The sequence below is a fragment of the Triticum aestivum genome, chromosome 2B (genome assembly GCF_018294505.1).
Source record: "Triticum aestivum cultivar Chinese Spring chromosome 2B, IWGSC CS RefSeq v2.1, whole genome shotgun sequence".
In the NCBI taxonomy this organism is placed as follows: domain Eukaryota; kingdom Viridiplantae; phylum Streptophyta; class Magnoliopsida; order Poales; family Poaceae; genus Triticum; species Triticum aestivum.
This window is the reverse complement of record NC_057798.1, coordinates 475938965-476011053: the sequence shown is the minus strand read 5'-3', so window position 1 is coordinate 476011053 and position 72089 is coordinate 475938965. Positions and strand designations below refer to the sequence as shown.

General features: G+C 44.0%; 1 protein-coding gene and 1 long non-coding RNA gene across 7 annotated transcripts; one reads left to right on the top strand and one right to left on the bottom strand.

Moving 5' to 3' along the window:
- The first annotated feature begins 27764 nt into the window (after nt 1-27764).
- Nucleotides 27765-31816, top strand: LOC123045546 (uncharacterized). 4 transcript variants are annotated; one of them, XR_006421486.1, is made up of 3 exons: nt 28017-28730; nt 30230-31235; nt 31332-31816. It is a non-coding gene; the product is annotated as an uncharacterized lncRNA (long non-coding RNA). The 4 variants fall into 4 exon arrangements; XR_006421489.1 differs by having other exon boundaries at nt 28042-28730; nt 30230-30842; nt 31136-31816; XR_006421488.1 differs by having other exon boundaries at nt 28157-28730; nt 30230-30376; nt 30468-31816.
- Nucleotides 31817-33656: 1840 nt separating this feature from the next.
- Nucleotides 33657-39794, bottom strand: LOC123045545 (putative pentatricopeptide repeat-containing protein At5g08490). 3 transcript variants are annotated; one of them, XM_044468638.1, is made up of 5 exons: nt 36799-39794; nt 36437-36563; nt 35757-35950; nt 34769-35451; nt 33657-33928 (listed from the first exon to the last, which is right to left on the bottom strand). In XM_044468638.1, exon 1 carries the CDS (start codon nt 39638-39640, stop codon nt 37013-37015), a length of 2628 nt encoding a protein of 875 aa, XP_044324573.1. In that variant the 5' UTR covers nt 39641-39794; the 3' UTR covers nt 33657-33928; nt 34769-35451; nt 35757-35950; nt 36437-36563; nt 36799-37012. The 3 variants fall into 3 exon arrangements, with proteins under 3 accessions (XP_044324573.1, XP_044324574.1, XP_044324575.1); XM_044468639.1 differs by lacking the exon at nt 34769-35451 and having other exon boundaries at nt 33881-33928; XM_044468640.1 differs by lacking the exons at nt 33657-33928; nt 34769-35451 and having other exon boundaries at nt 35756-35950.
- Between the last annotated feature and the right edge of the window lie 32295 nt (nt 39795-72089).

Below are 72089 nucleotides of genomic sequence, written 5' to 3'. Positions count from 1 at the left end.
GCCTCCCTAATACAAGAGCAGGCGTTCCAGTCCAATCCGGCGCGCGCCGCTCCATCGCTGACGTCAAGAAGGCTTCGGCTGATACCACGACGTCGAGTGCCCATAACTTTCCCGCGTAGTTGGTTAGTGCGTATAGGCCAGTGGCCAGACTCATATCAAATACCAAGATCTTGTTAAGCGTGTTATTATGAAATAACCGCAGACGCTGACCAGGGCCAGGCCCACCTCTCGCCTAGGTGGTCTCAACCTGCCTTGTCGCTCCGCCACAAAGATCCACACAGAGGGTCGTCGGGACAAAGGTCCTTTCAGCCGCCAATCCATGAATCACTCGCGGGTACTCAATGAGCCGACCCGACTTTAGTCACCATCTGTATAGTATGTATATATGTATAGTATATACCTGTGATCACCTCCCGAGTGATCACGGCCCAATAGTATAGCAAGGCAGACTGACAAGAATGTAGGGCCAATGATGATAAACTATCATCCTATACTAAGCATTTAGGATTGTGGGTAAGGTATTAATGACTGTAGCAACAATGACAGGCCATGCAACAGAATAGGAGTAACCGAACAGTAACATGCTACACTACTCTAATGCAAGCAGTATAGAGAAGAATAGGCGATATCTGGTGATTAAGGGGGGGGGGCTTGCCTAGTTGCTCTAGCAAGTAGGAGGGGTCGTCAACTCCGTAGTCGAACTGGGTAGCAGCAGCGTCGGTAACGGAGTCTAGCGAGAGAAGAGGGGAAAGAAACAATAAATATAATGCAAACATATGCATGACGATGCATGACATGACAATGAGCGTTGCTAGGGGGCCCAATTGCGGTAGTAGGTGATACCGGCGAAGGGGGAAACATCCGGGAATTTATCCCTGGTGTTTCGGGTTTCCGGACAAAGGAACCGGAGGGGGAAAGTTGTGAGTTCGATAGGTTAGGGATGTGTGGCGGACGAACAGGCTGCGTATCCGGATTCGTCTCGTCATTCTGAGCAACTTTCATGTAGAAAGTATTTTCATCCGAGTTACGGATTAAAAGATATGATTTTCTAAAGATTTAAATCATTTTCTGATTTTAATTATTTATCTAAAGCCAACATTATCCAGAACAGTGTTTGATGATGCAAGCATGACATCAGAGTGATGTCAGCAGGTCAACTGGTCGGTTGACCAGTCAAACCAGACAGGTGGGTCCAGTGGGACCCACATGTCATTGTGAGGGGCATTAACAGAGTTTTAAAACTAACTAAATGGGTTAATTAGCAGGTGGGGCCCAATAGTCAGTGAGAGATTAGGTTTTAATTAATTAGTTTAATTAATTAGCAGTTTATCTATTTGTTTTTATTCATTTTATGGGATGGGGCCCACATGTCAGTGGCAGTAGCTGCCACGTCAGCGTAGTTGACTTTGGTCAACGTGGCCAGTTGGGGCCCCTATGCCCACAGGAAGTGACCCAGGGGTGGACCCCCGGGGTGCCAGCTCAGCGGAGCCGCCGGAGTAGCTCCGGCAAGCTCGCGCGCAACGGCTGAACCCCGGCGAGCTTCGGGTTTCGCCTATGGGGCACCAAATCGGGCGCGGCCAGGCTCTCTGGAACGGCCTCTTTGCACCGCGTCCGATGGAGGGGAGCACGTCTGCGGGGGTGGCCGGAATGGTCGCCGGCGACGAGCGCGTCGGATGGCAGTTCGGGCGCGGACGGGGATCGCGTAACGGGGTGTTCGAACGAGGCGGGTTTGGGACCAGACAGACGAGCGTGTCGAGGCGCATCTAGTGGTGGCGGTGGCGTGGCCAGAGGAGGGCCGCAGCATCACCGGCGACGAGCGGGGCGGACGACGGAGTTCGGTCATCGTCGGATTCAAAGTTGCGGTGCGCTAAACGAGCAGCATGAGGCGTCTACGGTGTCTACTCGACGCGAGAAGCGGAACCGTGGCACGCACGGGACCAAATGGTCACCGTGGCCACGCTGGCGATGAGCTCGGGCAAGGCCGCGTTCGGGCATGGCATGGAGGAGGAGCTACGGCGGCGAAAATGCTCGGGAAAGAGAGGGGAAAGAAGGGCATGCTCACGTTGCTCCTGCAGGTGTGCTTAAGTGGGCTCGGGGAGGGCTCGGTGCGGCGAATTCGGTGGCGAAGTTCGTCGGAGCAGAGGAGGAAGACGGCGGCGTCATGGGCGTTGCGGTGGCTCCAAACTCCAATGGGATGCACCGGTCGAGGCAGCGGATGACGGCGACCCTTGGGGACACAAAGGGGCGGCGAGGTAGGCACCGTGGCCGTGGCTAGGCCGGAGCCATGGCGGCGGTGGCGTTCGGCTGCGATGGGGGAACAAGGGGGAGTGGCAAGGTGGATCTGAGGGGTGAGGGAGTGGCGCAGGAACCGAGGGCGAGAGTGGGGGCGAGTGGGAGGCGGGATCGAGGAGGCGGGGGCGTGGCGGCCTTATCCTCTCCTCAACGCCGGCGAGGGGGTCCGGTGGCGAGGCGCCCCTGTTCCGACCCGGGTCGGGGGAACAGGAAGGGAGACGAGGTAAGGGGGGCTGGGCCGGCGGTAGGCAAGCTGGGCCAGGTGGGCTGGCCTGGCCTGTGAGCTAGGCCGCCTGGTCCAGTGGGGGGGGTTATTTTCCTTTTCTTTTCTTTATTTTTCTTTTCTGATTTATTTCATTTTAAAGTATTTAGGAATTTTCTAAAAATGTGTTTACTTCACCATAATTACCTATGCAATATTTAGCACTGTCCGAACATTATTGTTTTGACTTTTGAAAACTTTGGGTGTTTGTCACTAATTCATTTTTGAATTTGCAATGTTTTTGAACTAACACTTGTTTAGCAACAGTAACAGAGATGACATGGCATAATTAGGAGAGTTTCACTGTAGCATAATTATCCGGGCATTACATGGACTATGGTGGAGGGGGGCACCGCACACGGCTAAAAGATCAAACGATCAATTGTTGTGTCTCTAGGGTGCCCCCTTCCCCCGTATATAAAGGAGCAAGGGGGGGTGCGGCCGGCAAGGGTGAGAGGCGCGTCGGGAGGAGTCCTACTCCCACCGGGAGTAGGACTCCCCCCTTTCCTAGTTGGATTAGGACTTGGGAGGGGGGAAAGAGGAGGGAGAGAGGAAGGAAGGGGGGGGGCACCGCCCCCTCTCCTTGTCTTATTCGGACTAGGGGGGAGGGGCGCGCGGCCCACCCTGGCCGCCTCTCCTCTTCTCCGTAAAGGCCCACTAAGGCCCATTAACCTCCCGGGGGGTTCCGGTAACCTCCCGGTACTCCGGTAAAATCCCGATTTCACCCGGAACACTTCCGATATACAAACATAGGCTTCCAATATATCAATCTTCATGTCTCGACCATTTCGAGACTCCTCGTCATGTTCGTGATCACATCTGGGACTCTAAACAACCTTCGGTACATCAAAACATATAAACTCATAATATAATTGTCATCGTAACGTTAAGCGTGCGGACCCTACGGGTTCGAGAACTATGTAGACATGACCGAGACACGTCTCCGGTCAATAACCAATAGCGGAACCTGGATGCTCATATTGGCTCCCACATATTCTACGAAGATCTTTATTGGTCAGATCGCATAACAACATACGTTGTTCCCTTTGTCATCGGTATGTTACTTGCCCGAGATTCGATCGTCGGTATCTCAATACCTAGTTCAATCTCGTTACCGGCAAGTCTCTTTACTCGTTCCGTAATACATCATCCCGCAACTAACTCATTAGTTGCAATGCTTGCAAGGCTTAAGTGATGTGTATTACCGAGAGGGCCCAGAGATACCTCTCCGACAATCGGAGTGACAAATCCTAATCTCGAAATACGCCAACCCAACATGTACCTTCGGAGACACCTGTAGAGCACCTTCATAATCACCCAGTTACGTTGTGACATTTGGTAGCACACAAAGTATTCCTCCGGTAAACGGGAGTTGCATAATCTCATAGTCATAGGAACATGTATAAGTCATGAAGAAAGCAACAACAACATACTAAACGATCGTGTGCTAAACTAATGAAATGGGTCATGTCAATCACATCATTCTCCTAATGATGTGATCCCGTTAATCAAATGACAACTCATGTCTATGGCTAGGAAACATAACCATCTTTGATCAACGAGCTAGTCAAGTAGAGGCATACTAGTGACAATCTGGTTGTCTATGTATTCACACATGTATTATGTTTCCAGTTAATACAATTCTAGCATGAATAATAAACATTTATCATGATATAAGGAAATAAATAATAACTATTATTGCCTCTAGGGCATATTTCCTTCAGTCTCCCACTTGCACTAGAGTCAATAATCTAGATTACACAGTAATGATTCTAACACCCATGGAGCCTTGGTGCTGATCATGTTTTGCTCGTGGAAGAGGCTTAGTCAACGGGTCTGCAACATTCAGATCCGTATGTATCTTGCAAATTTCTATGTCTCCCACCTGGACTAGATCCCGGATGGAATTGAAGCGTCTCTTGATGTGCTTGGTTCTCTTGTGAAATCTGGATTCCTTCGCCAAGGCAATTGCACCAGTATTGTCACAAAAGATTTTCATTGGACCCAATGCACTAGGTATGACACATAGATCGGATATGAACTCCTTCATTTGCTGCTTTCGAAGCAGCTATGTACTCCACTTCACATGTAGATCCCGCCACGATGCTTTGTTTAGAACTGCACTAACTGGCAGCTCCACCATTCAATGTAAACACATATCCGGTTTGCGATTTAGAATCGTCCGGATCAGTGTCAAAGCTTGCATCAATGTAACCATTTACGATGAGCTCCTCGATAAACATATCCTTAGTCCTTTTCAGGTATTTCAGGATGTTCTTGACCGCTGTCCAGTGATCCACTCCTGGATTACTTTGGTACCTCCCTGCTAGACTTATAGCAAGGCACACATCAGGTCTGGTACATAGCATTGCATACATGATAGAGCCTATGGCTGAAGCATAGGGAACATCTTTCATTTTCTCTCTATCTTCTACAGTGGTCGGGCATTGAGTCTTACTCAACTTCACACCTTGTAACACAGGCAAGAACCCTTTCTTTGCTTGATCCATTTTCAACTTCTTCAAAACTTTGTCAAGGTATGTGCTTTGTGAAAGTCCAATTAAGCGTTTTGATCTATCTCTATAGATCTTGATGCCCAATATGTAAGCAGCTTCACCGAGGTCTTTCATTGAAAAACTTTTATTCAAGTATCCCTTTATGCCATCCAGAAATTCTATATCATTTCCAATCAGTAATATGTCATCCACATATAATATTAGAAATGCTACAGAGCTCCCATTCACTTTCTTGTAAATACAGGCTTCTCCAAAAGTCTGTATAAAACCAAATGCTTTGATCACACTATCAAAGCATTTATTCCAACTCCGAGAGGCTTGCACCAGTCCATAAATGGATCGCTGGAGCTTGCACACTTTGTTAGCTCCATTTGGATCGACAAAACCTTCCGGTTGTATCATATACAACTCTTCTTCCAGAAATCCATTCAGGAATGCAGTTTTGACATCCATTTGCCAAATTTCATAATCACAAAATGTGGCTATTGCTAACATGATTCGGACAGACTTAAGCATCGCTATGGGTGAGAAGGTCTCATCGTAGTCAATCCCTTGAACTTGTCGAAAACCTTTTGCAACAAGTCGAGCTTTGTAGACAGTTATATTACCGTCAGCGTCAGTCTTCTTCTTGAAGATCCATTTATTCTCAATTGCTTGCCGATCATCGGGCAAGTCAACCAAAGTCCATACTTTGTTCTCATACATGGATCCCATCTCAGATTTCATGGCCTCAAGCCATTTTGCGGAATCTGGGCTCACCATCGCTTCTTCATAGTTCGTAGGTTCATCATGATCCAGTAGCATGACCTCCAGAACAGGATTACCGTACCACTCTGGTGCGGATCTTATTCTGTTTGACCTACGAGGTTCAGTAACAACTTGATCTGAAGTTCCATGATCATCATCACTAACTTCCTCACTAATTGGTGTAGATGTCATAGGAACCGGTTTCTGTGATGAACTATTTTCCAATAAGGGAGTAGGTAAAGTTACCTCATCAAGTTCTACTTTCCTCCCACTCACTTCTTTCAAGAGAAACTCCTTCTCTAGAAAAACTCCGAATTTAGCAACAAAAGTCTTGCCTTCGGATTTGTGATAGAAGGTGTACCCAACAGTCTCCTTTGGGTATCCTATGAAGACACATTTCTCCGATTTGGGTTGAAGCTTTTTCACATAAGCATCGCAGCCCCAAACTTTGAGAAACGACAACTTTGGTTTCTTGCCAAACCATAGTTCATAAGGCGTCGTCTCAACTGATTTTGATGGTGTCCTATTTAACGTGAATGCAGCCGTCTCTAAAGCATAACCCCAAAAAGATAGCAGTAAATCAGTAAGAGACATCATAGATGACACCATATCTAGTAAAGTACGATTACGACGTTCGGATACACCATTACGCTGTGGTGTTCCGGGTTGCGTGAGTTGAGAAACTATTCCGCATTGTTTCAAATGTAGACCAAACTCGTAACTCAAATATTCTCCTCCACAATCAGATCGTAGAAACTTTATTTTCTTGTTATGATGATTTTCAACTTCACTCTGAAATTCTTTGAACTTTTCAAATGTTTCAGACTTATGTTTCATTAGGTAGATATACCCATATTTGCTTAAATCATCTGTGAAGGTGAGAAAATAACGATATCCGCCATGAGCCTCAACATTCATCGGACCTCATACATCTGTATGTATGATTTCCAATAAATCTGTTGCTCTCTCCATAGTACCGGAGAACGGCGTTTTAGTCATCTTGCCCATGAGGCACGGTTCGCAAGTACCAAGTGATTCATAATCAAGTGGTTCCAAAAGTCCATCAGTATGGAGTTTCTTCATGCGCTTTACACCGATATGTCCTAAACGGCAGTGCCACACATAAGTTGCACTATCATTGTCAACTCTGCATCTTTTGGCTTCAACATTATGAATATGTGTATCACTACTAGCGAGATTCAATAAAAATAGACCACTCTTCAAGGGTGCATGACCATAAAAGATATTACTCATATAAATAGAACAACCATTATTCTTTGATTTAAATGAATAACCGGCTCGCATCAAACAAGATCCAGATATAATGTTCATGCTCAACGCTGGCACCAAATAACAATTATTTAGGTCTAAAACTAATCCCGAAGGTAGATGTAGAGGTAGCGTGCTGATCGTGATCACATCGACTTTGGAACCATTTCCTACGCGCATCGTCACCTCGTCCTTAGCCAATCTTCGCTTAATCCGTAGCCCCTGTTTCGAGTTGCAAATATTAGCAACAGAACCAGTATCAAATACCCAGGTGCTACTGCGAGCATTAGTAAGGTACACATCAATAACATGTATATCACATATACCTTTGTTCACCTTGCCATCCTTCTTATCCGCCAAATTGTCGGGGCATTTCCACTTCCAGTGACCAGTCTGCTTGCAGTAGAAGCACTCAGTCTCAGGCTTAGGTCCAGACTTGGGTTTCTTCTCCTGAGCAGCAACTTGCTTGCTGTTCTTCTTGAAGTTCCCCTTCTTTTTCCCTTTGCCCTTTTTCTTGAAACTAGTGGTCTTGTTGACCATCAACACTTGATGCTCCTTCTTGATTTCTACCTCCATAGCCTTTAGCATTGCGAAGAGCTCGGGAATCGTCTTATCCATCCCTTGCATGTTATAGTTCATCACGAAGCTCTTGTAGCTTGGTGGCAGTGATTGAAGAATTCTGTCAATGACGCTATCATCTAGAAGATTAACTCCCAGTTGAATCAAATGATTATTATACCCAGACATTTTGAGTATATGCTCACCGACAGAACTATTCTCCTCCATATTGCAGCTGTAGAACTTATTGGAGACTTCATATCTCTCAATCCGGGCATTTGCTTGAAATATTAACTTCAACTCCTGGAACATCTCATATGCTCCATGACGTTCAAAACGTCATTGAAGTCCCGGTTCTAAGCCGTAAAGCATGGCACACTGAACTATCGAGTAGTCATCAGCTTTGCTCTGCCAGACGTACGCAACATCTGGTGTTGCTCCTGCAGCAGGTCTGGCACCCAGCGGTGCTTCCAGGACGTAATTCTTCTGTGCAGCAATGAGGATAATCCTCAAGTTACGGACCCAGTCCGTGTAATTGCTACCATCATCTTTCAACTTTGCTTTCTCAAGGAACGCATTAAAATTTAACGGAACAACAACACGGGCCATCTATCTACAATCAACATAGACAAGCAAGACACTATCAGGTACTAAGTTCATGATAAATTTAAGTTCAATTAATCATATTACTTAAGAACCCCCACTTAGATAGACATCCCTCTAATCCTCTAAGTGATCACGTGATCCAAATCAACTAAACCATGTCCGATCATCACGTTAGATGGAGTAGTTTCAATGGTGAACATCACTATGTTGATCATATCTACTATATGATTCATGCTCGACCTTTCGGTCTCCGTGTTCCGAGGCCATATCTGTTATATGCTAGGCTCGTCAAGTTTAACCTGAGTATTCTTCGTGTGCAACTGTTTTGCACCCGTTTTATTTGAACGTAGAGCCTATCACACCCGATCATCACATGGTGTCTCAGCACGAAGAACTTTCGCAATGGTGCATACTCAGGGAGAACACTTACACTTTGATAACTTAGTGAGGGATCTGAAGAAATATGCCCTAGAGGAAATAATAAAGTTATTATTTATTTCCTTACATCATGATAAATGTTTATTATTCATACTAGAATTGTATTAACCGGAAACATGATACATGTGTGAATACATAGACAAACTGAGTGTCACTAGTATGCCTCTACTTGACTAGCTCGTTTATCAAAGATGGTTATGTTTCCTAGCCATGGACAAAAGAGTTGTCATTTGATTAACGAGATCACATCATTGAGAGAATGATGTGATTGACTTGACCCATTCCGTTAGCTTAACACTTGATCGTTTAGTATGTTGCTACTGCTTTCTTCATGACTTTTACATGTTCCTGTGACTATGAGATTATGCAGCTCCCGTTTACCGGAGGAATACTTTGTGTGCTACCAAACGTCACAACGTAACTGGGTGATTATAAAGGTGCTCTACAGGTGTCTCTGAAGGTACTTGTTGGGTTGGCGTATTTCGAGATTAGGATTTGTCACTCCGATTGTCGGAGAGGTATCTCTGGGCCCTCTCGGTAATACACATCACTATAAGCCTTGCAAGCAATGTGACTAATGAGTTAGTTGCGAGATGATGTATTACATAACGAGTAAAGAGACTTGTCGGTAACGAGATTGAACTAGGTATTGAGATACCGACGATCGAATCTCGGGCAAGTAACATACCGATGACAAAGAGAACAACGTATGTTGTTATGCGGTTTGACCGATAAAGATCTTCGTAGAATATGTGGGAGGCAATATGAGCATCCAGGTTACGCTATTGGTTATTGACCGGAAACGTGTTTCGGTCATGTCTGCATTGTTCTCGAACCCGTAGGGTCCGCACGCTTAAGGTTTCAATGACAGTTATATTATGAGTTTATGTGTTTTGATGTACCGAAGGAGTTCGGAGTCCCGGATGAGATCGGGGACATAATGAGGAGTCTCCAAATGGTCGAGACGTAAAGATCGATATATTGGACGACTATATTCGAACTTCGGAAAGGTTCCGAGTGATTCGGGTATTTTTCAGAGTACCAGAGAGTTACGGGAATTCGTCGGGGAGTATATGGGCCTTATTGGGCCATACGGGAATAGAGGAGAGAGGCCGAAAGAAAGGAGGCGCGCAGCCCCCCTGTCACGCCCAATATGCGATACTATCCTAAAGAGACTCAAAGGTCCCACCAAGGATAGAACCGCATATTGAAACGCTTTTGCAAGATGGATATCATTACATCAACATTACATAATAAATGGGGATACATACAAGAGGCATACAATGCCACATGAGTACAACATCATCATACATAAGAGCCACATTCGACTACGAATGAAACACAAACAGAAACTCAAACGACATCCACCCTGCTAGCCTAGGCTGCCGACCTGGAACCTAAACCCTGATCGAAGAAGAAGCAGAAGAAGAACTCCAAGACAAGCAAACATCGCTCTCGCGTCAAGATCATCGCATAAACCTGTACCTGCAACTGTTGTTGTAGTAATTTGTGAGCCACGAGGACTCAACAATCCCATTACCATGGGATCAAGACTAGCAAAGCTTAAAGGGAAAGGAAGGGGTAAAGTGGTGAGGTTGCAGCAGCGACTAAGCATATATGGTGGCTAACATACGCAAATAAGAGCGAGAAGAGAGCAAATGGAACGGTCGTGAAGCTAGCAATGATCAAGAAGTGATCCTGAACTCCTACTTACGTCAAACATAACCCAAAACCGTGTTCACTTCCCGGACTCCGTCGAAAAGAGACCATCACGGCTACACACGCGGTTGATGCGTTTTAAATTCGGATCTGGTGTCAAGTTATCTATAACCGCAGGCACGGCTTTCAAAAGATTATACCCTGCAGGGGTGTCCCAACTTAGCCCATGATAAGCTCTCGCGATCAACGAAGGATATACCTTCTCCCAGGAAGACCCGATCAGACTCGGAATCCCGGTTTACAAGACATTTCGACAATGGTAAAACAAGACCAGCAAGACCGCCCGATGCGCCGACAATCCCAATAGGAGCTGCACATATCTCGTTCTCAGGGCAACACCGGATGAACACTACGTACAACTAAAACCAGACCTCGAGTTTCCCCGAGGTGGCGCTGCAAGTGGCTCTGGTTCGGACCAACACTTAGACAAGCATTGGCCCGGGGGGGCTGTAATGAAGATGACCCTTGGGTTAATTACTCCCAAGGGAAATATAGGTGGTGGTGAGGCAAATGGTAAAACCAATGTTGGGCCTTGCTGGAGGAGTTTTATTCAAAGCGAACTGTCAAGGGGGTCCCATAAATCACCCGACCGCGTAAGGAACGCAAAAATCCGGGAACATAACACCGGTATGACGGAAACTAGGGCGGCAAGAGTGGAACAGAACACTAGGCATAAGGCCGAGCCTTCCACCCTTTACCAAATATATAGATGCATTAATTAAATAAGAGATATTGTGATATCCCAACATAATCCTGTCCACCATGGAGCGATCTTCAACTTCACCTGCAACTAACAAAACTATAAGAGGGGCTGAGCAAAGCGGTAACATAGCCAAGCAACGGTTTGCTAGGAAGGGTGTCAAAGGTTAGAGGTTCATGGCAATTTGGGAGGCTTGATGAGCAAAAGATAGGTAAAGCAGCATAGCGATAGAACGAAGCAACTAGCATAGCAATGATAGTAGTGAGATCCAGGGTAGCGGTCATCTTGCCTGAAATCCCACAAGGAAGAAGAACGAGTCCATGAAGAATATGAAGCCACGAAGATGAACCAAGCATAGACGAACGAATCCTCACGATTGCAACGAAAGGGGAACTATCGAGAAGAAGCACACAACATAGTAAACACACCACACATGAACAAGGCATGATGCACACACAAGCATGATGCATGACAAGGCTACATGAAGCTACTCATGGCAAGAGATGATGCAAACAAGAACAACACATCAAGGCAAGTTTAAATGAGGCCGGGAACAACATATAACAATTCCGGTAAGTCCTCATATGCAAGTTTCGAAATTGGTCCAGATCTGAATAAACCTTATGTTCAAGTTGTTAAACAGCAAGTTAAGATGCACAAAGATGATCTACACGAGATTCTAGTCAAGTTACATATAAAGTGCATTTAATTCGGAGCTACGGCCTAGAAGATATGAGCAAAACAAGTTAAACATGGCATTGAAGCAAAATGCATACAAACATCAAGCAAACACACCAAAACAAGGATGCAACATGATAATATGAAGCTACATGCAATTCTAAGCAAGTTTCATATAGAGCACACTCAAAACGGAGCAACGGTTCAACACCTACACACTATACAAGTCATAACAATAATCTGTCCAAAATAGCAACTAGGCATATTGCAAGCACCAAAACAACATGCTACAATACCACAATATGAAAACAAAAGGCATGGGCATGATGTACAGGTAAAGCATAACAAAACATGAACACTGAGCTATCTCCAGAAATCACTAGAACATACTCAAACACACATGGCAAGATAGCAAATAATACCAGTTTCAGACTTTGCAAAAATAACATCAGGCTGCAATCTTTAGAGCTATCAAACAACATGTTACAGGAACTTATCATGGCAAACAAAGGCATGGCATGAATCTACTAATTGCAGAGAACAAGAGTCCCTTACTGACCATGAGCCAAAAAGGATTAGAAGATATGATGGCACCCATGTAAACATAGCAAGTTATATGACAGATTCAAACATGGCAGGAACAACAATAAGTAGGCATGTTGGTGAGCTTGTACCACTCACCACAGAGCAATACATGGCATGGCAAGGCAACCAACAGTAAGAAGGCATATTTATGAAGCTAAGCATGGCAAGAGCAAGTTCATAGGGTGCATGGAACACTAACCACAAGCATGGCAACAACTGAACTTAATGTTAATAGGCTGACAACAACATTATTTAACAACTTGAGAGTAAGATTACAACAAGCTACAGCAGTCTATAATTGCAACCAGGGGCATGGATGGATAAAGCATAACATGTAGAACAAAACACCCTTAGTGAAAATCTTCAGATTATGCATAGAATGACTTGTAGCAGCAGGTTTACATAGCATCACGAAATAACAGATTCAGCCTAGCAAAACAGCAACAGCAAGTACCCTACTTAACAAGCTTGATTCACTCACCACAAGTCATTGCATGACAATATAAGCATAGCATCATCAAGAAGACATGTTTATGAAACAAACCAAGGCAAGAACAAGTTCATAGCATGCAAGGATCAACTAAAACAACCTTGGCAAAATTGAATAACATGTAAACAATCTGCCAGGAAACATTTTGTAGCAAAAGTAGAGCACGAAAATGACATGCTAGACTACTCCATAGTTGCAAATAGGGGCATGTATGGCTAGAGCATAACCATATGTTCAAAACATCCTTACTGAAGTATCTCAAAATAAGCATGGATCTCTCTGTAGCATCATGTTTACATGGCATCAAAATAACAGCAGAACATGGACTAAAATCAGCAACATCACGAAGCCTAGTTTGCATGCTTGTGCTAGTCATCACATTGACCACAAAAAATACATGGCATACACCACTGTAAAGATGGCATGGCATAGATCAAAACACATGTAGACATCAACCTCATAGGATGCACACATCAAACATGGCAAAAATGACAAAAGAGCAAGTTCTGTTAACAGACAGCAGACAACATCATATAGCACTCTTACAACGATGATTCAGGCCTCAAGATGAGCTCAAATGAACATGATGCAATGGAATGAAATGAAGTACTCTTTGAGATGAACAATTTGACATATTACACGCACAAAACGGAGCTACGGATGCAGAGATATGATGCGATGAACATGGCATGATAATGTCAAAACAATCGGGGACTTAGCAGAATTTATACCCTCGCGGAGAAACGGGACGGAGGCGTTCCGGGATGGAGGGATCCGGGATGGGGAGGCCGTTTGGATGGATGGACCGGTGGATCTGATCCACCCTCATGGATCGGGCGGGGGAACTCCGGCGAGGGACGGATCCCGGAGCCGCGGCGGCGAGATCCGGCCTGGCGGGGCTGGCGACGAGGTCGGAGGACCCGCGGGGCCAGCGCGGCGGCGGGGACGGCCGGGAGCGAGGGCCGGCGATGGCGGCGCGCCGGCGAGGGAGACGGGGAGGCAGGCGGCGGCACTCCGGTCGGGCGACACGGGCGGCGGCGGGGCCCTGACGCGGGGCGCGGCAGAGGCGAGGCGGCTCCGGTGGAGCTCGCCGGCGGGAAGGCCGGGCGGCGAAGGACGGCGCCGGCGGGCGAGCAGGAGGCGGCGGGGCACGTCGGAGCAGGCGGCGGAGCCCGCGGGATCGGGCGGCGGGCGGCTTGGGCCTCGGGGGCCCGCTGCGGGCCGCGGCGGGCCAGCGACGGTGCGTGGGACGGACGGCGGTGACGTGGCGGCGGCTGGTTGGCTGTGGCGGCAGGGAAGGCGACGTGGCAGCACCGGATAGGACGGAGCGAGGTGGCCGGCGGACATGTCTGGCTCGGGCGGACGTGTCCGGCGGCGCGAGGATGAAGATGGCTAGGGTTAGACCGGGATTTTCGGGAGGAGGCACAAATATATAGGTAGAGGGAGTTAGGAGAGTCCAAATGAGGAGAGATTTTCGCCCACACGATCGTGATCGAACGACCGAGAGCATGGAGGGGAGTTAGATGGGTTTTGGGCCACTTTGGAAGGGGTGTTGGGCTGCAAAGAGAAGGGGGGTTTCGGGCTACGCGGTTAACCGTTGGAGTATCAAACGACCTCCAAATGGCACGAAACTTGACAGGCGGTCTACCGGTGCTATAGCAAGGCCGCTTGCCAAGACTCGGTCCATTCCGAGAACGCTTAACACCCACTCACAAAAAGAGAGAAGAGGGGGACGCCAGAGGACATAGGAGTGCCGGATCGCAAAACGGACAACAGTGAAAAGGCTCGGATGCATGAGACGAACACGTATGCGATGCAATGCAATGCACAAGATGACACAATGCGAATTATGACATGGCAAAATACAACACGCAAGCAAATGACATGGCAACGAAGGCGAATAACTGGCAGACACCTGGCGCATCGGATCCGGGGCGTTACACCCCCTCTGGTCCGAATTGGACAAGGGGTGTAGCCCCATTTTCCTTCCTCCTCTCCCCCTCTTTCCTTCTCTCCTACTACAACAAGGGAAGGAGGAGTCCTACTCCCGGTGGGAGTAGGACTCCCCCCTTGGCGCGCCTCCTCCTGGCCGGCCGCCCCCTCCCCCTTGATCCTTTATATACAGGGGCAGGGGGGCACCTCTAGAGACAACAATTGATCTCTTGATCTCTTAGCCGTGTGCGGTGCCCCCTCCACCATAGTCCTCCTCGATAATATTGTAGGGGTGCTTAGGCAAAGCCCTGCGACGGTAGAACATCAAGATCGTCACCACGCCGTCATGCTGACGGAACTCTCCCTCGACACTCGGTTGGATCGGAGTTCGAGGGACGTCATCGAGCTGAACGTGTGCTAGAACTCGGAGGTGCCGTAGTTTCGGTGCTTGATCGGTCGGGCCGTGAAGACGAACGACTACATCAACCGCGTTGTTCTAACGCTTCCGCTTTCGGTCTACGAGGGTATGTGGATAACACTCTCCCCTCTCGTTGCTATGCATCACCATGATCTTGCGTGTGCGTAGGATTTTTTTTGAAATTACTACGTTCCCCGACAGTGGCATCCGAGCCTTGGTTTTATGCGTCGATGTTATATGCACGAGTAGAACACAAGTGAGTTGTGGGCGATACAAGTCATATTGCTTACCAGCATGTCATACTTTGGTTCGGCAGTATTGTTGGATGAAGCGGCCCGGACCGACATTACGCGTACGCTTACGCGAGACTGGTTCTACCAACGTGCTTTGCACATAGGTGGCTGGCGGTTGTCAGTTTCTCCAACTTTAGTTGAACCGAGTGTGGCTACGCCCGGTCCTTGCGAAGGTTAAAACAGCACTAACTTGACGAGCTATTTTTGTGGTTTTGATGCGTAGGTAAGAACGGTTCTTGCTAAGCCCGTAGCAGCCACGTAAAACTAGAAACAACAAAGTAGAGGATGTCTAACTTGTTTTTGCAGGGTGTTGTGATGTGATATGGTCAAGACGTGATGAGATATAAGTTGTTGTATGAGATGATCCTGTTTTGTTGAAGTTATCGGCAATGGGCAGGAGCCCTATGGTTGTCTCTTAGTTGCATAAGATGCAAGCGCCAAATAATTGCTTTACTTTATCACTATGCGATAGCAATAGTTGCAAGAGCAATAGTTGGCGAGACGACCATGTGACGACACATTGATATATATCAAGATGATGAAGATCATGGTGTCATGCCAGTGACGATGGAGATCATGATGATGCTTTGGAGATGGAGATCAAAGACAGAAGATGATGATGGCCATATCATGTCACATATTTTGGTTGCATGTGATGTTTATCTTTTATAAATCTTATTCTGTTTTGTTTGAGGTAGCACTATAAGATGATCTGTCACTAAATTTCAAGGTATAAGTGTTCTCCCTGAGTATGCACCGTTGCGAAAGTTCTTCGTGCTGAGACACCACGTGATGATCGGGTGTGATAGACTCTACGTTCAAATACAACGGGTGCAAAACAGTTGCACACGCGGAATACTAAGGTTAAACTTGGCGAGCCTAGCATATACAGATATGGCCTCGGAACACTGAGACCGAAAGGTCGAGCGTGAATCATATAGTAGATATGATCAACATAGTGATGTTCACCATTGAAAACTACTCCATCTCACGTGATGATCGGACATGGTTTAGTTGATTTGGATCACGTGATCACTTAGATGATTAGAGAGATGTCTATCTAAGTGGGAGTTCTTAAGTAATATGACTAATTGAACTTTAATTTATCATGAACTTAGTCCTGGTAGTATTTTGCAAATTATGTTGTAGATCAATAGCTTGTGTTGTTGCTTCCCTATATTTTTGCTTCCCTATGTTTTTATATGTGTTCCTAGAGAAAACTAAGTTGAAAGATGATAGTAGCAATGATGCGGACTTGGTCCGTGATCTGAGGTTTATCCTCATTGCTGCACAGAAAAATTATGTCCTTGATGCACCGCTAGGTGATAGACCTATATTGCAGGTGCAGATGCAAACGTTATGAATGTTTGGCTAGCTCAATATGATGACTACTTGATAGTTTTGTGCACCATGCTTTATGGCTTAGAACCGGGACTACACAAACGTTTTTGAAACATCATGGAACATATGATATGTTCCATGAGATGAAATTGGTATTTCAAACTCATGCCCGTGTCAAGAGGTATGAGACCTCTGACAAATACTTTGCCTAAAAGATGGAGGAGAATTGCTCAACTAGTGAGCAAGTGCTTAGATTGTCTGAGTATTGCAATCGCTTGAATCAAGTGGGAGTTAATCTTCCAGATAAGATAGTGATTGGCAGAGTTCTCTAGTCACCATCACCAAGTTAGTGGAACTTCGTGATGAACTATAATGCAAGGGATGAAGAAAACGATGCCCGAGCTCTTCGTGATGCTGAAATCGACGAAGGTAGAAATCAAGAAAGAGCATCAAGTGTTGATGATTAAACAAGATCACTAGTTTCAAGAAAAGGGCAAAGGAAAAAAAGGGAACTTCAAGTCGAATGGCAAGCAAGTTGTCACTCCCGTGAAGAAGCCCAAAGCTGGACCAAAGCCTGAAACTAAGTGCTTCTATTGCAAAGGAAATGGTCACTGGAAGCGGAAATGCCTTGAATATTTTGTGGATAAGAAGGATGGAAAAGTGAACAAGGGTATATTTGATATACAAGTTATTGATGTGTACCTTACTAGTGTTTATAGTAGCCCCTTAGTATTTGATACTTGTTCGGTTACTAAGATTAGTAACTCGAAACATGAGTTACAGAATAAACAGAAACTAGTTGAGGGTGAAGTGACGATGTGTGTGTTGGAAGTGGTTCCAAGATTGATATGATCATCATCGCACACTCCCTATACTTTCGGGATTAGTGTTGAACCTAAATAAATGTTATTTGGCGTTTGCGTTGAGCATGAATATGATTTGATCATGTTTATTGCAATACGGTTATTCATTTAAAAATCAGAGAATAATTGTTGTTTTGTTTACATGAATAAAACCTTCGATGGTCATACACCCAATGAAAATAGTTTGTTGGATCTCGATCGTAGTGATACACATAATCATAATATTGATGCCAAAAGATGCAAAGTTGATAATGATAGTGCAACTTATTTGTGGCACTGCCGTTTGGGTCATATCAGTGTAAAGCGCATGAATAAACTCCATGTTGATGGACTTTTGAAATCACTTGGTTATGAATCATTTGATGCTTGCGAACCATGCCTTACGGGCAAGATGACTAAAACTCCGTTCTCCGGAACAATGGAATGAGCTAGTGACTTATTGGAAATAATACATACCGATGTATGTGGTCCAATGAGTGTTGATGCTCGTGGCGGGTATTATTATTTTCTGACCTTCACACGATGATTTGAGCAGATATGAGTATATCTACTTAATGAAACACAAGTCTGAAACATTTGAAAAGTTCAAAGAATTTCAGAGTGAAGTGGAGAATCATCGTAACAAGAAAATAAAGTTTCTACGATCTAATCATGGAGGAGAATATTTGAGTTACGAGTTTGGCATTCATATAAAACAATGTGGAATAGTTTCACAGTTCACACCGCCTGGAACACCACAGCGTAATGGTGTGTCCGAACATCGTAACCGCACTTTATTGGACGTTGTGCGATCTATGATGTTTCTTATCGGTTTACCACTATCGTTTTGGGGTTATGCATTAGAGACAGCTGCATTCCCTTTAAAGAGGGCACCATCAAAATCCGTTGAGATGACACCTTATGAACTGTGGTTTGGCAAGAAACCAAAGTTGTCGTTTCTTAAAGTTTGGGGCTGCGATGCTTATGTGAAAAAGCTTCAACCTGATAAGCTCGAACCCAAATCGGAGAAATGTGTCTTCATAGGATACCCAAAGGAAACTGTTGGATACACCTTCTATCACAGATCCAAAGGCAAGATATTCGTTGCTAAAAATGGATCCTTTCTAGAGAAGGAGTTTCTCTCGAAAGAAGTGAGTGGGAGGAAAGTAGAACTTGATGAGGTAATTGTACCTTCTCCCGAATTGGAAAGTAGTTCATCACAGAAATCGGTTCCAGTGATTCCTACACCAATTAATGAGGAAGCTAATGATAATGATCATGAAACTACAGATCAAGTTACTGCAAAATCTCGTAGGTCTTCCAGAGTAAGATCCGCACCAAAGTGGTACGGTAATCCTGTTCTGGAAGTCATGTTACTAGACCATGATGAACCTACGAACTATGAGGAAGCGATGATGAGCCCAGATTCTGCGAAATGGCTTGAGGCCATGAAATCTGAGATGGGATCCATGTATGAGAACAAAGTGTGGACTTTGGTTGTCTTGCCCGATGATCGGCAAGCCATAGAAAATAAATGGATCTTGAAGAGGAAGATGAACACTGATAGTAGTGTTACTATCTACAAAGCTCGACTTATTGCGAAAGGTTTTCGACAAGTTCAAGATGTTGAATACGATGAGATTTTCTCACTCATAACGATGCTTAAGTCTATCCGAATCATGTTAGCAATTGCCACATTTTATGAAACCTGGCAAATGGATGTCAAAACTGCATTCCTTAATGGATTTATTAAAGAAGAGTTGTATATGATGCAACCAGAAGGTTTTGTCAATCCTAAAGGTGCTAACAAAGTGTGCAAGCTCCAGCAATCCATCAATGGACTGGTGCAAGCATCTCGGAGTTGGAATATACGCTTTGATGAGTTGATCAAAGCATATGGTTTTATGCAGACCTTTGGAAAGGCCTGTATTTACAATAAAGTGAGTGGGAGCACTACAGCCTTTCTGATAAGTATATGTGAGTGACATATTGTTGAAATGATGTACAATTTTTCTGGAAAGCATAAAGAAATGTTTGAAAGGAGTTCTTTAAAAGAAAGACCTCAGTAAAGCTACTTACATATTGAGCATCAAGATCTATTGAGATAGATCAAGACGCTTGATAAGATTTTCAATGAGTACATACCTTGACAAGATTTTGAAGTAGTTCAAAATGGAACTGTCAAAGAAAGAGTTCTTGCCTATGTTGCAAATGTATGAAATTGAGTAAGACTCAAATCCCGACCACGGCAGAAAATAGAAAGAGAATGAAAGTCATTCCCTATGCATCAGTCATAGGTTCTATAAAATCATGCCATGCTATGGACCAGACTTATTGTATACTCTGCCCTGGTTTGGCAAGGGAGTACAATAGTGATCTAGGAGTAGATCACTGGATATTGGTCAAAATTATCCTTAGTGGAATAAGGATATGTTTCTCAATTATGGAGGTGACAAAAGGTTCGTCGTAAAGGGTTACGTCGATGCAAACTTTTACACTGATCCAGATGACTCTAAGTCTCAATCTGGATACATATTGAAAGTGGGAGCAATAAGCTAGATTAGCTCCGTGCAGAGCATTGTAGACATAGAATATTTGCAAAATACATATGGCTCTGAATGTGACAGACCCGTTGACTAAACTTCTCTCACAAGCAAAACATGATCATACCTTAGTACTCTTTGGGTGTTAATCACATAGCGATGTGAACTAGATTATTGACTCTAGTAAACCCTTTGGGTGTTGATCACATGAACGATGTGAACTATGTGTATTAATCACATACAGATGTGAATATTGGTGTTAAATCACATGGCGATGTGAACTAGACTAGATTATTGACTCTAGTGCAAGTGGGAGACTGAAGGAAATATGCCCTAGAGGCAATAATAAAGTTATTATTTATTTCCTTACATCATGATAAATGTTTATTATTCATGCTATAATTGTATTAACCGGAAACATGATACATGTGTGAATACATAGACAAACTGAGTGTCACTAGTATGCCTCTACTTGACTAGCTCGTTTATCAAAGATGGTTATGTTTCCTAACCATGGACAAAAGAGTTGTCATTTGATTAACGAGATCACATCATTGAGAGAATGATGTGATTGAATTGACCCATTCTGTTAGCTTAGCACTTGATCGTTTAGTATGTTGCTACTCCTTTCTTCATGACTTATACATGTTCCTGTGACTATGAGATTATACAGCTCCCATTTACCGGAGGAATACTTTGTGTGATACCAAACGTCACAACGTAACTGGGTGATTATAAAGGTGCTCTACAAGTGTCCCCGAAGGTACTTGTTGGGTTGGCGTATTTCGAGATTAGGATTTGTCACTCCGATTGTCGGAGAGGTATCTCTGGGCCCTCTCGGTAATACACATCACTATAATCCTTGCAAGTAATGTGACTAATGAGTTAGTTGCGAGATGATGTATTACATAACGAGTAAAGAGACTTGCCGGTAACGAGATTGAACTAGGTATTGAGATACCGACGATCGAATCTCGGACAAGTAACATACCAATGACAAAGAGAACAACGTATGTTGTTATGCGGTTTGTTCGATAAAAATCTTCGTAGAATATGTGGGGGGCAATATGAGCATCCAGGCTCCGCTATTGGTTATTGACCAGAAACGTGTTTCGGTCATGTCTACATTGTTCTCGAACCCGTAGGGTCCGCACGCTTAAGGTTTCGATGATAGTTATATTATGAGTTTATGTGTTTTGATGTACCGAAGGAGTTCGGTGTCCCAGATGAGATCGGGGATATGATGAGGAGTCTCCAAATGGTCGATATGTAAAGATCGATATATTGGACGACTATATTCGGACTTCGGAAAGGTTCCAAGTGATTCGGGTATTTCTCGGAGTATCGGAGAGTTACGGGAATTCGTCGGGGAGTATATGGGCCTTATTGGGCCATACGAGAATAGAGGAGAGAGGCCGAAAGAAAGGAGGCGCGCAGCCCCCCTCTGGTCCGAATTGGACAAGGGGTGCAGCCCCCTTTTCCTTCCTCCTCTCCCCCTCTTTCCTTCTCTCCTACTCCAAGAAGGGAAGGAGGAGTCCTACTCCCGGTGGGAGTAGGACTCCCCCCTTGGCGCGCCTCCTCCTGGCCGGCCGCCCCCTCCCCCTTGATCCTTTATATACGGGGGCAGGGGGGCACCTCTAGAGACAACAATTGATCTCTTGATCTCTTAGACGTGTGCGGTGCCCCCCTCCACCATAGTCCTCCTCGATAATATTGTAGCGGGTGCTTAGGCGAAGCCCTGCGATGGTAGAACATCAAGATCGTCACCACACCGTCGTGCTGACGGAACTCTCCCTCGACACTCGGCTGGATCGGAGTTCGAGGGACATCATCGAGCTGAACGTGTGCTAGAACTCGGAGGTGCCGTAGTTTCGGTGCATGATCGGCCGGGCCGTGAAGACGAACGACTACATCAACCACATTGTTCTAACGCTTCCGCTTTCGGTCTACGAGGGTACGTGGACAACACTCTGCCCTCTCGTTGCTATGCATCACCATGGTCTTGCATGTGCGTAGGAATTTTTTTGAAATTACTACGTTCCCCAACATGATCATCTTATAATGCTATCAAAGCAAGATAAGATGCATAAAATATAAACATCACATGCAATCAATATAAGTGATATGATATGGCCATCATCATCATCTTGTGCTTGTGATCTCCATCTTTGAAGCACCGTCATGATCACCATCGTCACCGGCGCGACACCTTGATCTCCATCGTAGCATCGTTGTCGTCTCGCCAATCTTATGCTTCTACGACTATCGCTACCGCTTAGTGATAAAGTAAAGCATTACAGGGCGATTGTATTGCATACAATAAAGCGACAACCATATGGCTCCTGCCAGTTGCCGATAACTCGGTTACAAAACATGGTCATCTCATACAATAAAATTTAGCATCATGTCTTGACCATATCACATCACAGCATGCCCTGCAAAAACAAGTTAGACATCTTGTACTTTGTTGTTGCAAATTTTACGTGGCTGCTACGGGCTGAGCAAGAACCGTTCTTACCTACGCATCAAAACCACAAAGATAGTTTGTCAAGTTGGTGATGTTTTAACCTTCGCAAGGACCGGGCGTAGCCATACTCGGTTCAACTAAAGTGAGAGAGACAGACACCCGCCGGTCACCTTTAAGCAACTAGTGCTTGTGGCGGTGAAACAAGTCTCGCGTAAGCGTACGCGTAATGTCGGTCTGGGCCGCTTCATCTCACAATACCGCTGAACCAAAGTATGACATGATGGTAAGCAGTATGACTTATATCGCCCACAACTCATTTGTGTTCTACCCGTGCATATGACATCTACGCATAAAACCTGGCTCTGATGCCACTGTTGGGGAACGTAGTAATTTCAAAAAAAATCCTGCGCGCACGCAAGATCATGGTGATGCATAGAAATGAGAGGGGAGAGTGTTGTCTACATACCCTTGTAGACCGTAAGCGGAAGCGTTAGCACGACGCGGTTGATGTAGTCGTACGTCTTCATGATCCGACCGATCAAGTACCGAACGTACGGCACCTCCGAGTTCAGCACACGTTCAGCCCGATGACGTCCCTCGAACTCCGATCTAGCCGAGTGTTGAGGGAGAGTTTCGTCAGCACGACGGCGTGGTGACGATGATGATGTTCTACCGACGCAGGGCTTCGCCTAAGCACCGCTACAGTATTATCGAGGTGGACTATGGTGGAGGGGGGCACCGCACACGGCTAAAAGATCAAACGATCAATTGTTGTGTCTCTAGGGTGCCCCCTGCCCCCGTATATAAAGGAGCAAGGGGGGTGCGGCCGGCCAAGGTGAGAGGCGTGCCGGGAGGAGTCCTACTGTCACCGGGAGTAGGACTCCCCCCTTTCCTAGTTGGATTAGGACTTGGGAGGGGGGAAAGAGGAGGGAGAGAGGAAGGAAGGGGGGACGCCGCCCCCTCTCCTTGTCCTATTCGGACTAAGGGGGAGGGGCGCGCGGCCCAGCCCTGGCCGCCTCTCCTCTTCTCCGTAAAGGCCCACTAAGGCCCATTAACCTCCCGGGGGGTTCCGGTAACCTCCCGGTACTCCGGTAAAATCCCGATTTCACCCGGAACACTTCCGATATACAAACATAGGCTTCCAGTATATCAATCTTCATGTATCGACCCTTTTGAGACTCCTCGTCATGTCCCTGATCACATCTGGGACTCCGAACAACCTTCGGTACATCAAAACATATAAACTCATAATATAACTGTCATCGTAACGTTAAGCATGCGGACCCTACGGGTTCGAGAACTATGTAGACATGATCGAGACACGTCTCTGGTCAATAACCAATAGCGGAACCTGGATGCTCATATTGGCTCCCACATATTCTACGAAGATCTTTATCGGTCAGACCGCATAACAACATACGTTGTTCCCTTTGTCATCGGTATGTTACTTGCCCGAGATTCGATCGTCGCTATCTCAATACCTAGTTCAATCTCGTTACCGGCAAGTCTCTTTACTCGTTCCGTAATACATCATCCCGCAAGTAACTCATTAGTTGCAATGCTTGCAAGGCTTAAGTGATGTGTATTACCGAGAGGGCCCAGAGATACCTCTCCGACAATCGGAGTGACAAAGCCTAATCTTGAAATACGCCAACCCAACATGTACCTTCAGAGACACCTGTAGAGCACCTTTATAATCACCCAGTTACCTTGTAACGTTTGGTAGCACACAAAGTGTTCCTCCGATAAACGGGAGTTGCATAATCTCATAGTCATAGGAACATGTATAAGTCATGAAGAAAGCAACAGCAACATACTAAACGATCGTGTGCTAAGCTAACGAAATGGGTCATGTCAATCACATCATTCTCCTAATGATGTGATCCCGTTAATCAAATGACAACTCATGTCTATGGCTAGGAAACATAACCATCTTTGATCAACAAGCTAGTCAAGTAGAGGCATACTAGTGACAATCTGTTTGTCTATGTATTCACACATGTATTATGTTTCCGGTTAATACAATTCTAGCATGAATAAGAAACATTTATCATGATATAAGGAAATAAATAATAACTTTATTATTGCCTCTAGGGCATATTTCCTTCAAATGATGCTTGCCTAGTTAACTTGAATATATCATGTGTTGAGTTACCTATTGATTTTGGCACACCACCTATTTTAGAGAATTGTGTTACAGTAATGAATGAGTTATGTGATCAAACAACTAAAATACCAACAATTTTGAGTGCACCCATTGAATTAACTGTTGATGCAAAAGAACCAATGTTTAATCATTTTGATATGACCTCTAATCTTGGTGATGATTCTGTGACCAATGACTTATTGCATGTTTGCTTATTTAAGCATGTTGCAACATGTAAATTTGCTGCAAATAAGGTTTATTCACCAATGTTAGGATGATTTAATGATGAACATTGTCAATCTTTTGAAATGAATAAGAGCTTTGCTTATATGTGCAAACCGAATTACAATATTTTCATGCCTTCTACTTCTTGTCATAATATTTTGGCTTTAGATTTTATGAACTATGAAGGTTACTCATGTATACATGTGTCATATGTGCAAAAACATAGGGAAGTAAAAATGGATGACATATACATATACAACATGTACACCATGTCTCTTTTGGTAGCCACATTTTAGATTAAGCAACGCCGAAGACGGCTTTGTTTTCAAGAAGGGGAGGATGATGAGGACATGACTACCTTGGATAAGACCAAAAATATTGCATATATGCATATTTGTCAAATGATTTCTAGTACAAACTATTCAATAATCTATTTATGTTATCCAGAACAAAAATACTTCCCACACTTTTGTGTTTTGTCTAATTACAGGTGTATGGGACATTTGTATAATCCACATATGAAGATAAGGCAAAAGGAGAAGTTTGTGTTCTGTTCAAAAAGTCCTCTCATGTCACTTTTGGGCCAAGAAAAGATAGAGTCCAAGTTTCTCACGTTTTGGATTCAGATTTGGACTGCGCAGACATACCTGACTCAAAATGCCAACAACTTTTTCATACGGACTCTAAATTGGGTGATTCTTTTTTCGTTGGAAAGTAGATTTCGTGCTCTTTCCAACCCAGTTGGATTCACCTTCAAATTCGTCCGGAGCATTGAGATATCGATGAAACAATCTGACGCTGCAGCAGAATCCGAGTCAAACAACAAGTCCAAAGGTGTTGTATCACCTCCACTTGGGCCCATGAGCCTTGTACGACCTAGGGTTGGTTTTAGGCTGCCTTGGAACGTTCTCCCACCTCCTTGGCCGCCACCCTTTGCTCCTATATAAGTAGATCCATCTAGTAGCTTTTTCCTTAGGATTTGTTTAGTTAAAAGTTAGCCATTGCAACTTCGTGTACTTCGTTTGTGTCCAACGACCAGACCAAGACCGCTTACGGACCCCCACCTTTATCAATACTTCATATATACTCACAATATTCAGATTGCTTTTATCATATTCTTGCTTGTTCTTCGATTGCTTGCAGGAATAGACCTTCGTGGTTAGGTTGATTGTGCTCCGGCGTGGTCAATAACCTCTTGGAGTTGGTTTAGCGATTGTTAACGCGCAACGTCGTGCACGTTTGTAGTCGGATCGTCAAAGTCATCTTCACCAAATTGATAGTTATCATCTCATCGAAAGATCGGGACACCCCCGCCTATAGGAAGTGGTATCAGAGAGGACTTTTTGAACAGAACCCAAACTTCTCCTTTTGCCTTATCTTCATATGTGGATTGTACAAATGTCCCATACACCTGTAATTAGACAAAACACAAAAGTGTGTGAAGTATTTTTGTTCTGGATAACATAAATAGATTATTGAATAATTTGTACTAGAAATCACCTGACAAATATGCATGTATGCAATATTTTTGGTCTTATCCAAGGTAGTCATGTCCTCATCAGAAACTGAAAGGGGTCATGGGGGCAGAGTGGTCCACAAGCTAATCCCAGTGGAAAGATTAGGGGCACGTGGCTACGTTAGGGCAAATTAAAATTTTAACCGCGCAACCAAAAACATACTGCTGGAGATAGACCGTGGATCGGTTTTTACCACTACACGCGCAGTCACTGCAACGAGAGTAGAGTTGGTGATGCGTGTAGCCGATCAACCGAGCCGCCAAATCCTCACGCAACCGATCTCCTGGCGAACAGTTCCTTGTGGATCCCTCGAATAGCTCCTTGCGTTTCTCTCGAACGGTTCGTCCAAGCACCGCAAATACGATGCCTCCAAGGTCTGGTCGCAAGGCATAGGGGCAACGGGAGTGGCGGCGGTTGTGGTAGGGAGAAAAATATCAAACATAAATGGTGCACCCCACTCCCCTTTATATACACCTCCGACGTGGGCTCAACACTTGGCCCACTAGGAGTCCACACCAATTTTCGCTCGGATCCAATCCGAATGGGCTCCTGCCTAGTGTGCAACCTTTTTTCAAACTGTGTTGCTCACGAGTTAGCTAGTATGGTTAGGGTTTGTGGACGAAGAATCCTCCCCTGTTTATTACAGGTTGGTTTTTGAATTATGTGTCCTTGTTTTTTTTGAACTTAAATGATGTATCCTAGTTTGCCCTGTTCCTAATGCAGCGCATATAGATTTTTTGAGAAGTCAACTTTGTAAATTTTGATCAAGTTTATAGAGAAAACTATTTATATCTGCAATACCAAAAATATTAAAACAAAACTACATCTTATGATGAATCTAATGACATATATTTGGCATTCTACATGTAAATGTTTTCCTCCACAAACTTGGTCAAAGTTTGTGTGGTTTGAGTTTTTTAAAAATCTATATGCATTACATTATGGAATGGGGGAAGTGTGAAATAAAGCTAAGCCATGATGACATTTCCTAAAAGAACCTAATAATTTATTTATTTTGCTTTCGTCTTCTTTCACTTTCATTTTTTCTCCTCTTATTTTTTTGCACTGCACATGCTCCAATGCAATGTTTTGCATGGGGCAAAAGATAGAAAAAACTGGCAGGAGAAATTCTGAGGCATTCAAATCATAGAGTAATCAGAAACCTTGTTTGCAGCAGTAAGCAAAATAACAGTACATTGTGGCCTTGATTGTCATCCTGTATATAGTTACATACAATTATGCATCTCTTGTCAGGTGGCTACACAATAACATTAGTATCTGTAAAACTTGTTACATTCAAGATACATAAAAAAAAGGAGACCCATACGAACTAGCCCCTACGACAATCTCCACTACTATTAAACAATCCAACAAGAACTTTTTTAAGTGCACCCCGCAATTACCCCCAGCACACCGGACGACTCATTCACCACCGCACGATTAGACCCACAAATCTGAATCTAACAGCCATCATTGATCTAATACCTCTACGGTGTGCATGTAGCAACTTCCGTTGGCTGACCGTGCTTCACCTGCAGGGAATATTCCACCTACGCGTGTGATGTCCCTACAATCACGCAAATGTAATCGCTAACTTCTCCGTGATTGCATCTCTTCTAGCCCCTGCCTCCCCGCACCTATCGCCACCGCCCCTCGCTAAAATAAAACCCACACGCCCGACGGCCGACGACGCACGACCCTCCTCCCTCGAGCAGCAGCAACGGAGCGGCGAGTAGGGGCTCAACCTATGTCGACGGGCGGCGTGGTCCCTCTCCTCCATCGAGTAGCGGCAGCGGCACGGGACGCAGCGGGCTCGGCCTTCGTCGGTGGCGGCAGGGTCCCTTTCCTCCCTCGACCATCGGCGGCGGCACCGAATGCAACAGGCGGCCAGGGAGACGGCGCTGCGTGCAAGGCGCGGCAACGAAGCTGAGGGAGCCGGCCCTTGTGGCACGGGGGCGCGACGGTTCCATGGCGGCTGTGGGGTGGAGGGCGCGTGCGTGAAGGCGGCGCATTCCTTTGGCTTTCGGCATGCCGCGGCATTGACTTCCCTGCTGTCGTCGTGCTCCCTGATGCCAGCTCCTCCTTCCTCCCGCCGCTGGACATGCACAACACCATCCCATGCCCTCTGTCCGCTGGCCAGAGAAAGGTTAGTAGTTTCATTCTTTTCTTCCTTGAAGCCGAGAGAAGATTACTAAATTATCTCGCCCACTATACCATACGGTGGAATGAGCTGGGATTCTTGTGTTGGCGCATAAGCATTATTTTTGTTGATTCATGCCTCAGATCTAGCATAAATAGGATAATCCAAAAAAACCTGACCACCAAGTGTTTGTGTTTATGCTCACAAAGCTTTTCATTCTCTCTTTTGATTGTCTGAACATTCCAATCGAGGAGAAATCTATTAATGCCCTGAGTTCATCGATTCCATGCAGCTATAAAGTTGAATGAATCAACCAAAAAGTTATGGCTCAGAGCCCTAGACAAACAAAAAGTTATGCAGGGAAATCACCTAAATTAACAGCAGCCTGGTTGTTCAGATGGGGTGGGCGGCCTGATCCCTTGCAAACACGCATCTCGTAGATGGCCAAGAGCGGGGAAGGTAAGGAAATGCATGTTTACGCTTTAGAATGCATGCTTTCCAGGATAGAAATGGGCTCTACAGCAATACCAGTGATACATGCTGAAAATTTCTGACAATATAGAAACCCAGGAAGCAACAAACTACACTGCAAAATTTAAGAATAGGTGCAAGACAAGGAATAATTGATCCAGTGTGAAAAAGAAATAGTCAATGATACTGTTCTCACGTGGATATGTAAATTCTATCCATTTTTTTGTTCACACGCAAAAAAGTATATTATCAGTGTTAGGAAAATGTAATGGGTGCATGGGAAACAATAATTTCTACTTCAACATGTTAGTTACAGCACAAGCAATTGTTGCATTATGAAAAACAAAATGTATGGTATATGAAGCAAATAAATATTCATAACAACACGATTGTATGCTGGAAAGAGCAACTTGCAAGACTAAACAGATTCCTTATAATTACAAGGAGAATAACGAGGCCAGTCTAAGCTATTAGGAATGCATACAGAAGAGGCATAATCTGCAATTTCACTTTGACAACAAGGATATAACTAAATGTTGTGCTCCAGAAAAACAGTCAGAAAAGGACAAGAATTTATACATTGCCAATAGGTATATGGAAGTTGGATGTGCACAGATTTGGTGAACACGACCTCAATCTGCACGGATCCGGTAACGCTGACCTCAATCTGCACGAATCCGGCTTTGACAAGTTGGATCTATGGAAGGGACGATCATGGCAACGACGCCATCGCTACAGATCGACACACATGAACACATGATGCGGGATAGGGTATCCATCTGTTGTATCTAGATATCAGAACACTTCCTTGACTGAATGTGAAAGTGTTAGGACAACAAATGCATCATTCTTCAGTCTTTTAGTTCTGAGATTTTAGTTATATATCAGTCTTCAGACCCTCTTGTTTTATTTTTTTTCTCTTTGTCAATTAGTGTTTTTAGTCATATTTCCTAAAAAAAATCTGTCCTTACTGTATTATTTCTTCAGTCTATTTGGTTTTTTTCAACGATATGATCTTATTCCATAAATTGTAGGCATCAGTGAGAAATATGGATGATGCACGCGAACGGATTGGCACTCCCATCTCCACTGCACTGAAGGAGATCAAGCCCATTTCCATCAGCATCAACTAGAACCTCCCCTCGACCTGCATCCTTGCCTTTCTTTTGTATCTCCCCAAGGTAAGTTGGCATGCTCCATGTTCGTGCATAAGGACGGTGAGATGGATATGGGTTTGGTATTACTGTTGTTGATGAACTGCTCATTTGCCAGACTGTCAAACCAGATGAGCCTGAAAGGAACCAAGAGAAATGACTATTCATTTGGCTTTGGTATTACTATTGTTGATGAACTGCTCATTTGCCAGACTGTCAAACCAGATGAGCCTGAAAGGAACTAAGAGAAATGACTATTCATTTACCAATCTTGCCATTCTCTGTATTGTCAATTTGCCAATTCGACTGATGCTTGAATGTATTAGTAGACAAAATGACATGTTTGTTGATCAGCTATGATATGTGTTTCCATTGGCTACTTGCCGCTTTCTAAGGGGCAGATTTTAGCTTGACAAGATTTGTGCAAAAACATAGCAGTGCTCTTGATCTGATGGAAACTCAGAGTAGGGTGTTCCAAACTAGATTGATACACGTAAGAATTTTTGACTGATTTTTATGCTCAGAGCTACATACATGCTCGCAGCGCTTCACCTATCCTAGAACTTTCATTTCAATTTTTGTGTCGCTACAATTTGTCCATTAATCGATATTCTAGCTCCATTAATTGGTATTCTAGCTGAAAGTTTCAAAGTTGTCAATTGTTTTCGAAACTCGGTTCACAGAGTGGCTGGTCCTTTTTTGGGACATATTTGTTGTGTCTTTTCCCCATTTTGTCTTGTATTTTGTCATACACAGTTCAATTAGCTAATTGTTATTATGCCATAGGTAAATTGTGCAACCTATTGCCGCTCTGCCATGGGTCACATGGTCGTCCTTCATACACCGCTTTACTAGGACTAACGCTGAAGTACAGATGATGGTGTATGTAAGTTTTCATTATTTCCTCAGTTTTTGTTTTTCCACAGTTTTCTAACTGGGGTCCTCACACATTTTTTGTGTGTGTACATTACGGGCCACCTAGAAAATTTCAAAAGAAGTTGCCTCTTGTTTGGACACCCCGAAGCACGGGCTGGCAAGACTAAGATTGGGCAAAGAGAGCTTCAGGAGGACCGTTTATGACACCTCACTCGACGGTTTATTCTTCAAGCAAGGATGGAAGAAGTTCCTCACGAGACATGAAATGAGATTAGCACTGCTATACTAATTACATTTAAGACTGTTGCCAACAATGAGTTGGAGATTATAGTCATCCTTTTATGTCCTTTGAGAAGATCATGTTGGACAAGTTCCAGGCTTTCATGAGTTATTTAGTCATTTCTCAGCGTTTTTTAAACCATGGAGGAGAACTGCATGTGAACTTCATAGATACGAGAAGAAAAGAATAAAGGCATGTAAAAAGTTCAATTCATTTTCTGTTTATTTTGTTTCCTCTTTCTCTATGTACTGGTTTTTGAACTGTGGTTTGTGAATCGGATGTATATATTCATGTTTTAGTGTGTTTGTTCACTTATTTGCAATCGGTATGTAGTCTATATTAATATATTCAAAAACATATTATATTAATGAATGAAGGAAATATTTTTATAATTGTCATATATGATTATAATATTAGTCGAGACGTGCGTTGCACGTGCATACTTACTAGTTTATTTATTAAGAAAAACTAAAACCAGGCACACACCCTGTGGAACACAAGGCTCGGACGATGGTAAAAGGCTGGGCGCGCAGCCGGTAGCGCATCACTAGCCAACTGGTCGACGCCTAGTTCCCACATTCAAGATACACGAACTACGAGTTGCCCAAATTTCTATGTTCTATTTCGTTGACAGAACATTTCACAGAAATTTATTCGCCGAACAACGGAACTTGATGGAATGGTTGTAGTCTTGCACAGGTTTACCCGCGGCGAAATTTAGGGCGAACAGAGAAAACACCAGGCCTCAGCTCCTCAAATCGGTACCCATTTTCAATAAGGAAGCCCCTGACTGCAGCAGGCAGTGAAGCATGTCCTTTGCTGTGCCTGCCAATCCCTGTAAGATGCAAAACGATAAGATCTCACTAAATCTGGTGTTGCTTACACAAGGTACGGCTACAAAAGAGTAGTGATGCCCTCATGTGGCAGTGATTGCGGTAACAAGAAGTTTTGAGTAATTAACAAATAAGTTAATAGAGGGTAATATATTACCTGTGATCACCTCTAAGACAGACTATCTTGGGCGAAGAAATACCACCACTTTCTCCGCTGCAACCTCATTTGGGACAGCAATTGTGGGTTCAGACTTATCTAATTCATCAGTTGAAGTTGGATTATTCCCTGGTGGCTGGAACTCTAACATGTGAAGATGCCTCTCCAATGCAGTCACAGCCTCTGATGCATGTAGACCATGCATGTCTGTCTTCCAAATGTTATTGTTGCTGTTCCTGAGATGAAATATTTCTTCAGCTGCCTTATTATTTAACTTTTCAGCAGCCAACCGCTCTTCTTGAGCTCTGAGGGAGAGTTCCTTGGCAGCAGCATGGTCACCTCTGAAGAATGCATTGCTGGCAGCCTGAGAATGTTTTGTGGCAGCCCTATGACCAAAAGGAAACACAATGGGTCAGTTTCACACGAAAAGACTCAACGTCAGGAGTGCGGCACATTCAAGGGGTCAAAGTTAGCTAATCTTGTCTCTCAGATTCTGACCATCATGCTGATGCAAGATATGAGTTACAGAAGTATGTTGCTACGAAAGTTTGCATTTATTCGACCTACATTTGTCTGGGTTTGCATGAATGCAGCCTACTCTGATATGCATAAGCTAGTGAAACCCGTAACAAGGATTTGCAATATACCTCATCATCTTCAATGCATCTTTCCGGTGGTTTAAGTAATCATCATCAAACTCTTCTAATTCAGGCTCCTGGGGTATAGAGATTAAATTCATTTGCGATGGCAACAGTTGTGATTCATTTGAATGTTTATTCTCTGCTATAGCGTTTCCTGACACTGAACCATGTGCTTTATTCATCTCAAAAGGAGGTTGACCAGTTGTTCTACCCTCCCTTGGCAGAAAGTCAGGAGCGACCATGGATTTCAGCAAAACAGATGCCTGGCCAACATCATTATCCACGCCAGCCAATATGTCCTCAATTAAATTACTGTCGGCCCAACTATGAGCATCCTTCAGGAGCTTAATTTTGTTACCAGATGCAGAGTTTACACCAAAATTTGTCCTCACCGTGTGATCAGTCAAATGCCTGTTTCCGTTTTTATTACCAACAACTGCAAATTCAACAGGGGGGCAAATCACTGATGCAAAAGGCTTTGCCTTTGGCATACTATTATTTCCTATAGCTGAGCTGCTGGCAGAACCGGAGCCTCTAGAACCCGAGAGAGCAGGAAATGAGTTGACATCAACATCATCCCCTCCATCAGCTGTGCCAAACCTGCGATCGAAAGCAGCCCACCCCGAATTGGGGATCTTCGGCCTATACATGTTTACAGTTGACAGCCTTCTTGTGAATGACCTTATTTTAGTTTAAATGGATAAGACCCCAACGCTCGCCGAAAGGACGGTGGGTAGTGGGTCCCCTTTGTTTTACTTCCTTCAACCAATCAAGAAATCCACCAATTTCCACCTAAAACGTGGGCAAAGATGTCAACTCACTTCATCTAATACAACCATATAATAAAACATTCAAAAGTGGCAAATCTTGGAACACAAACATATCACTAACAGTAATAAATAAGTTCAAGAATAACACGGTCCATGCCATTTTTACATTTTCATAACAAGGTTTTGTTGAACCTGATATGTTCTCGCATTAAACCTTATTAGTACCAATGAGTCTTTCCATTAGTTACAGAAAAAAGTTACAATAGAAATGATTGGACCTTTGACTTGAATGTCCGACAGTAAGCCCTGTGATTTTATAAGTTCCAAATAGACCTATGATTATGCACGTTTGCTTGTACTGACTGTTTAAGGCACAAATTGTCACACTGCACAATTACAAACCAATGTCCTGTTTAAAATAAGCCTTGAGGTTATTTTCTTTGTCACAGTTGTTACTAATGATTGTTTCCACCACTTTATTGATTAACAATTGCTGGAAGCAATCATCAAGTCATAAATGAAACAATGATTCGTGCCCATACTCTTTATGATGCCTTCCAAGTCGTTCTTCATCAATTGAGAGCTATCCTCTTTCACAACATTCACTACGAGTAGCGCCGGAGACAAATATTAAGCTACTATGCACTTCTTTTTTACTGAATCCACTTTTCTGACAGTCCAACAATCTTTTGGCTTCCCCCAAATACTAAGCCCTCGCAAATTTAACAGCGAACCAATAGAAATTTGCACAGATTTGATAGCACAGGGAATCCACCACGCAAGCTCCAGCCGCACACAGCTTAAAGCTTTCCCCGTGGTCTCTGCTCGCTATTCAGATAGACCGGTAGGCGCACGTACGTACCTCTGCAGAAGGGTGTTATTTGGGGGAGTTGACCCACAGCTCGCGGAACCACGGCGTGGAGGGGGCCGGTGAGAAGGGCAGACCGGAGGGGCGGGGGGAGACGCTGCTCTTCGCTTCACAAGTCCGGGCTGCAGCGTTCCTTCCGAAATCCATAAAAAGCGGCGGCGGCGGCGGGCGGAGGATTCCGGAGAGCGAACTCGGGGGAATCTTCTTTTTTTCTCTTGTTCTTCTGTCCGCGAGGTCGCGAAGGGGAACAAACTCGTGGTGAAGGTCGTTATTATATAGGGTAGTTGACGTGAGGTGTCCTCTTTCCGATTCGGACGGTGGAGGTAAAAAGCGCGTGCCATAGCAAGGAAATTTCGTGCTGGACTCGGTGCGCGTTTCCGTTCCCGGCAAGTAGTTGACTCCTCAAACGCGGTTGGGCCTGGGTCTTCTGGGCCGTGACGGGCTGGGAATGCAGCGTGTATGCAGTCTTCTTTTTTTTCCCATTAGCCACCTGATGATTATGTCCCCCTCAAAGAAAAAAAAACCTAATGATGAGCAGAAAAAGTGTTGCATTGTCAAAGAGAATGGGTGCAGTAGACCTGACCCCACACGTCATCTGCACTACTGTACCGTGCACTACTACAGAGGATCTTCACCCGGTGCAGTACACATGCAAAATCTTCATCAATCTTGTTTTCCTGAATTAGAAGAAAGCACTGAGAAGGTGCGTGGTGCGGGTCTTACGGACTGGCTCAATCAAATTAAAAAAAGCGAAAAAGAAAAGAAAAAGGAAAGGCATAACGAGATTTATGAGGTCCTAAGAACACAACTGAAAAGGAAGAACTGTACAGCGACCCAAAGTTGAGAACAAATTTTGGTGTAAACTCTGAAAAGGAAGAACTGTACGCAACTGATGATGCAAGCGAGTCAGGGGGCAAGCGTGAATCTTTCACCAATTTTATGCATGAAAATATCAACACAAGCAGGGAGGCGAGCTACTGACCCAGATATCTTCGATCAACACCAAGCGAGCCGAACGAGAGCTCTCACCCTCACTCCTGCTACTTGTGTTGTTTCATCGGCCTGTCTGACGCTGTTAACAGACCTCCAATCAGATTTCCCCAAAAAGATAACATTGCTGAAATTCCTAATGCCAGTGAGTCAGCAACTGTCACCAAGACTTCCAGAGTAGTGAACCTGTCATCAAGGAGTTAAGTTTATTAGTTCCAACTTCTTTCAGGAGTCGCATTGAGCTCCTTTCCTTAATCAATTAGTCCCGATTCTTGTTCTTAAGGCAAGAGTTGCGCCAGACAGCCAGAAAGGCCATGCTGATACAGCTTTATGAAGAAAACAATTCCATTGCCCTCTATGATCGCCATGATAGTTTTACCAGTTTACCAGAGGAAGAATTGTCAGAAGGGTAAATTGTAAGGTACACATGCAGGGTTTAGGTACAAGTATTAAGGCTAAGGTTATAGCAGCCCATATGAACAAGAATGCTTTCTTGCAAGTCGCGCCCAAAGCAAAACAAGCAATGCGTTTTCCTCTGGAGATAAAATTAATCAGCAGGCAACCATATTTTATAGTTCAGTGTCATAATAAAATATTAACAGATAACCAGATGTCAGAAACAGACAACAATGTTGTGATTGAAGGCATGAACAAAATGAGAAGTAGCTGAACCTTGGTTGGTACTTGGTAGAAAGCCAAAGAGAGTTCCAATGTAGATGGCACATGATATATTTGCTGCTTGCTTCAACTCCAAGATGCATGCTGTGGTCCGGAGCCATGTTACTTATTTGTCTCAACTCTGTCAATAGGATGAATTTGTTAGCATAAGCATAAGAAGAAATGGATACAAAGTTATCAAGTTCATCCACAGTTCAACCACGCCAGATGTCAGGAGACAAACGTGAATGCACAAAATTCAATCAAGTAACGCTTTCTCGGACATGTCTGGTAGCATGCTGTTACCTTTACAAAAGTGCTATTATAGTTCAAACGACCAAAATGTAATGGGCTTAGGTAATTTCGTATTTGCATACCTCAGAAAGATAAATACTATGGATGGGAAGAGCTAGCAAAGACAAGTTTGAGAAGAAAAACTCCAATTCAAGTTTCTGTAACCCTGTGACCAGATCAATTGCACTAATGTTGAAACTTGCAATCGAATGTTCTTTGCCTGCTTGTGTATCTTTGATTTGCTGATACAAACTTCCAACCATGTCGGAGATGAAAGAACTATCTTGGTGCTTAACATCACTGCCTATAAACAAGTGCCTGGCTACATCCTGCAGGTTTCTTCATATCCTTGGACTTCATCAATTTCCTGACATGCTCCACACCGTCCCATTTCTCATCAGCTGCATAGATATTTGACACGATGATATAGTTCCCAATGTCCCCAACCTCCATGGAGAACAAGTGATCAGCTGCGAGCTGGCCGATTCTGACCTCTCCGTGGACTTTGCATGCTCCTAGCAGAGAGCCCCATACATTTGCATTGGCCATGTGAGGGGGCATATCCAACGCAAAATTGTATGCGTCTTGGAGACGCCCGCCGCGGGCAAGAAGGTCAACCATGCATGTATAGTGCTCTGCTGTCGGTACAACTCTGTAAATATCTCTGGCGAACTTGAAAACCTTGATTCCTGCATCAACAAGCCCAGCATGACTGCAAGCTGACAGCAGAGCAGTTAGAGCTACATGGTCTGGCTTAATGTCAAGTGTAAGCATTTCAGAAAACAGCTCTACTGCCTCTTCTGCCATTCCATGCATTGCATAGCCTCCTATCATGGCAGTGAATGTGACAAGGTCCTTGTTAGGGCTAACTCGAAATAGGTTGTAGGCATTGGTTATGTTCCCGCACTTTGAATATGCATCAAGAAGTGCTCCTTCAAGATGGATGTCTTCTAGGGATGCTCTGAGCATGTAGCCATGACATTGTTTCACCAGTTGTACCGAACTCAAATGGATGCAAGCCAGGAGAATATTTGTAATGCCAACAGTATCGGGACACTGCAACTGATGAAACAGACTGAAAGCTTGATCACACATATTATTACGTGCATACAACTGGATCATGAGATTCCATGTCGTCCTATCTTTCTCAGACATTTGGTTGAAGATTTTCTCAGCTTGCTCTACACTGTTATTTTTCAGGTAGCAAGAGATCATAGTATTGCCTGTTACAATGTTCTGACCGGCTAGGTTTCTGAAAAGTACATCTGCATCCTGCGGGTGACCACACTTTGCATATGCATCGAGAATAGCATTTGCAACTGACATTTCCCCAATATAACCAACTCGCAAGGAATATCCATGAGCTTCCCGAACCCTCTTAGCACCACAGAAGGTACTCATGCGGATAAAATTTAAGATTGTGACTGGGTCACAACGACTTACCTTACGGCACATTTCACAGAAGAGTTTGGTGAACTCCCCAATATATTCTTTTCTGTTAGCACAGCCCGATAGAATTGCATTCCATGATACTGAATCCTTGTCCAAAATATCAGCGAAAGAATGAAGAGCATCATCAAATCTGCCACACTGGTTATAGAAACTAATAAGAGCATTCATTAAGGATGTTTCCTGACGAAGTACTGGATGCCGATAAATATAACCATGAACTGCCATCCCTCCTTTCACATCTCCTACTTGAGCACAAACAGTGAGCAGACTAATGAAAGAAACAGAATCAGGGGTCATTCCTGTCGACAGAAGCCTACGGAACAGGCCTAACACCCTAGAGTGGCACCCGTTTATCACATATCCAGCAATTATTGTGTTCCACGTAACAATATCTCTTGAATTCATACTTCTGAATATTGATTCCACAACCCTCATTTCACACACCTTGGAATAATGAGTCATCAGCGCATTACAAACAGATATGTCCATATATAAGCCAAACCGGAACACGAAAGCATGCACTTCTTTGCCATAGTTCCTCCCATACTCCATGAACGAGCATACAGGAAGAATATTAGCTACGGTTGAATAATTCGGAAGACATTCCTCTGAGATCATCTGACCAAATAGTACGAGTGCTTCTTCGAACAACCCATTCTCGGAGTATCCTGCGATGATCGAATTCCATGAAACAACATCCTTGCAATGAATTGAGGAAAAGGCTCTATGCACATCATCCGTGATTCCACCTGCACCACATTTTGCATACATGGACACCAATGCATTCCCACACAAAGTATCAGATTCCAACCCAGTCTTGACGACATAGCCATGGACACTCCTCCCAGCCGTTAAATCTCTCAGCTTTGCACATACCGGAATGACGACAGCCACCGTCACCGCAGTCGGCATGCTCTCATCTACACCACACGCAAGCATCAACCGGAACAAGGCAAATACGTCGTCAAAAAACCCAGCCCGGGAGGACCCAGTGATCAGGATGTTCCAACATACCGCGTCACGGCAGCCCATTTCATCAAACACTAGGCGGGCGTCCGTGAGAGCCCCACGCCTCCCGTACATGTCCATGATTGCCTTCGCCACCGCCACGCCAGCAGCGTTCCCGAGCCTGACAACAAACCCGTGGAGGCACCTCCCCAGGGCGCCGCCGTCGGGGAGCGCCGACGCCGACTTGATCGCCGCGGCGACCGCGAGCCTGTCGGGCCGGAGGCCCCGCCCAAGCATCCCGCGGACGAGGCAGACGGACCCGTAGTGATCCCCGCTCGCGGTGCGCGCCCTGAGCAGCGCACTGCACTGCCTGTGGTCCGGTGTAGGCATCGCACCGAACACATTGTGCGCGTCCCCGTCGCCGGTGTGGAAGAACCGGCTCCAGCCGAGAGCGGCATGGGCGACACGCGGGGAGGTCGTCGGCGAGCAGCATCCGGGTTTGGCCAGCCTTGTGAGGAGGAGCATAGCTCAGTGGAAGGTCCAGTGTGGAGAATGGCGTGCCGGCGTGGCCGCGTGGGCATGGGAGGCCTTGGAACGCTTGCCGCGCAGTACGTAGGTGGGCACGGCGCGGGCCGCAGCCGCGCGCTCTGGCAAAGGGAAAGAAATGATGGGGCCGAGACGGGACGGGCCTCGCGTTACGGAGCATCTCCGGTATGAAATAAGTCCATATTTCACCCTTAAATGTGGCCTGACGGACGAATACCCAGTGAACTTTAATTTGGTATTGGTACTCCCACCGTTCGGAAATACTTATCATCAAAATAAATAGAAAAGGATGTATCTAGATGTATTTTAGTTTTAGATACATCTTTTTTGTTCATTTTGATGACAAGTATTTTCGAACGGAGAGAGTATGATTTTAATCCTAAAATCCTCGAAACCGGGTAAATGCCCCCCTAAGTGGTTTTGCTGTTGGTTTTATAGATTTTACTCCCTTCGTTCCTAAATACTTGTCTTTCTAGGCATTTCAACAAGTGACTACATACGGAGCAGAGTGAATCTACACTCTAAAATATGTCTATATACATCCGTATGTAGTAGTCATTTGAAATGTCTAGAAAAACAAATATTTAGGAACGGGGGAGTAGATGGTTTTAAAAGATGAGGAGGAACTGACACTTTTGACGTGGCACCGACCACTTGTTCTTGGTTGCAGCGGACCAGAGCAGTTGCTCTATTAGCGAACGGCGTTGAGGACGCTTGCCCATGGGATCTCGCCGCCGCCCGCCGGCAAGTCCTGCCGCTCGAATGTTCTCGACCAAGATTGTCGGCGGAAGCACCGCATTGGGCGGTCACAGTCCGTGGCAGCCGACAAAGCATCCTGAGCACTGCTACAGGCGCCATTGACGCAGCCACCTCGGTGTGCTGCACCGGCACACCTCCGTCGTTGTTCCTTTGGTCGTTGTTGCCGTAGATATAGTAGCAGAGTTTGTGAGCGAAGTACTAGCAGAGTTTACAAAAATACAGTAAAATCGGCAGCACTTTAAGAACCGATCAGACAAAGCGCTGAAAGATATCAAAATCTAATATATGTTTCTTCTGCTAAACTTCAGATTGCTTGGAACAAAAATACGATAGATCCAACTTGTCTTGGTCTGTTTTTCATGGTTCACTATTGCTAAATGTTTTTTTTTTTTTGAAGGTCACCGGGGGAGGGCAAAGCCCTCCACCTGAATTGTATTCATTTTTGCCTATAGACTTTGCAGCCTAATACAAGATAGGGTTCAAGTGAACCAGAAGAACAAGGGGGCACAAGAAGAGAGATAAAGTGAAAAAACACATGGTGAGGGGGGGGGGGGGGGGGGGGGGGCACCCCCGAGCACTCGACTGCAACAGTCAGCCGAGACCATACCAAGACACTGTACCATTGACGCAATCGAAAGGCACCGGCCAACCAGGACCGCACAACGCCGCGACACCACCGATGCCATGGGGTACAGACTGCACAACGCCGCGACACCACATGTGTCATGGGGTACAAAATGCACAACGCCGCGACAACACCATGTCATGGGGTACAGACTGCACAACGCCGCGACACCACCAGTGTCATGGGGTACAGTCAAAAGGTCACGCCAGGCCGAGACGGCGCCACGACACCTATGTATCGTCGGCGTAGTCAAAGGACATCACCAAGCAGAGAACACCCCAGAGTACACCCAGGCCATCGCGATGAACCGGGGGATGAAGACAACGCCATCAAGATGGAAACGACGTGAAGCGCCGCCGCTGTCTTGGCCAACAGCAGCCGGCCGACCATGGATTTCTCCCATCCCCGGTCACATCTTCACGCAAAGAGCATCGCAGAGCAGCCGCCAACAGCACCGGGCAGCGCAGGAACGGGCGGCCCCAGATCCAGGTGAATCCAACCGGCAGAGCGACGCCGGTAGGCACCTTGACGCCGAGGGCACCAGTGAAGACCACCGGTGAGGCGCCCCCAGCAGGAAAAGCCACGAGCAGTGGCAGCCCACCGAGGGAGAAATGGGAGGTGGAGGGCTCCATGGCAGGAGCCACGACGCCACCTTCGTTGGCGAGCGCAAGCAGAAGCACGACGACGATAGAACAGGGGGGTGGCGGAGGAGGAAGACGCGGAGCACTGCAGTAGACGGTGACGAGTGGTTGAGGGCGGAAGGCGTCGGAGGCCGGCGAGAAGACGTCGAGCAGGAGGATGGAGGGCGCAGTTCCTAGCCACGAGGCAACGGCGGATGGAGCCTCCGCCGACAAACCAGGTGCCACTGCGGTGCCCCCAGTGGGTAAAGCCACGAACAGCGGCAGCCCACCGGGGGAACTGGGAGGTGGAGGGCTCCAGAGTCGCAGGAGCCACGACGCCGACTTCGTTGGCGAGCACCGCGAAGAAGCACGGCGACGACGGAGCAGGGGGCGCTGGAGGTGGGAGACGTGGCGGAAGAACCGCAGTCGGCGACGGCGAGTGGTTGAGGGCGGGAGGAGGCGGAGCCCAACCCAAGGACGCGGAGCAAGGGGCGGGGCGCAGCGCCAGGAGCAGCAGGACTCCGCCGATGCAGCCACGAATCGGCCACCATGGGGAAGGAGCTTCGCCAGATTGGATCTGGGCGGGCTGGGCCGATTGCGCGGGGAAGACATCAGGGTGCCGCCGCCGTCCCGGAACCGGCCAGGGCGGGGACAAGCGCCATCGGAGTGGACGAGGGAGGGGGCGCTGGAGAGGGGGCGCGGTGGTGGAGCGGCTCCGGCCAGATCGAGGGTTGGGGGAGGGGTTCTGGCACGGAGATTGGAACGAGACCGCCCCGCCGCCACCTTCCCTGGGCGCGGCGCAGCTTCGCGCGGCCGGCCCTTCGGCGACGGCGTTGCGGGGAGCGGCGGCGTAGACGGTGCTTGGGCGGCGGCGCTGGTTCCCCCCGTGTCGCCAGACGCGGGCGACGCGGGGGCCTCTATGCCTTTAACCACTATTGCTAAATGTAGTGAAGATCTCACCTGAATATCAAGTCAACTCAACGAGATTTACTCTCTAGTAAAAATCAGTTGCACGATCCATCATACTAATCACATGTAAATGGAGTATATCCAACAGCTCATGGCGCCGCTAACACACAAGTCAAGGCATCCATTGGTTGACAAACATCACGCTGCTGACACACATCATGGGGTCACTTACGGGCGTCCTCTCCCCTCAATGAACAGAGCATGGCATGGATGAAAGGCACGAAAACCCTATCTCGCGCGCCCACGAAACAGAGAACGCGAGGCAGAAAATCTGGGGCATTAGGTTTGCATCACGTACCTCTAGTTCATGGCTTCAATCAGATCACGAATTAGTCGCCTAGTCATGAGCTGCACCGGCGGCGACGGTGAAGGCGACATGAGAGAAGCGACCAGGAGATTCAGACTTAGAGTGAAGCGACACGACCCAACCATGCCATGTCAGCACCCTTTAAACGGAAACCGCCTAAAATCAGCACCGAAACCACTCAAGGGGGACATTTACCCAGTTTTGGAGATTTTGGGTCAAAATCATATCAAATTGGAGTTTAGGGGGGTATTCGTCCATTAGGCCACATTTGAGGGTGAAATATGAACTTCTTTCCTCCAGTATCATAACGGGCAATTTTGGGATGAGGATCCTCTAACCTACGGTACCTTGTCGTTTTGTCACTGACATGTTGGCATGTTGGGAAACTGGGCCACATGTTAGTAGCCAATGGCACATAGCGCACGGCAGAGGAGCCACTTAGGCTATTTTGACCCAAACAAATCGAACTCAGACTTTTTAGTGTTAAATCGAAACGGTTTTCATGTCAAATCTAATTTTCAGAGGATGAAAATTTATATTATGGGATTGAGGGGTAGCAATTATGATGAATCCTTGCAATGTCCCATTTTTTGTGAGAATTCGCTATAGTTACTAAAGAAAATTGTCATTTTCGTGACAATTAAATTTGACAAAGAAACATTTGATTTACCATGGTTAAAATTCTGACGTCGGACTTTTAACTTAACAGTAATTACTACCGACCGGTAACTGCTTATGGCTCTCTTCTTTTTCAAACCCTTGTTTTTATGCAAACAAGTACACGTATATCATTTAACTATACAAATAGCACAGAACAATTCGACATTAAAATGGTTTGAATAAAAAACATGGTTCAAATATATATGTTATATGGAGTACATGGCTTAAACATGAAATTAATACAATATCACTAACTTAATAGTTTTCAGTGTAAATGCACATATGCTCTACAAGATGAATTAGTAGTTGCACATGTGATTATAATCTTGAAGTTGTCAACGCAACCCTAAGAATTTGACAACATGCGATGCATCTTGTTCTGGGAGTCGGACATGTACTCCGGGCCTCTCAAAATCAGAAGTACTGGATGCTCTATCGTCATCATCTTCCATAATCATATTGTGCAAGATCACACAAATAAGTCATCACCTCCCACAACGTCTACGGATTCCACATATTTGCAACTCCACAAACAATACCCCTATGAGGTTGGAGCACTCCAAATGCCCTTTCCATGTCCTCCAACATGCGCAAGAACAAATGTCTACTCATCTGTAGTCGACGCTGAAAGCACAAGTGCTCCTTGGGTGATTTTGGTAATTAATGTCAACATATCTCTTGTTGGACTAATAGTTTTATCTAGCTCATTTCAGATAAGTTCAACACTAGAGTGGCAAGGAACAGAGGATGTGGAACCCTTTGAAAATGCTAAGGACATGGATTGGTGATATGTCTCCAACGTATCTATAAATTTTTATGGATGTTTTACAATCATTTTATAGCATATTTATATCATTTTTTGGGACTAACCTATTGACATAGTGCCCAGTACCAGTTGCTGTTTTTTGCTTGTTTTTTACTTTGCAGAATATCGGTACCAAACGGAGTCCAAATGTAACGAAACTTTTTGGAGATTTTTTCTGGACCAGAGACACCCTGTGGGCCAAGAAAGTACCAGAGGGGAGGCCCATGGTGAGCACAACCCCAGGGCACGCCCGGGGGGTTGTACCCCCCACAGAGCCCCCTGGACCGCCTCTTCGCCCTATGAATTCCCAAATATTCCAGAAACCCTAGGGGAGTCGACAAAACACAATTCGAGCCGTCGCAAGTTCCAAAACCACGAGATCCAATCTAACACCATCACGGAGGGGTTCATCATCCTCACTAGTGCCTCTCCGATGATGCGTGAGTAGTCCACCATAGACCTAAGGCTCCGCAGACAGTAGCTAGCTGGCTTCCTCTCTCTCTTTTGATTCTCAATACAATGTTCTCTTGGAGATCTATTTGATGTAACTCTTTTTGCGGTGTGTTTGTTGTGATCCAATGAAGATAGAGTTTATGATCAGTTTCTATCCATGAATATTATTTGAGTCTTCTTCTGATCTCTTATATGCATGATTACTTATAGCCTCGTATTTCTTCTTCGAATCTTTGGTTTAGTTTGGCCAACTAGATCGATTTATCTTGCCATGGGAAGAGGTGCTTTGTGATGGGTTCGATCTTGCGGTGTTCTTTCACAGTGAAGAAGGGGCAGCAAGACACGCATGTATCGTTGCTATTAAGGATGACAAGATGGAGGCTATTCCTACATGAATAGATCTTGTCTACATCATGTCATCATTCTTATTGCATTACTCCATTTCCCCATGAACTGAATACACTAGATGCATGCTGGATAGCGGTCGATGTGTGGAGTAATAGTAGTAGATGTAGAATCGTTTCGATCTACTAATCTTGGACGTGATGCATATATAATGATCATTGCCTTGGATATCGTCATGATTATTTGTTCTTCTATCAATTGCCCAACAATAATTTCTTTACCCACCGTGTGCTATTTCTTGAGAGAAGCCACTAGTGAAATCTACGGCCCCTGGCTCTGTTTTCCCATAATATACTTTCAGATCTACATCGCTATTTGCCTTTTCCTTCATTTGCATCTTTTTTTTTCAGATCTATATTATCAAAAAATCAAAAATATCTTGCTGAATTTTATTTGCCGCTATTCTATTTGCATCTACCAATCTATCTATTTACCAATCTTTTACCCGAGAGGGATTGACAACCCCTCTTACGCGTCGGGTTGCAAGTATTTGTTATTTTTGTGCAGGTACCATTTACATAGCTTGGCCTGGCCTCCTACTGGATTGATACCTTGGTTTCATAACTGAGGGAGATACCTACCGTAGCTGTGATGCATCATCCCTTCCTCTTTGGGGAAATACTGACGCAGTTTCAAGCGACATCAAAAGGAATTTCTGCTGTCGTTGCCGAGGAGGATCAAGTCAAGATCTATCAGGTTCCTAATCACAAATCTCATCTCCTTGCAATTTACATTATTTGCAATTTGCCTCTCATTTTCATATCCCCCACTTCACAAAAATTTGCCGTTTTATTCGCCCTCTTTTTCATTCGCCTTTTTTGTGTCAGATCTCTTTTTGTTTGCAATCTTGTTTGCGTAGTCACGATGTCTCAAGAAAATACCAAATTGTGTGATTTTTCCAACACCAATAATAATGATCTTATTAGCACTCCGATTGCTCCTCCCGCCACTAGTGCGGAATCTTGTGATATTAATGACGCTTTGTTGAATCTTGTTATGAAAGATCAATATTCCGGTACTCCTAATGATGTCGCATCCCATCTAAACACATTTATAGAATTGTGTGATATGCAAAAGAAAAAAGACGTGGATAATGATATTGTGAAGTTGAAATTGTTTCCGTTCTCTTTGAGGGATCGTGCCAAAATTTGGTTTTCTTCTTTGCCTCGCAATAGTATCGATTATTGCGATAAGTGCAAAGATTCTTTTATTACTAAGTATTTTTTGCCGGCAAAAATTATTTCCCTTAGAACTCAAATCATGAATTTTAAGCAACTTGAGCATGAACATGTTGCACAATTTTGGGAAAGAATGAAGTTGATGCTAAGAAATTGTCCTACTCATGGTTTAGATCTTTGGATGATCACACAAAAAATTTATGCGGGATTGAATTTTGTTTCTAGAAATCTTTTAGATTCCGCCGCGGGTGGTAATTTTATGGAAATTACTTTGGGTGAAGCTACTAAATTTCTAGATAATATCATGGAAAATTATTCACAATGGCATACCGAAAGGGAACCTAATAGTAAAAAGTTATTTCGGTTGAGGAAATTAGTACTTTGAGTGAAAAAATTGATGCTCTTATGAAAGTTGTTACTAGTAAAAGTGCTCCTATTGATCTTAATGGTGTGCCTTTGTCTACTTTGATTGAGCAAAATAGTGATCCCATAGATGTGAATTTTGTCTTGCGAAACAATTTTAATAACAATGCTTATAGAAGTAATTTTAATCCTAGGCCTTTTCCTAGAAATCCCTCTAATGATTATGGCAATTCCTATGGTAATTCTTCTTACAATAATAATATGAGCCCCTCTGAACTTGAAAATAAATATTAAATAATCTATCAATGCTAAAAAAGTTTTCAATACTACGATAGAAGAAAAGTTGAATAAGATTGATGATATGTCTAGAAGCATTGATAGAATTTCTCATGATTTAGAAAATCTCAAGTTGAAAACTTTTGCACCCAAGGTTGATGAATCAATTAAAGCTTTATATGTTTCATTGATGAAAGTAAGAAAAGAACTGCTATGCTTTAGAGCTAAAAGAGAATTTTTAGAAAGAGCGTTTTCTAGTGATTGCTTTCATGAAAATGATGAAGATCTTAAAGTGGGTGTTTCTTCTATTTATTCCTTGTTTAGTAAGATTAAAATTGATGATAAAGGGACTGAAGAAGAGTCAACTTTAGCTAGAGTGTGTCCCGATAATTTATAGGGTGAAAATCTTGATGAGAAAATTGAAAAAAGTGGGTTTGGAGAGGTTAAAACTTTAACTAGTGATGTGCCCACTCTTTTGGATTACAATGACTTTAATTATGATAATTGCTATTTGATTGAATGTATTTCTTTGTTGCAATCCATGATAAATTCACCTCATGCCTATGAACAAAAAAAAACTTTTATTAAACATATCTTTTGGATTACATGATGAATGGGAACCTACCATTAAAGTCAAGATTAAAAATTATGAGTGTTTTGCTTTATGTGATTTGGGTGCTAGTGTTTCCACAATTCTGAAATCTTTATGTGATGTGCTTGGTCTATAGAAGAACGTTCTCTTAATTTGCACTTGGCGGATTCCACTATTAAAGGGCCTTTGGGAAGAATTAATGATGTTCTTATCCTTGCAAATAGGAACTATGTGCCCATAGATTTTATTGTTCTTGATATTGATTGAAATCCGTCTTGTCCAATTATACTTGGTTAACCGTTTTTACGTACTATAGGTGTCGTGATTGATATGAAAGAAGGAAATATTAAATTCCAATTTCCTATAAGAAAAGTTATGGAACACTTACCTAGAACAAGAATTAAGCCACCATATGAATCAATCATGAGGGCATCCTATGGATCAAAAACTAAAGATGACAATACTTGAATCTATGCATTATGCCTAGTTAGGGGCATAAAACGACAGCGCTTGTTGGGAGGCACCCAATGAATAAAATTTATTTTTGCCTTTTTCTTTTTGTTCTTGAGTGTTTGCACATTTATGCCTCTGATTAGATGTGTTTTTATGTTTTAATTAGTGCTTGTGATAGGTAAAGCCTTTGGGATCATGTTGCGTGATAGTTGATTTGATCTTGTTGAAAAACAGAAACTTTTGCGCCCGGTAGAATTATTTTACAAAATCACAGAAATACGATTTTGCTCTGAATTGTTTACACAAGATTCGTACACAAATTGTCCACGTTTTCCTATTTTTTCATATTTTTTGGAGTTATATAAGTATACAAACTTTCCAGATTACTACAGACTGTTATGTTTTTGACAAATTCTGTTTTCGTTGCATTGTGTTATTATTTTGATGAATCTATGGATTGAATCGGGGGGGGGGGGGGGATAAGCCATGGTAAAGTTGGAATACAGTAGATATAATGCAATAATAAAGTATGAATGGGTTTGCAACAGTACTTAGAGTAGTGATTTGCTTCCTTATACTACCGGATATCACGAAGGTTTGGTTAAGTTCTGTGTGATTGAAGTTTTCAAGTTATGGGTGAGATCATGCTGGATGAAGGAATAAGGAGTGTCAAGAGCCTAAGCTTGGGGATGCCCCATGGTACCCCCGAGATAATATTCAAGGAGAACCAAGCAACTAAGCTTGGGGATGCTCCGTAAGGCATCCCCTCTTTCTTCTAACGACCATCGGTATTTTACTTGGATCTATATTTGTATTCGTCACATATCATGAGTTTTGCTTGGAGCGTCTTGTATTATATGAGTCTTTGCTTGTTTTGCTCTTTAGTTTGTCACAAGTATCCTTGCTGGACACACCTATTTGAGAGAGCCAAAAGTATGTTATGATTTGTTGGAATTGCTCTAGTGCTTCACTTATATCTTTTTGAGCACGGTGTGCTTTCATATTTTTGGAGAAATACTCTTATGCTTCACTTAGATTTATTTTAGAGTTAGTATATTTTTGAAGAAATTCTCTCATGCTCACTTATATTATTTTGAGACTAAAAAAATTTATGCTCATGTTCTTCACTTAAATTTGTTTGAGCTTGTCAAAAGCAATTCCAATATATGAAATTAGATCCAAAGTGATAGATATTCAAGAGGGATATAATAAAAACTTCCATGAAGATCATTGGACAAAATAAACTCGATTCTTTGTAATAGTTTTGAGATATGATGATAGTGATATGTGAGTGTTGGGAAACGTAGTAATTTCAAAAAAATAATCCTACGCACATGCAAGATCATGGTGATGGCATGCAACGAGAGGGGAGAGTGTCCGTCCACGTACCCTCGTAGACCGTAAGCGGAAGCGTTATGACAACGCGGTTGATGTAGTCGTACGTCTTCACGATCCAACCGATCCAAGCACCGAACGTACGGCACCTCCGAGTTCAGCACACGTTCAGCTCGATGACGATCCCCGGGCTCCGATCCAGCAAAGCTTCGGGGATGAGTTCTGTCAGCACGACGGCGTGGTGACGATGATGATGTTCTACCGGGCAGGGCTTCGCTAAACTCCGCGACGATATGACCGAGGTGGAATATGGTGGAGGGGGGCACCGCACACGACTAAGGAACGATCCGTAGATCAACTTGTGTGTCCTGGGGTGCCCCCTGCCCCCGTATATAAATGAGGGAGGGGGGAGGCCGGCCGGCCCTTGTGGGCGCGCCAAGGAGGAGGAGTCCTCCTCCTAGTAGGAGTAGGACTCCCACTTTCCTACTCCTACTAGGAGGGGAAAGGAAGGGGGAGAGAGGGGAAGGAAAGAGGGGGGCGCCGCCCCCCTCCTAGTCCAATTCGGACCAGAGGGAGAGGGGGCACGCGGCCCACCCTGGCCGCCCCTCTCTCTTTCCACCAAGGCCCATGTGGCCCATTATCTCTCCCGGGGGGGGGGGGTTCCGGTAACCCTCCGGCACTCCGGTTTTCTCCGAAAACGTTCGGAACACTTCCGGTGTCCGAATATAGTCGTCCAATATATCAATCTTTATGTCTCGACCATTTCGAGACTCCTCGTCATGTCCGTGATCACATCCGGGACTCCGAACAAACTTCGGTACATCAAAACTTATAAACTCATAATAAAACTGTCATCGTAACGTTAAGCGTGCGGACCCTACGGGTTCGAGAACTATGTAGACATGACCTAGAACCATTCTCGGTCAATAACCAATAGAGGGACCTGGATGCCCATATGGGTTCCTACATATTCTATGAAGATCTTTATCGGCCAAATCGCATAACAACATACGTTGTTCCCTTTGTCATCGGTATGTTACTTGCCCGAGATTTGATCGTCGGTATCCAATACCTAGTTCAATCTCGTTACCGGCAAGTCTCTTTAATCGTTCTGTAACACATCATCTTATAACTAACTCATTAGTTACAATGCTTGCAAGGCTTAGGTGATGAGTATTACCGAGAGGGCCCAGAGATACCTCTCCGACAATCGGAGTGACAAAACCTAATCTCGAATTGTACCAACCCAACGTGTACCTTCGGAAACACCTGTAGAGCACCTTTATAATCACCCAGTTACGTTGTGACGTTTGGTAGCACACAAAGTGTTCTTCCGGTAAATGGGAGTTGCACAATCTCATAGTTGCAGGAACTTTGTATAAGTCATGAAGAAAGCAATAGCAATATACTAAACGATCAAGTGCTAGGCTAACGGAATGGGTCATGTCAATCACATCATTATCCTAATGATGTGATCCCATTAATCAAATGACAACACATGTCTATGGTTAGGAAACATAACCATCTTTGATTAATGAGCTAGTCAAGTAGAGGCATACTAGTGACTTTATGTTTGTCTATGTATTCACACATGTATCATGTTTCCGGTTAATACAATTCTAGCATGAATAATAAACATTTATCATGATATGAGGAAATAAATAATAACTTTATTATTGCCTCTAGGGCATATTTCCTTCAGTCTCCCACTTGCACTAGAGTCAATAATCTAGATTACATAGTAATGATTCTAACACCCATGGAGTCTTGGTGCTGATCATGTTTTGCTCGTGAGAGAGGCTTAGTCAACGGGTCTGCAACATTCAGATCCGTATGTATCTTGCAAATCTCTATGTCTCCCACTTGGACTTGGTCCCGAATGGAATTGAAGCGTCTCTTGATGTGCTTGGTCCTCTTGTGAAACCTGGATTCCTTTGCCAAGGCAATTGCACCAGTATTGTCACAGAAGATCTTCATTGGTCCCGATGCACTAGGTATGACACCTAGATCGGAAACGAACTCCTTCATCCAGACTCCTTCATTTGCTGCTTCCGAAGCAGCTATGTACTCCGCTTCACATGTAGATCCTGCTACGACGCTTTGTTTAGAACTGCACCAACTTACAGCTCCACCGTTTAATAAAAACACGTATCTGGTTTGCGATTTAGAATCGTCCGGATCAGTGTCAAAGCTTGCATCGACGTAACCGTTTACGACTAGCTCTTTGTCACCTCCATATCTGAGAAACATATCCTTAGTCCTTTTCAGGTATTTCAGGATGTTCTTGACCGCTGTCCAGTGATCCACTCCTCTTTGGTACCTTCCTGCCAAGCTTATTGCTAAGAATACGTCAGGTCTGGTACACAGCATTGCATACATGATAGAGTCTATGGCTGAAGCATAGGGAACATTTTTCATTTTCTCTCTATCTTCTGCTGTGGCCGGGCATTGAGTTTGACTCAACTTTACACCTTGTAGCACAGGCAAGAATCCTTTCTTTGCCTGATCCATTTTGAACTTTTTCAAAATTTTGTCAAGGTATGTGCTTTGTGAAAGTCCTATTAAGCGTCTTGATCTATCTCTATAGATCTTGATGCCCAATATGTAAGCAGCTTCACCGAGGTCTTTCATTGAAAAACTTTTATTCAAGTATCCTTTTATGCTATCCAGAAATTCTATATCATTTTCAATTAATAATATGTCATCTACATATAAAATTAGAAATGCTACAGAGCTCCCACTCACTTTCTTGTAAATACAGGCTTCTCCAAAAGTCTGTATAAAACCATATGCTTTGATCACACTATCAACGCGTTTATTCCAACTCCGAGATGCTTGCACCAGTCCATAAATGGAACGCTGGAGCTTGCACACTTTGTCAGCACCTTTTGGATCGACAAAACCTTCCGGCTGCATCATATACAACTCTTCTTCTAGAAATCCATTCAAGAATGCAGTCTTGACATCCATTTGCCAAATTTCATAATCATGAAATGCAGCAATAGCTAACATGATTCGGACGGACTTAAGCATCGCTACGGGTGAGAAAGTCTCATCGTAGTCAACCCCTTGAACTTGTCGAAAACCTTTTGCAACAAGTCGAGCTTTATAGACAGTTATATTACCATCAGCGTCAGTCTTCTTCTTAAAGATCCATTTATTCTCAATGGCTTGCCGATCATCGGGCAAGTCAACCAAAGTCCATACTTTGTTTTCATACATGGATCCCATCTCAGATTTCATGGCTTCTAGCCATTTTGCGGAATCCGGGCTCATCATCGCTTCCTCATAGTTCGTAGGTTCATCATGGTCAAGTAACATGACTTCCAGAATAGGATTACCGTACCACTCTGGTGCGGATCTTACTCTGGTAGACCTACGAGGTTCAGTAGAAACTTGATCTGAAGTTTCATGATCATTATCATTAGCTTCCTCACTAATTGGTGTAGTTGTCACAGGAACCGGTTCTTGTGATGAACTACTTTCCAATAAGGGAGTAGATACAGTTATCTCATCAAGTTCTACTTTCCTCCCACTCACTTCTTTCGAGAGAAACTCCTTCTCTAGAAATGATCCATTCTTAGCAACGAATGTCTTGCCTTCGGATCTGTGATAGAAGGTGTACCCAATAGTCTCTTTTGGGTATCCTATGAAGACACATTTCTCCGATTTAGGTTCGAGCTTATCTGGTTGAAGTTTCTTCACATAAGCATCGCATCCCCAAACTTTAAGAAATGACAACTTTGGTTTCTTGCCAAACCACAGTTCATAAGGCGTCGTCTCAACGGATTTTGATGGTGCCCTATTTAACGTGAATGCGGCCGTCTCTAAAGCATAACCCCAAAACGATAGCGGTAAATCAGTAAGAGACATCATAGATCGCACCATATCAAGTAAAGTACGATTACGACGTTCGGACACACCATTTCATTGTGGTGTTCCAGGTGGCGTGAGTTGCGAAACTATTCCACATTGTTTCAAGTGTAGGCCAAACTCATAACTCAAATACTCTCCGCCACGATCAGATCGTAGAAACTTTATTTTCTTGTTACGATGATTTTCCACTTCACTCTGAAATTCTTTGAACTTTTCAAATGTTTCAGACTTGTGTTTCATCAAGTAGATATACCCATATCTGCTCAAGTCATCTGTGAAGGTGAGAAAATAACGATACCCGCCGCGAGCCTCAACATTCATTGGGCCACAAACATCAGTATGTATGATTTCGAACAAATCAGTTGCTCGCTCCATAGTTCCGGAGAACGGCGTTTTAGTCATCTTGCCCATAAGGCACGGTTTGCAAGTACCAATTGATTCATAATCAAGTGATTCCAAAAGTCCATCAGTATGGAGTTTCTTCATGCGCTTTACACCGATATGACCCAAACAGCAGTGCCACAAATAAGTTGCACTATCATTATTAACTCTGCATCTTTTGGTTTCAACACTATGAATATGTGTATCACTACTATCGAGATTTAATAACAATAGACCACTCTTCAAGGGTGCATGACCATAAAAGATATTACTCATATAAATAGAACAACCATTATTCTCTGATTTAAATGAATAACCGTCTCGCATCAAACAAGATCCAGATATAATGTTCATGCTCAACGCTGGCACCAAATAACAATTATTCAGGTCTAAAACTAATCCCGAAGGTAGATGTAGAGGTAGCGTGCCGACCGCGATCACATCGACTTTGGAACCATTTCCCACGCGCATCGTCACCTCGTCCTTGGCCAGTGCTCGCTTATTCCGTAGTCCCTGTTTCGAGTTGCAAATATTAGCAACAGAACCAGTATCAAATACCCAGGTGCTACTACGAGCTCTAGTTAGGTACACATCAATAACATGTATATCACATATACCTTTGTTCACTTTGCCATCCTTCTTATCCGCCAAATACTTGGGGCAGTTCCGCTTCCAGTGACCAGTCTGCTTGCAGTAGAAGCACTCAGTTTCAGGCTTAGGTCCAGACTTGGGTTTCTTCTCTTGAGCAGCAACTTGCTTGCTGTTCTTCTTGAAGTTCCCCTTCTTCTTCCCTTTGCCCTTTTTCTTGAAACTAGTGGTCTTGTTGACCATCAACACTTGATGCTCCTTCTTGATTTCTACCTCCGCAGCTTTTAGCATTGCGAAGAGCTCGGGAATAGTCTTGTTCATCCCTTGCATATTATAGTTCATCACAAAGCTCTTGTAGCTTGGTGGCAGTGATTGGAGAATTCTGTCAATGACGCTATCATCCGGAAGATTAACTCCCAGTTGAATCAAGTGATTATTATACCCAGACATTTTGAGTATATGTTCACTGACAGAACTATTCTCCTCCATCTTGCAGCTGTAGAACTTATTGGAGACTTCATATCTCTCAATCCGGGCATTTGCTTGAAATATTAACTTCAACTCCTGGAACATCTCATATGCTCCATGACGTTCAAAACGTCGTTGAAGACCCGGTTCTAAGCCGTAAAGCATGGCACACTGAACTATAGAGTAGTCATCAGCTTTGCTCTGCCAGACGTTCTTAACGTCGTCAGTTGCATCAGCAGCAGGCCTGGCACCCAGCGGTGCTTCCAGGACGTAACTTTTCTGTGCAGCAATGAGGATAATCCTCAGGTTACGGACCCAGTCCGTGTAATTGCTACCATCATCTTTCAACTTTGCTTTCTCAAGGAACGCATTAAAATTCAACGGAACAACAACACGAGCCATCTATCTACAAACAAACATAGACAAGCAAAATACTATCAGGTACTAAGTTCATGATAAATTTAAGTTCAATTAATCATATTACTTAAGAACTCCCACTTAGACAGACATCTCTCTAGTCATCTAAGTGATCACGTGATCCAAATCAACTAAACCATAACCGATCATCACGTGAGATAGAGTAGTTTTCAATGGTGAACATCACTATGTTGATCATATCTACTATATGATTCACGCTCGACCTTTTGGTCTCCGTGTTCCGAGGCCATATCTACATATGCTAGGCTCGTCAAGTTTAACATGAGTATTCCGCGTGTGCAAAACTGTCTTGCACCCGTTGTAGATGGACGTAGAGCTTATCACACCCGATCATCACGTGGTGTCTGGGCACGACGAACTTTGGCAACGGTGCATACTCAGGGAGAACACTTCTTTATTATTAAGTGAGAGATCATCTTAAAATGCTACCGTCAATCAAAGCAAGATAAGATGCATAAAGGATAAACATCACATGCAATCAATATAAGTGATATGATAATGGCCATCATCATCTTGTGCTTGTGATCTCCATCTTCGAAGCACCGTCGTGATCACCATCATCACCGGCGCGACACCTTGATCTCCATCGTAGCATCGTTGTCGTTACGCCATCTATTGCTTCTACGACTATCGCTACCGCTTAGTGATAAAGTAAAGCAATTACAGGGCGTTTGCATTTCATACAATAAAGCGACAACCATATGGCTCCTGCCAGTTGCCGATAACTTCGGTTACAAAACATGATCATCTCATACAATAAAATATAGCATCACGTCTTGACCATATCACATCACAACATGCCCTGCAAAAACAAGTTAGACGTCCTCTACTTTGTTGTTGCAAATTTTACGTGGCTGCTACGGGCTTAGCAAGAACCGTTCTTACCTACGCATCAAAACCACAACGATAGTTCGTCAAGTTAGTGCTGTTTTAACCTTCGCAAGGACCGGGCGTAGCCACACTCGATTCAGCTAAAGTGAGAGAGACAGACACCCGCCAACCACCTTTAAGCACGAGTGCTCGCAACAGTGAAACCAGTCTCGCGTAAGCGTACGCGTAATGTCGGTCCGGGCCGCTTCATCTCACAATACCGCCGAACCAAAGTATGACATGCTGGTAAGCAGTATGAGTTTTATCGCCCACAACTCACTTGTGTTCTACTCGTGCATATAACATCAACGCAAAAACCTGGCTCTGATGCCACTGTTGGGAAACATAGTAATTTCAAAAAATTTCCTACGCACATGCAAGATCATGGTGATGGCATAGCAACGAGAGGGGAGAGTGTTCGTCCACGTACCCTCGTAGACCGTAAGTGGAAGTGTTATGACAACGCGGTTGATGTAGTCGTACGTCTTCACGATCCAACCGATCCAAGCACCGAACGTACGGCACCTCCGAGTTCAGCACACGTTCAGCTCGATGACGATCCCCGGGCTCCGATCCAGCAAAGCTTCGGGATGAGTTCTGCCAGCACGACGGCGTGGTGACGATGATGATGTTCTATCGGTGCAGGGCTTCGCCTAAACTCCGCGACGATATGACCGAGGTGGAATATGGTGGAGGGGGGCACCGCACACAGCTAAGGAACGATCCGTAGATCAACTTGTGTGTCCTGGGGTGCCCCCTGCCCGCGTATATAAAGGAGGGAGGGGGGAGGCCAGCCGGCCCTTGTGGGCGCGCCAAGGAGGAGGAGTCCTCCTCCTAGTAGGAGTAGGACCCCCCCTTTCCTACTCCTACTAGGAGGGGAAAGGAAGGGGGAGAGAGGGGAAGGAAAGAGGGGGGCGCCCCCCCTCCTAGTCCAATTCGGACCAGAGGGAGAGGGGGCGTGCGGCCCACCCTGGCCGCCCCTCTCTCTTTCCACCAAGGCCCATGTGGCCCATTATCTCTCCCGGGGGAGGGGGGGTTCCGGTAACCCTCCGGCACTCCGGTTTTCTCCAAAAACGTTCGGAACACTTCCGGTGTCCGAATATAGTCGTCCAATATATCAATCTCTATGTCTCGACCATTTCGAGACTCCTCTCATGTCCGTGATCACATCCGGGACTCCGAACAAACTTCGGTACATCAAAACTTATAAACTCATAATAAAACTGTCATCGTAACGTTAAGCGTGCGGACCCTACGGGTTCGAGAACTATGTAGACATGACCTAGAACCATTCTCGGTCAATAACCAATAGCGGGACCTGGATGCCCATATTGGTTCCTACATATTCTACGAAGATCTTTATCGGTCAAACCGCATAACAACATACGTTGTTCCCTTTGTCATCGGTATGTTACTTGCCCGAGATTTGATCGTCGGTATCCAATACCTAGTTCAATCTCGTTACCGGCAAGTCTCTTTACTCGTTCTGTAACACATCATCTTATAACTAACTCATTAGTTACAATGCTTGCAAGGCTTAGGTGATGAGTATTACCGAGAGGGCCCAGAGATACCTCTCCGACAATCGGAGTGACAAAACCTAATCTCGAATTATACCAACCCAACATGTACCTTCGGAAACACCTGTAGAGCACCTTTATAATCACCCAGTTACGTTGTGACGTTTGGTAGCACACAAAGTGTTCTTCCGGTAAATGGGAGTTGCACAATCTCATAGTTGCAGGAACTTTGTATAAGTCATGAAGAAAGCAATAGAAATATACTAAACGATCAAGTGCTAGGCTAACGGAATGGGTCATGTCAATCACATCATTATCCTAATGATGTGATCCCATTAATCAAATGACAACACATGTCTATGGTTAGGAAACATAACCATCTTTGATTAATGAGCTAGTCAAGTAGAGGCATACTAGTGACTTTATGTTTGTCTATGTATTCACACATGTATCATGTTTCCGGTTAATACAATTCTAGCATGAATAATAAACATTTATCATGATATGAGGAAATAAATAATAACTTTATTATTGCCTCTAGGGCATATTTCCTTCAGTGAGTCATGTTGGTGAGTAACTATGTTGTAGTAAGAATATTGGTGTTAAGGTTTGTGATTCCCTATGCAAGAACAAAAGTCAATAGTTATGCAATGAAATTACATCCTACTTGTGGTGCATTATTCGGTGTTAGTTATGCTTAATTCTCACTTATGTGAATTTTCGTTTCTTGGTTGGTTGCTTCTCAATCTATTTTGCTAGCCTCCACTTGTACTAAGTAGAAATACTACTTGTGCATCCAAAATCCTCAAACCCAGTTTTGCCATATGAGTCCACTACCTACCTATATGCAGTATTTCCGTGCCGTTCTAAGCAAATTTGTATGTGCCATCTCTAATTTTAAAAATGAATTTCCTTGTTCTCGTACTGCTCATGAAGCGGCAGAGGGTGGCCAATATTTTCCATGCTAGATGTGTTATTCTCAAGATGAGTGTTTATTCACTTGTGATTGCACGAGAGTACGGTGGTAATAGGGATGCCCAGTCCCGAAATGAAAAAGAAATTTACTTTATGTTGTCAAATAATAAATTCCTAGGAAAGTGTTGGTATGAAAGGCACCCGCGGATACGGCTAGCCATAGCTTGTGAAAGAATGGTGGAAAAAGGAATAAACTTTATTTTATGTTTGGCAACCGCCTATGATATATCTAGCATGGAAAGTGTTGGGAATTAGTCAGTCGCTTTCGTTGACGGGAAAAGCATGCCTCTCAAAAAAATTATCTCTCAATTTTTGCTTTGAGCTCTGGTACCTCTACAAATCCCTACTTCCCTCTGCGAAGGGCCTATCTATTTACTTTATGCAATTTTTATTTTTATTTGAGTCTCCATCTTCTCTTATAAAGCACCAACTAAGGGGCACTATGATCATACTTGAGCATTGGATGTAGCTAATATGCGAGTGTATTTCGTGAATGGATCAATGATTGAGCATGATGGGCTAGGGATAACTTTCTTCAGTTTGATATTTTGAAAGACATGATTTCTTGTTGATATGCTTGAGTATTGAAATCTTCATGTCAAAACTAGACTATTGCTTTGAACCATATAAAAGTCCAAATGTCCATGCTACAAAAGAAAAAGAATATGTGATGAACATGTTAGGAAGCATTCCACATCAAAAATTCTGTTTTTATCATTTACCTACTCGAGGACGAGCAGGAATTAAGCTTGGGGATGCTGATACGTCTCCAACGTATCTATAATTTTTGATTGTTCCATGCTGTTATATTATCATTCTTGGATGTTTTATAATCATTTTATAGTCATTTTATGTCATTTTTTGGGACTAACCTATTGACCTAGTGCCCAGTGCCAGTTGCTTCTTTTTGCTTGTTTTTTACTTCGCAGGAAATCAATATCAAACGGAGTCCAAACACCGCGTAACTTTTTGGAGATTTTTTCTGGACCATAAGGAACCCAATGGGCCTGAGCTGCACCTGGGGGTGCCCCAAGGGGGGCACAACCCTCCAGGGCACGCTAGGGCCCCTGGCGCGCCCTGGTGGGTTGTGCCCACCTCGGTGGCCTCCCGCACCCCCTCTTTGCACTATAAATTCCCAAATATTCCAAAACCCTTCGGGGTAGCCCTAGATAAGAAGTTCCGCCGCTGCAAGGCCTCTGTATCTATGAGATCCAATCTAGACCCTGTTCCGGCACCCTGCCGGAGGGGGGAATCATCACCGGTGGTCATCTTCATCATCCCGACGGCCACCACCATGAGGGAGTAGTCCACCCTCGGGCCTGAGGGTTTGTACCAATAGCTATGTGTTTAATCTCTCTCTCGCGCGATCTTGAGATGTGATGATGTTGATGTATCGTGGGCTTTGTTAATATAGTCGGATCATATGGTGTTTTCTCCTCTCTATCTTGTTGTGATGAATTGAGTTTTTCCCTTTGAGATTTCGTTGTTATCGGATTGAATACTTTTATGGATTTGTGAACACTTGATATATTTCTTGCAATTGAATACTCATGGTGACAATGGGGGTATCATATTGATTCACTTGATATATGTTTTGGCACTCAACTCATGGATTCCTGCGGTGGCATTGGGGTAATCTATGCATAGGGGTTGATGCACGTTCTCGTCTTTTGTTTCTCCGGTAGAAATCTTGGGCACTCTTTGAAGTTCTTTGTGTTGGATTGAGTATTATGAATATGAATTTGCTTTGGTGTTATTTTAGTACGAACTCTAGGATAGATCAAACGGAAAGAATAGCTTTATGTTATTTTAGTACGAACTCTTGAATAGATCAAATGGAAAGAATAGCTTTGAGGTGGTCTTGTACACTACAAACAATTTATTCTTATGTTCTCCGCTAGATAGGAACTTTGGAGTGATTCTTCATCGCACTATGATGGATAATCATATGATCCAACTATGTTAGCATTGTTGAGAGATTGCACTCGTGAAAGTATGGAACCTAGGCCTCATTTTCAAGCATTGCAATACCGTTTTTGTGCCCGTTTACTATTTGTTACCTTGCTGCTTTTATTTATTCAGATTATAAAAATATGTTTCTACCATCCATATTACACTTTTATCACCATCTCTTCGCCGAACTAGTGCACCTATACAACTTGCCATTGTATTGGTTGTGTTGGGGACACAAGAGATTTCTTGTATTTGGTTGCAGGCTCGTTTGAGAGAGACCATATTCATCCTACACCTCTCATGGATTGATAAACCTTAGGTCACTCACTTGAGGGAAAATTGCTACTGTCCTACAAAACTCCGCGCTTGGAGGCCCAAGACGTGTCTACAAGAATAAAGTTGCATAGTAGACATCGAAGTGTCGCAACCCCAAATTTTAAGAAATGATAGCTTAGGTTTCTTTCCAAACCACAGTTCATACGGTGTCATCTCAACGGATTTAGACGGTGCCCTAGCTATTTAACGTGAATGCAACTATCTCTAATGCATAACCCCAAAATGATAGTGGCAAATCTGTAAGAGACATCATAGATCGCACCATATCTAATAAAGTACGATTACGATGTTCGGACACACCATTACACTGTGGTGTTCTAGGTGGCGTGAGTTGTGAAACTATTCCAGATTGCTTTAGATGAAGGCCAAACTCGTAACTCAAATATTTGCCTCCACGATCAGATCGTAGAAACTTTATTTTATTGTTATGATGATTCTCGACTTCACTCTGAAATTCTTTGAACTTTTCAAATGTTTCAGACTTGTGTTTCATTAAGTAGATATACCCATATCTGCTCAAATCATCTGTGAAGGTTAGAAAATAACGATACCCGCCGCATGCCTCAACACTCATCAAAACCCATACATCGGTATGAAGGAAATATGCCCTAGAGGCAATAATAAAGTTATTATTTATTTCCTTAATTCATGATAAATATTTATTATTCATGCTAGAATTGTATTAACCAAAAACTTAGTACATGTGTGAATACATAGAAAAAACAAATAGTCCCTAGTATGCCTATACCTGACTAGCTCGTTAATCAAAGATGGTTATGTTTCCTAACCATAGACATGTGTTGTCATTTGATGAACGGGATCACATCATTACGAGAATGATGTGATGGACATGCCCCATCCGTTAGCTTTGCATTATGATCACATTAGTTTCATGCTACTGCTCTCTTCATGACTTATACAAGTTCCTCAGACAATGAGATTATGCAACTCCCGAATACCGGAGGAACACTTTGTGTGCTACCAAACGTCACAACATAAATGGGTGATTATAAAGGTGCACTACAGGTGTCTACGAAGGTGTTTGTTGGGTTGGCATAGATCGAGATTAGGATTTTTCACTCTGTGTTTTGGAGAGGTATCTCTGGGCCCTCTCAGTAATACTCATCACTATAAGCCTTGCAAGCATTGTGAATAATGAGTTAGTTGCAGGATGAAGTATTACGGAACGAGTAAAGAGACTTGCCGGTAACGAGATTGAACTAGGTATTGAGATACCAACAATCGAATCTCGGGCAAGTAACATACCGATGACAAAGGGAACAACGTATGTTGTTATGCGGTTTGACCGATAAAGATCTTCGTAGAATATATAGGAACCAATATGAGCATCCATGTTCCGCTATTGGTTATTGATCGAAGACGTGTCTCGGTCATGTCTACATAGTTCTCGAACCAGTAGGGTCCGCATGCCTAACGTTTGATGATGATTGGTACTATGGGTTTATGTGATATGTTGGACCAAAGATTGTTCAATGTCCCGGATGTGATCACGGACATGACGCGGAGTCTCGAAATGGCCGAGACATAAATATCAATATATTGGACGACTATATTCGGACACCGGAAGTGTTCCGGAGAAGTTTCGGATAAAACCGGAGTGCCGGAGGGTTATCGAAACCCCCTAGGGAACTAATGGGACTCGATGGGCCCTAGTGAAGAGAGAGGGGCCGGCCAGGGCAGGCCGCGCGCCCCTCCCCTTGAGTACGAATAGGACGTGGGGGGATGGCGCCCCCCTTGCCTTACCCCTCTCCCTCCCCTTCCTTCCCCCTCTCTTCCCTTGTTGGAAACCTACTAGGAATAGGATTCCTGGTAGGAATCCTACTTGGGGCGTGCCCTATGGGGGCCGGCCGGCCTCCCCCTTACTCCTTTATATACAGGGCAGGGGCACGCTAGAACACGGAAGTTGATAATTCTTTTAGCCATGTGCGGTGCCCCCCCTCCACAGTTACACACCTCGGTTATATCGTCGTAGTGCTTAGGCGAAGCCCTGTGCCGGTAACTTCAACATCACCGTCACCACGCCGTCGTGCTGAAGAAACTCTCCCTCGGCCTCAACTAGATCAAGAGTACGAGGGACATCATCGAGCTGAACGTGTGCTGAACGCGGAGGTGCCGTACGTTCGGTGCTTGGATCGGTTGGATCACGAAGACATTCGACTACATAAACCGCCTTAACTAAACGCTTCCGCTTTCGGTCTACGAGGGTACGTGGACACACTCTCCCCTCTCGTTGCTATGCATCACCTAGATAGATCTTGCGTGATTGTAGGATTTTTTTTGAAATTACCGCGTTCCCCAACAGTGGCATCCGAGCCAGGTCTATGCGTAGATGTTATATGCACGAGTAGAACACAAAGAGTTGTGGACGATAATAGCCATACTTCTTACCAGCATGTCATACTTTGATTCGGCGGTATTGTTGGATGAAGCGGCTCAGACCGACAATACGCGTACGCTTACGCGAGACTAGTTCTACCGACGTGCTTCACACATAGGTGGCTGGCGAGTGTCCGTTTCTCCAACATTAGTTGAATCGAGTGTGGCTAGGCCCGTTCCTTGTTGAAGGTTAAAATAGCACACTTGACGAAAAATCATTGTGGTTTTGATGCCTAGGTAAGAACGGTTCTTGCTAGAAGCCCGTAGCAGCCACATAAAACTTGCAACAATAAAGTAGAGGACGTCTAACTTGTTTTTGCAAGGATTGCTGTGATGTGATATGGTCAAGGCATGATGTGATATAATTGTTGTATGAGATGATCATGTTTTGTAACAAAGTTATCAGCAACTGGCAGGAGCCATATGGTTGTCGCTTTATTGTATGCAATGCAATCGCCATGTAATTGTTTTACTTTATCACTAAGTGGTAGCGATAGTCGTAGTAACAATAGGTGGCGTGACGACAACAATGCTACGATGGAGATCAATGTGTCGCGCCAGTGACGTTGGAGATCATGACGATGCTTCAGTGATGGAGATCATGAGCACAAGATGATGACCATATCATGTCACATATTTTGATTGCATATGATGTTTATCTTTTATGCATCTTATTTTGCTTAGTACGTCGGTAGCATTATAAGATGATCCCTTACTAAATTTCAAGGTACAAGTGTTCTCCCTGAGTATGCGCTGTTGCTACAGTTCATCTTGCCGAGACACCACGTGATGATCGGGTGTGATTAGCTCTACGTTCACATACAACAGGTGCAAGCCAGTTTTGCACACGCAGAATACTCGGGTTAAATTTGATGAGCCTAGCATATGCAGATATGGCCTCGGAACACTGAGACCAAAAGGTCGAGCGTGAATCATATAGTAGATATGATCAACATAGTGATGTTCACCATTGAAAACTACTCCATCTCATGTGATGATCGAACATGGTTTAGTTGATTTGGACCACGTGATCACTTAGATGATTAGAGGGATGTCTGTCTAAGTGGGAGTTCTTAAGTAATATGATTAATTGAACTTTAATTTATCATGAACTTAGTACCTGATAGTATTTTGCATGTCTATGTTGTTGTAGATCAATGGCCCGTGCTACCGTTCCTTTGAATTTTAATGCGTTCCTAGAGAAAGCTAAGTTGAAAGATGATGGCAGCAACTACACGGCCTGGGTCCATAACTTGAGGATTATCCTCATTGCTACACAGAAGAATTACGTTCTGGAAGCACCGCTAGGTGCCAGGCCTGCTGCAAATGCTACTCATGATGTTAAGAACGTCTGGCAGAGCAAAGCTGATGACTACTCGATAGTTCAGTGTGCCATGCTTTACGGCTTAGAATCAGGACTTCAAAGACGTTTTGAACGTCATGGAGCATATGAGATATTCCAAGAGTTGAAGTTAATATTTCAAGCAAATGCCCGAGTTGAGAGATATGAAGTCCAATAAGTTCTACAACTGTAAAATGGAGGAGAATAGTTCTGTCAGTGAACACATACTAAAATGTCTGGGTATCATAATCACTTGACTCAGCTAGGAGTTGATCTTCCAATTGATTGTGTCATTGACAGAGTTCTTCAATCACTGCCACCAAGCTATAAAGGCCTCGTGATGAACTATAATATGCAAGGGATGAACAAGACTATTCCCGAGCTCTTTGCGATGTTAAAGGCCGTGGAGGTAGAAATCAAAAAGGAGATCAAGTGTTGATGGTCAATAAGACCACTAGTTTCAAGAAAAAGGGCAAAGGGAAGAAATGGAACTTCAAGAAGAACGACAAAAAGGTTGCTCCTCAAGAGAAGAAACCCAAGTCTGGACCTAAGAACCGAGTGCTTCTATTGCAAAGGGACTGGTCACTGGAAGCGGAACTGCCCCAAGTATTTGGCGGATAAGAAGGATGGCAAAGTGAAAGGTATATTTGATATACATGTTATTGATGTGTACTTAACTAATGCTCGCAGTAGCGCCTGGGTATTTGATGCTGGTTCTGTTGCTCATATTTCCAACTCAAAATAGGGGCTATGGATTAAGCAAAGATTGGCTAAGGATGAGGTGACGATGCGCATGGGAAATGGTTCCAAAGTCGGTGTGATCGCGGTTGGCACGCTACCTCTACATCTACCATCGGGATTAGTTTTAGACCTGAATAATTGTTATTGGGATATTTAAATTAGCGCCCCTGGTTCCTTAGTTGTGCTCACTTTTCCCCATGCTCCAAACTTTTGCTCATTTCCCCCTCTTCCTTAGCTGAAACTCTCACAAATGCTCATAGCGGGCGTTTGCCGTCTTGACCGTCCATTGATCGTTAATTGCTGACGAGTGGGGCCGAGTCTTCGTCTGACCGTTGCTTGCTGACGGGTGGGACAGCAAGGAGACACGTATTGGGCAGCTTGTCCAAATCTGAAATAGATCTAGACAGGCCACACCGCACCGCGCCACCCCGCCCCCTCCGCCGGCGTCGTGCCGCGTCCACCACAGTTGTTTCCTCTACCCTATGCCCCTATTCCGTTTGTCGGTGACGCCACGTCTCGGCCAGATATAGCCCACCTCCCCATCTGGGATTACATAGCGATGTTGAGTGAGGACACCCGGAAGACAGTCAACCGTGGAGAGGATTGGGTTGAATCCGCGGCAGATAATTCATGGATTAAACCTGGGTAAGCATCGTTTCCTCTCGAATTGACGCTCCAAGTCGTATTGCAGGTCGTATTTGACTTCTGTTTGCTTGAATCGTTCGAATTTGTGCTCGATTTTACCCGGCTAACTGAAGCCTTTGTTTCAACAAAATATGATTCATCCCGCGCTGGCTTTCTAGCTGGCGATTAGAATGGAAACTAGTGTGCTGCGTGGTAATAAACCGCATTTGATTTCATCATTTTTCTATCCCAAAGTGGTAGAAACCAGCATATCTTTCAAAGATTTGCGAGCTGAGCTCTGAAACACCTATCCCTGGAGTGATGTCGATGCTGTTGAACTGAATTACTTCAGCAGTGATGAGCAAAGATTTCTCCCACCAGCTTGCGACGATCATATGCCATTGCTTTTTGCTGGGATTGCTGGCTGCCGATTCGGTAAACTCCAAATCGATGTGCTTCAGCCACGCGCAGAACGGGCGAAGGGGAAGGGAGTTCAGACATCATCTGTCTCTGCTAATAGCCAGCACCCCGACACTCCTTGTAGGTCGACACCAAGTAAAGCAAGTGGTTCATTGAGCCACAACATGCCTGCTGCCAATTCCGGTTCCGATTCAGCTGCTGCTTCTCATGTACCTTCTGCAGTTGGTGTAGAAGAAGATGCAGAACCTTACGAGACAGTGCCTACAAATGATGATGAAGACGAGATGATGTTCCTGAACTGGTCGATGTAGCCAGTCAGAAAGCAGTGGATGATGAATATATGGAGGAGCCCATCAGCCAAGATAGGTTTGATGACACTGACGATGAAGAGAAGGTGGAGAACATGGAAAACTTAATCGAGGATGAATATGATGGTGATGACATGCCAACAATTGAGTGGAATAGGGAAAAACCTGAGCTTAGTGTAGGTACCATTTTCCAATCAATGGTGGACTGTCGGAATGCAGTGACAACATGGTGCATTATATCTGAAAACACCTATAAGATTAAAAGGAGTGAGCCAGCAAGGTTCACAATTTTTTGTCCATATCCTAGGTGTAGGTGGAAGTTGCATGCATCTCGTATTATAAAGAGCAAATATATTCAGGTAATCCAAGTTTAGTTAGTAATTTAGTTTCAGATCATCGAGTAAGGTTTCTTAACTGTTTTTTACCCTTTTATTTTGTTTCAGATAAAGAAAAACCCACACAAGCACACCTGTCCACCTGGAGGGGGAGGGGGAGGCCAAAACCAAGCTAGCAAAAGCTAGGTGGGTGGCAAATTGTATATTGGATTGGCTGAGAGAAGAACCTGCACTTGGTCCAACAGCACTCCATCAGAAGCTTTTTGAGAAGTACAAGATATAAATTCCTTACATGAGAATTTTCAATGCTAGGGAAAAGGCTCTTGACAGAATTAATGGTCAATGGAATGACAATTTTCAGCTGCTTTACACTTTCAAAGCTGAAGTGGAGATGGCAAGTCCAGGGAGTGTTGTAGAGATTGACAAGCATACAGTTCCATTCAAAATAAAAGGGAAGTCATTTGAGAAGGAGTGCTTCAGAAGGGCTTTTGTTTGTTTCAAGGCTTGCTGGCAGGGGGTTTCTAGATGGTTGCAGGCCCTATTTGGCTGTAGATGCTACACATTTGACTGGAAGATGGAGATGATAGCTAGTAGCAGCTTCTGCAGTTGATGGACACAACTAGCTATTCCCAGTTGCATTTGGTGTGGTGGAGGCAGAGTCTGAGGAAAGTTGGGTCTGGTTTCTGCAGCAGTTGCGCAACATTATAGGAACACCCCCAGGTTTAGCTATACACACAGATGCTTGCAAGGGTTTAGAGAGTGCAGTAGAAATTGTATTCCCTGGAGTGGAGCATAGGGAATGTATGCGACACCTAGCGCATAATTTCAAAAAGAAGTTCAAAGGTAAAGTTTATGATGAGAACTTATGGCCAGCATCATACACATGCAGCAAAGGGAAGCATGACCACCATTTGAGAGTGTTGTATGCTCAAAATCCTCTTGTGAAGGAGTACATGGATGCACATCATGGCAAGGTGTGGTCAAGAAGCAAATTCAACGAAATCTGCAAAGTAGATTATGTGACCAGTAACCTTGCAGAATGCTTCAATTCAAAGTTCAAGTCAGTGAAAGGGATCTTGTTGTGGCAAGCATTTGACAAGATGAGGCAGATGATCATGATAAAGATGTCTCTTCGCAAAAGAATTGCAGAAACACAATATGTTGGTCATCAAATGCTCCCATCACTGATTAAGGCATTGCACTTGAAGGCAAGAGGACTGAAGATGAAATGTATTCGATCTGGTACATATGAGGGAGAGGTTACCTATACCGACACTAAAAATAGGGTATGGAGGTATCCTGTGAACTTAAGTACTAGTGAATGTACTTGTAGGCAATGGCAGATCCGTGGGAAGCCATGCATACATGCCCTACATCTGATGAACGTTATCGGGGGTGCAGGTGGTGAAGTTGATCAATATTGCTCTGAGTATTTCTCTGTTGCCAAATTTATGGCTGCTTATGCTAACAATGTGCCTGCACTCTTGGGGAAAGATCAATGGAACATAGTAGATCTAGGGTTCAAACTCCATGCTCCTATCATTACTAGACCACCAGGAAGACCAAGGAACTAGAGGATTAGAGCAGGTGAGGAGGGTCGTCTACCAAAGAAGCGTGCTTGCAAAAAATGTGGAGTTCTGGGGCATATTGCAAGGCTTTGTACCAATGCAGTGGTTGCATCATTTGGAGAGGAGGAAAGATGGACAGCAGCCAATGCAGAGGAGAATGCATCAGCAATGGAGACTGAAGATGTAGAGGAGAATGCAGCAGCAATGGAGTCTGAAGATGCAGTGGAGAATGCAGCAGCAAATGAAGCATCTTGGTATGTGTTTGCATTTGTAGAATGAAGCTACCCTTTTGTTTGCATTTGTTCTCTTTTTTTGCCTATGGCTTATAATTTTATTTACCAGCTCTAGGGAGAAAAGGCCAAGAGATGAAGAAGCCGAAGATTTTGAAACCATGGCCTTTGATGGTTTTGAAGCTATAAGATAGGAAGAGGAGGGGGTAATTTTTCCAATTGTGCCTTTAAAGATTACTGAACCCATAGATGACCGTCAAATGGTCGTTAAGTGCTCGTCGAGTGGAACTACTCCATCAGCACCTCCACGGCGAAAACCCCAAGTAAAGATCAAAAGGAACAAGAGTCTGAAAGAAAAGAGCATCTCAACGAGGGAAACCAGGAGCAAGATGGTGAAGCCAGCTGCAAACACAAGGAGCAAGTCGAAAATTTGAATTAAGTTGTTGGGAAATGTTTGTGTTGTCAATTTGAGGGCGAGTCGATCACTTAAAACTTGGTAGATTTGTATTAAGATGTTGACATCTTAAAACTTGGTAGATTTGAGCTACTATGAAAATTATCAGTTGTAATAATGTTGCTTCTACTGTGGTTTCTTATTTGAGTCAGAATTCAAATTTCCATCAAAATTTGAATTTAAATTGATATTTGAATTTGGACCAAAATTTGGATTCGAGCCAAAGTTGAAGTTGAACATTGGAGGTTCATTGCTCTATGCGGTGTATTTGATCGAGCATTTGAAGTCCAATATTCGTAGGTGAACAGTCCGAATGAGAAATGTGCTAGAAACAAGCTCGAAAGCTAGGGTAAACAGCCCTATTTGTAATCAAGTTTTTTTGACCTTGTCTAAATGAGGCATATATATATTTATTAACACATGTTCCATATATATAGGGTAAAAATGAAGTCTCACTATTTATTGATTAATATTCATGTTACTACTTTTTTTTAAAAAAAATTCTTTTAATTCATAACCGTCAAATAACACGTTTTAGATATGAAAATGAAAAAGTAAGTTCAGATCCTTCTTATTCACTCCAAAATGAAGCTATGGAGATTTTTCTGATTTTTTTGAATTTTTTTGATTTTTTTTCAAACCCTAAACCCTCTCTCCCTATTCTACGAACTCTGAACATGTTCTTAGGTGATAGCTCATTTGTGTGAAGCCTTTTTTCATGAAAATGACCTACACCAAGTTTATATTTTTTTCATAACCTTGTCACATATGACGACTATGTGCGCATGAATTACAACATTTTGATTTTTTTTGAATTTTTTAAAAACATTTGAACTTGATTTCGACAGATCACTTCAAAAAATGATTTTTCAAAAAACGCCCCTATACCGAGTTTATATTTTTTTATGGTAACTAGGTCTCATAAACGGACGAACTACCTTTTTTTATATTTTTGCAATTTTTTCTAATTTAGTTATGGCCATTTGAAATATGGTCAAACCCTAATAACCCCATTGACTGGCTCATAATCCCGCAGAAATGCTCCAAACCCTAGCGTCGAACATCCGCCGTCGGATCCTACCAAGCGTCAAACACCACCCATCAGATGTGGGGGCAGGCATGCGTGATCCGCGTGACGCTGGTTTTGCATCCTGATTGGCTACTGCACTGTCCTTCTCGGGTTTTTACGATCTGCCCCACTTTACATATGAAATTGTATTTTTTGTACATGACCACCACATGTCAGTGTTATGAGTTGGTTCAAATATTCAAACTGCAAAATACAATGTGGCAAATCGTCAATATAGCTTCCCCTTCTCCTCTTCTCCATCTGGCAGACAAAGGCATCGAGCAGATCTCGAGCAGTTCCTCTGTTTCTTTCCCCATCTTCTCGTTCTTCTTCCTCTCGAGAAATTCCTCTGTTTCTTCCTCTTCGGTGATATGTCGACCTCCTCGTCAGCCCCCCGTTCCACGTGGCCGGTGTATGGTCCAGTACCGATGAATCGATGCACTGACTGCCCATGGACTGCGGCACTGAAGCGGTTGACTTCGAAGGAGGAGAAGAATGGGAACTTTGGGCGCGAGTTCGTCAAATGCGAGAGCAAGCCGGAGGGGCAGGTTAGATCTGAGTTTTCCTCGCATCCTTTATCTCTAATTTCTCAAAAAATCTGTCAGATTTAGGATTTAGGTTACATGATTTCATTTTCATATCGTGAAGAAATGCCACCCTTTTCGAGTGGATGGATGATTACATCCAGAGGCTGCAAGGGTTGGGCTTGCTGGATTCGAGGGGGAATGCAATCCGCGAGTTCAATCTGCCCCATGATAGTGCCACTCCGGCAGCAGCAGCGCATCCCGAATACCTAACGGTGGTAGATGTCGAACTGAAGAAGGAATTGAAGAAGATGAACAAGAACTTCAAGCAGCTGATTGAGTTGAAGAAGCAATCCAATCTGATAGCTTTAGGAATACTTTCTCTAGGAATTTTTTACTTGATGGCCATCTCTCGCTAGAGATGTTTGTATACTGTTGTTTCCACTGTTTAGCAATCCAAGTCTGTTTATCTCAAATGCAACTCTATTTAGTGCAACTGTCGATCTCTGAATGTATGCAGTTTACTATTATGTTTTGACACTTTCAGTTTCGTCAGAAGACAACTACCAGTTTAGTGATAGGATTATTTTGTTAGCTAATAACCTCGAGTGTTGGATCATACCCTAGATAATAACCTCAAGTTCGTCTCTTCTCTCTCGCACTTGCCAAACTTTTGTCCTCGAGTTCGTCAGTTCTGCTAGAAAAAAAACCTAGTTCGTGGGCCCAAAGAGAATCAAGCTGCAATAGGCCCACAAAGGATAAATGAGGCCTAGAAACAAGTGATGTTTCTTTTTTTGTTTAGAAATGATTGCTTTGTTCTTTCTTGTTTCTAATTATTTTTTCATTAATTTGATTGGCCAATCTCTTCTATTTCATTGAGGAATTTTTTTGGCTTTCCTTTATGGGTCCCTTCATTTTCTTGATTTGATTTCTCTTCACCGTATGTGCTTTTCATTTTGCTTGCTCACAACCTGGCTTATTTTGGCGGTGAAGTAATTTAGAATCAAAGTATTTGCAAACCGCAATATTATTATGCCTAGTGAACCAATACTTCAGTATTGGAAAAAGAGGTCCAACCCTCTTTTTTATATACTTCAAAAATAGTGTAGTTTTCTAGATATTAAAATATATAAAACTACACCTTTGACTAAAGCCAAACATCTCAAAGTATTTGATACTTCAATATTTCTGGAAACCAAAGTATTCTTGGA

What these genes read in the sequence shown, in the direction of transcription:
- LOC123045545 (XM_044468638.1), bottom strand. Translation starts at nt 39,640, where the DNA reads ATGCTCCTCCTCACAAGGCTGGCCAAACCCGGATGCTGCTCGCCGACG.